Raw genomic sequence first — 61,910 nt, 5'->3', positions numbered from 1 at the left:
AACGCACACCCCAAAAAAACGCAGCGCATGAAAATCGCATACGTGCGCATGCCAGCGCGCAGGTATGCGCACCCATGTTAAATATAGGGGAAAAACGCATGCGCACGTATGCATTTTTTTCCAGAGCAAAAAAACGCAAATGTGAAACCAGCCTTAGTCATATGCTAACTAGCTTGGATGTGCACCCTTCACATGTGAATTGGCTCGTCTAATTTGGATTCATCTCGTGGCAGCTCCAAGACCTCCCTCCATGCACCTCGCTAATTATGTAATATGTCTGCAGAGATTTATATTTTTTTATATTGGCATCCATACTGTTTATATGAAGATTGTTATGTTTTTATTATCGATTGGTATGCCTATGTATTATGTACTATGTATATGCAGGTTTACATGTTTTTTGTATGATCTTTTGACATGCTTATGTTGTATGTACTATGCATGTAGATGTGTTGATAGAATGCACAGGTAACTTATCTTTACGACTCATAAAACCTGTTTTCCGGTGTACATCCCATACACCACACCTGTTAGTGGGACAGTGGGGACACAGTGTCATTCATAAGACCATTCAATACAGACTACATAATGGTTAGTGACTAAAATTTTAACAAAGAAAGCATTTGGAGTGGAGACAACAAGAAACAGAGGAGAAAAGAAAGAAAGAAACATAAGACACTTGTGAGTAGACATAATCACATGAATTGATATGTAATTGTTGTACACATTGATATTTTCTGGCTTGGATATTTATGTTCAGTTTATTATACGTATGTAATGTCTTGAAAGCATGCCAAGAATCTGATAATAAGTCAAAATTGTTCACTGGGTCATATAAGATTTTTCAATTAAATGACAAAAAAAGTTGTTGATGGGGCTGATACCAATCATGGTATGATACAGTGGGGAAAATAAGAATCTGATACACTGCTGATTTTGCAAGTTTTTCCACCTGCAAAGAATGGAGAGGTCTGTCATTTTTATCATAGGTATATTTCAACTGTGAGAGAAAGAACCTAAAAAAAAATCCAGCAAATCACATTGTATGATATATACATAATTAATTAGGATCTTATTGCTTGAAATAAATATGCGATTTTTACAGAATTATTTTGCATTTTATAAATAAATATGTGATACAATAGAAAAACAGAACTTAATATTTGGTGCAGAAACCTTTGTTTGCAATTGCAGAGGTGAGATGTTTGAAGCCACTCCTTATGTGCCTTGGCTGTGTGTTATGGGTCATTGTCATGGTGAAAGACCCATTTACGATCCAGCTTCAATGCTCTTACTGAGGGAAGACGTTGTTGGCCAAAATCTTAAGATACATGACCCCATCCGTCCTCCCTTCAATATGGTGCAATCGACCTGTTCCCTTTGCAGAAAAGCACCTTGTTGCCTTTGCAGGAAAGCAGTATGATGTTCTCCCTACCTCGTTCTTGGGATTGTACTCAACCTTCTTGATCCAAACAAGGCGAATGGAGTTGATACCTTCTACTGGATGGCAAGTTATCTTTTTATGAGAGGATTGCTAATCAAAACCATCAAAGCAAATGCTCCAGTAATTCACAGGCCAAATATACTACAGAATTAGGTGCTTTACATTTGGATGGTTCTATAATTGATTCCATATTTTACCCCATGATTCATTTTCATCTGCAATTTTATGACCATATTGAGGATCCTTATGTCCTTACACCATATGTAAACTGCTGAATATCACATAGATTGTTTTCCATAAACTGTAATGTATATGAAGACAGGGTGCATAAATTTATGTGGCTATTTATCTGAGAGTAAAATATGTTCTACCTATTTTAATGATATGTTGAGACCTGAGCAGTTGCCATATTTGTTAGTATTGCCATTTTAGAGTAACTCTTATAACGCTTATTCTATTTTTATTATTATTTTTTTTTACTGGGGAATTAATAATTCCATCTCCACTTGCAGTGCAGTTTTTTTTTTCTTGCCAATTATAGTTCTACATAAATATTGTGAAATTCTCATAATTATATGGTCACTAGATTTTTTTTTCCTAAAATTTATCAAACTTAAGTTAGATTAAATGTTCAGTTATTTTAATATTAATTGTAAAAAGCATTAATATGCATTCTGTTACATTACATAATGATGGTAGGATCAGGGCCGGCTCCAGGTTTTTGAGGGCCCCGGGCAAAAGAATCTCAGTGGGCCCCCCTTAACACATACCATGCCGTGTGGCATCCGTGGTGCCAGACAAAAACGGACTTGTCTCCGTGTGGATCACACAGACACGCATGTGATCCACACGGACACACGCTCTGTGGCAAAACATGTTCATGTGAAGGAGGCTATTGAATAGTAGTGTAAGTATGAAAGAAAGATGAGAAAGAAAGAAATAGGGGAAAGAAAGAAAGAACAGAGCGGGGGAAAGAAAGAAAGAACAGAGAGAGAAAGAAAGAAATCAATTCTTATTACTTAAGCTTGTCAACCTTAATTTACTTTATAATAATAGTTATGCATTGAAATCTGTGGGTAATTTGGCTAAAGTTGTGGGGGGGGGGTAGGGCTGGCTCCAGGTTTTCGTGAGCCCCGGGCCAAAGAGTGTCAGTGCGCCCCTTTAACACATACCACAATTCATGATGCTCAGATACAGCACAGAAACATAGGTATAGTACAATGGAAAATACTTCACTTCTTACAAGACATGACTGATATCTATTTTAAATTCTAAAATAGCTCCAAATACGGACAGTGTATTACTCCATACAGTATTATGGCCACCACATGGTGCGCCATACAGAATAATGAGCCTCATATATTTCTCCATACAGAATAATTGGTCCCATACAATGTTCCATATAGTATATGATGAGCTACACATAATGCTACAGTATATGACGGTCTCCATGGATGAAGCTCCACTGTCTTATGGGCCCAAATAATGCTCCATATTAAATGGGCCACATTTCTAATGCTTCATTGTATAATGGGCCCCATGGATGCTGCTCCAGTGTCTGATCTGCCCTTTTTAGAATGCTCCAGTATGTGATGGGCCCCATGGATGATGCTCCAGTGTCTTATGGGCCCAAATAATGCGCTATATATAATGAGCCCCATTTCTAATGCTCCAGTGTATAATGGGCCCTGTAAATGCTGCTCCAGTGTCTGATGTCCCCCATTTGGAATGCTCCAGTATATGAGGGGCCTCATGGATGATGCTCCAGTGCCTTATGTGCCCAAATAATGCTCCATATATAATCTGCCCCATTTAGAATGCTCCAGTATATGATGGGCCCCATGGATGATGCTTCAGTGTCTTATGGGCCCAAATAATGCTCCATATATAATCTGCCCCATTTAGAATGCTCCAGTATATGATGGGCCTCATGGATGATGCTCCAGTGTCTTATGGGCCCAAATAATGCTCCATATATAATCTGCCCCATTTAGAATGAACGCAGGCATGGTATGTGAAAAGAGCTCCATGGAGTAATCTGAAGTGTGAGCTGCCGCATCCTTCACTTTTGGTGGGGGTGAAGGACACAAGGAAAGGTGTTTTTCCTGACCTGAACACTGCACTGATGACTCAGTGCTTGCAGGTTTTGAAAGTTCAGAAAACAAGGCAATAGAGCTGGTGGCTGTTTCGGCAATGTAAGCCAAAACCTGTTCCTGTTGCTCCGGCTTTAAAAGCGGTTTTCCTACTTCCAGAAAAGGGAACCTTACAGGCCTTCTTGTGCCAGACAATGACGCACTGTGACATCGGCGGTTGTGCCCGTCAATGTCCCATCAGCGGCGGGAGCCGCCGCAGCCCCTCCTCACCTGCGCGCCACCATCCGTGCATGGGCCTGTCCTGCCTTCCCTCCTGCTGCACGCACCGGCCTTAGGTTGCAGGCGCGCCCGTCCGTGGGCGGCACTGAGGGGCTGGGCTTGAGGAGCTCTTCCGGGCGCTAAGGTACTTCAGGCATCCTCCCTAGGAGAAGGGCGCCTGGTGATTGTGTGGATCTCCCGCCCTGTTCTGGCCGCACTCCTACTTTCTTGTCCTACTTCTTGGTGCTCGTCGCTGCATCTATTTCTGTGTTGTGTCCGTCCCTCCTCCTTGCCTCGGTTCCCCTGGTCCGTTCTGTCCTCCCTGTCTGTCCCTGTCTGCTGGTATTCTTTCCCCGGTCTGTTCCCTGCCCTCCTGCTCTCCCTGTCTACTCCAGTCCAGATTCTCTTGCTTAATTCCCCCTTAGGTTTCCTCGTCTGTCTGTCTCCCCGCTGTGCCTCACCCCATCGCCCCACGGGCTTTTCTGCTGGGTTCCTCCTTCCTCTGATTCTCCCACCTAGATACCCTTGTCTTTGTCCGTAGTTCCTTGTCCTGCCTCGAGCCTGGCTTCTCCCTGAGCCGTCCCTCTTGGTACCGGCTGTCGCGGTTCTGACCCCTGTGGTCTTGCCCCTAACGATCCCTGTATAGGGGTTGGTCATCACCTGGCACGCTCGGCCCAGGGGCTCCAGATCCACGACCCAGAGGGTCCACTCTCGGACGTAGTTTGCTCCTGAGCGTCACACGCAGGCTCAACACCTCCTGCCTTAGATACTATTGTGCTTTTGGCATAACCAACAGATGCACCACCACCACCATCAGTACCAGCTGCCCCCTCGCCCACGTTCGTGGCCTCTTGCACCATACTTCTTCATGTTTGTGAAAATGTAACAAAAATACCAGCAGATATATGGTACTGTATGAGGAGCGTACATCTGTATAAGGTGTAGGTAAAAATTTAAATCTTCATATATATTTCCTTAGTCACAGATGTTCTCCCAGTATGGATTTGACCGTAATCCAACCAGCAGATATACGGTACTGTATCAGAAGCGGACAGCTCTATACGGTGTATGTATGGAAAAATTAAAATCTCCGTCTATTTTGTTACTGAGTCACACCCAGATAGCATGTATTTGTCCGTGATACCAGCCGGTACACAGTAGTGTGTGAGGAGCATACAGCTCTATACAGTGTATGTATGGAAAAATGAAAATCTACGTCTATTTTTTTCCACAGTCACACACAGACGCTGACTCAGTATGGATTTTACTGTAATCTAAACAGCAGATATACGGTACTGTATCAGAAGCGGACAGCTCTATATGGTGTATGTATGGAAAAATGAAAATCTATGTCTATTTTTTTCCGTAGTCACACACAGACGCTGTCTCAGTATGGATTTTACAGTAATCTAAACAGCAGATATACGGTACTGTATCAGAAGCGGACAGCTCTATGCGGTGTATGTATGGAAAAATGAAAATCTCCATCTATCTTTTTATGGAGTCACACACAGAAAGCTTGTATTTGTCCGTGATACCAGCTGGTACACGGTAGTGTGTGAGGAGCGTACAGCTCTATGTGGTATATGTATGGAAAATTTTAAATCTCTGTCTATTTTTAACGGAGTCACACACACACGCTGTCTCTGTATAGATTTGACCATAATCAAACAGCAGGTATACGATACTGTTTGACAAGCGGACAGCTCTATACGGTGTATGCATGGAAAATTTTAAATCTCCATCTATTTTTTTACGGAGTCACACACACATGCTGTCTCTTTATAGATTTGACCGTTATCAAACAGCAGATATACGACACTGTTTGACAAGCGGACAGCTTTATACGGTGTATGGAAAAATTGAAATGTCCGTATACGTATTTATGGAGTCTCACACACACATGCTGTCTCTGTATAGATTTGACCACAATACAAACAGCAGATATACGATACTGTTTGAGAAGTGGACAGCTCTATGCGGTGTATGTATGGAAAATTTAAAATCTCCGTCTATTTTTTTGCGGAGTCACACACAGATAGCATGTATATGTCCGTGATACCAGCCGGTACACAGTAGTGTGTGAGGAGTGTACACCTCTATATGGTGTGTGAAAAAATGAACGCTCTGCAACTGTGCAGAAAATCTGAATAAAAGTTTTTTGCTTTCAAAAAAGCAGCCTGCACAGCAGTGTGCACACAGCAATGCAGCTATCAGGTAGCCTTATAAGGCAGCCTAATAACCACCAGCACTGCTGCACACGCAAAAATCCTCCCCTGTCACTGCACACTAACTGTACAGTTAAAATCGATATCAGAAGAAGCACAGATTTTTTTTTTCTTTGTTGCCTAACACTCTCCCTATTGAGAATCAGCGGCAGCAACCTCTCCCTATGCTAAGGCTACTTTCTCAATTGCGTTTTTTGCACTGTGCACCGTGCGCAGTGCAAACGCACATAAAAAACGCATCATGCGCTTTTGTGCATTTTTTGCGGTTTTGCGCGCATTTTTTTAAAAAAGCATGCTTTTTTGCGCTGACGTGCTCATTACCATGCGCACATCAGCGCACTCATAGACTATAATGGGTGGTTGGGTGAAAAAAAACCGCATTGCGTGCGCATGCGTTTTTTTGGGACAAGTTGGACTCACAAAAAATGCAACATGATACATTTTGTGCGCCTGAGCGCACACTACAAAAAGACGCATGCGCATACAAACGCATGTGTATGCGCACCCATGTAAAGTATAGGAAAAAAAAACGCATTTTTTTTTGCTAAAAAAAAACAGCGCAAAAAAAGCAAGTGTGAAACCAGCCTAAGATCGGCAGAAGTAAAATGGTGATCAGCGGTCAGGGCTTTTATAGCCACTGTGATGCCACACAAAGCAAACCATTCACACGAATGCCCATCTCTAAGATGGTGGTGACCGCTGCCCATGTCATCACGTTGCCCACAGTGTGCGTCCTTGATGATTGGCTGAGAAAAGGCGCTGGAAGCATTATGGGAAATGCGACTTTGACGCTCGGGACGGCGACCTCATGGCCAACCTCACATTATGGTCGGATTTCGACCCGCGAAACCCGACTTTAACGAAAGTCTGCGACTTATAAATTTGACCAACCCATTTCGCTCAACTCTACTAGGCATCAATATTACTCCTGATCTCCAAACAATTATCCCAACCAATATTGACGTTCTTGTTAAAGCTATCTCTAAAGACTTTAACCACTACGGTCTTTTAGAACTTGCATTGTTTGGAAGGGTACTGGCAGTTAAATCCTTTATCTTATCTAAGATCTTATATATTTTTAGGACAATTCCCTTAAAAGTTCACATGAAATTGATTATCAAGCTACAAAACTTGAAAAACTGATCTATTTGGCAAAATAAAAAAACAAGAATTGCAAAAAACATTATATGTAGCTGCAAAAACAATGGCGTAGTGGCTTTGCCAAACATATGGGCTTATTACCCAGCGACCTTAATCAAGCATAGTCACCAATGGTTTAAGGAGGGGGATTATCCTTCATGTATGGATTTGGAATTGGCCCATAATAATTACAGCCCTCTACAGAACTTATTTTTCAAGTTTATGCTGGAATGGACGTCCAAAACTTATAGTTATCCAATTTTTGATGCAGTTTTTGATGCTTGGAGGAAATTTGTTAAATTAAAAAAACTTGATGATAATTTGTCTCGCACATATATAACTTTCCACTATCCAGTATATGGTATGATTCCCATGTTACAAAGGTTGGGGATATATGGGATGGGTGTCATTTTCTCTCTTTCTCTGAGCTCAAGTACAAATACCATCTTCCTTCGGCAGAGTTTATGCCCTATTTGATGTTAAAAGATCATATCCAAAAACTACTTCGCATCAGAGTTTCCAATTTAAAAATCGTCTTTGCACTAGTGGGTAGCCCTAATCTCAAAAACAAATGGTCTCTTAAATGCAATTACCTCTATTTTAACGAGGATACTGAGTTTTTAAAGAACAATTACATGGCCAGATGGGAGGTAGAGTTGAAGTTGTTCATACGGTTGGACCAATGGAAATACGCGATCAAACTCTTATATAAATCCACTGTATCGATGAGTTTACATGAGACTTTTTTGTAGGTTATGCTTAGTTGTATTACACACCTATGCATCTGTCTCATATTAGTACAGATATTTTGCCTTTATGCTGGAGAGGCTGTCTTCAACCCGGAAGCTTATATCATATTTTCTGGTGCTGCCCGAAGCTGCGAAGTATATGGTCACAAGTCAACCTTCATGTAAACTCTTTATCCCAGACTCCTATTGAGGTTACCCCACGAATGGCGCTTTGGTCCTTGGACTTTGAGAATGTCAGCCCATCGATAAAATTTGTGATCTTACATATCCTCTTGACAGTTAAAAATTGCATCGCTGCTTGGTGGAAAAAACCTGACTTGCCTAAATTTACTGATATCATAGACCTCTTGCGTACACCCAGTTGGTTAGAAGAGAAAATTGCTCTCAACTCAGGTACCTTAAATAAGTATTACTTGAAGTCGGAAGTGTGGAATGTAAAGTTCTGATAATTCTGCCTTTATTCATATTCTTTAATTAATTTGTCTGTAGTTTGAATTATAAGAGTATCTGTAAGTGTATTTCAATGACCAGTGTCTGGAAGTAGAGCAGAGCTCTCTAGCTTTTTATTTTCCCTTGTCCCTTCTGCTCCCCCTTCTCTTGCCCTTTTAAAGATAAAATTTCAATAAAAATCATTTGAAAGGAAAAATAGCTCTTGGGACACTTGGGAGAAATGGCTGTTCTACTGGTCCCACGACCAAATTGCCACCTTGCTCTGCACAATGATTGCCTTTGATAGCAGTGACATGAGGTAAAAAAAAAATGTCCTTCACGAGAAAAAGTCACACCACTGTTGTCCTTGGGATTATTTCGGGAATAGAGAATCATACAAAGAGGACTTTATGAAACAAATGAGCGAAGATAACTGAATTTGTTCGAGTTTTACTAAATTCTCGAATTTTACAGGCAATTATATTTTCCAGTTTGAGAAAAACGCAGCTGGTTCCATTTTGCTGAACCATCGAGGGCCAGGCAAACAGTAAAAAATGTATTATTTATCTCTTGTCAAGCCATCGGTGGATCCCCACCTTTTCTTTTTCCCGTTCCCCATCATGTACATTCTCTTCAGCAGTTTAACTCGAGGCCATGGATTAGACGGTGAGTGCTGCCCAAGGGATATTAAAGGCCTAGTTGAGCCAGAAAGTCTGGTCCTGTTGTGAAATTGCTGAAGAGAATGTGTACAATAATGGAAGGGAGGAAGAAGAGACCCTGAGGAGCAGAAACATGTTTAAATGAGAAACACTATGTTTTGGAGAAAAAAAAAAACAGTGCAAGCTGGTATCTAGGGTAAACATCGGGTTTCTAAGGGCCCCGTGGCCCTTAGAAACCCGATGTCTACATTGGTAACCAGCGTGCTGGCTGGTCCTGATCGCTGGAGGGGCTGTCTATGTGACAACTCCCAGTGATCCCATCCATGTCGGATCGTTGGTGGGATCGCTGGGACATCGTTATGTGTAACGGTACCCTTACTAGCCTGCACATGAGACCTAGTCAAACAGTGATAATCTCCTAATGATAAAGTACTGATTGTAATGAAACTACAGAAAGCTGTTTAGTAGGTGACACATCCCTGAAATCAAACTTTTTTCCTATATTATTCTGCTCTCAGATTAAATAGCAAAAATCAGCTTACAATTTTACTTTAAAGAACAAGAAAATTAAAGTTTTTGGAATGGCCGAGTCAAAAGTACTGAACTTAATCCTGTAGAAATGTTGTGGAAGAACCTGTAGTGAGAAGTTCATGGCAGAAAACACAACTAGAGAGCAGAGTTCAGGCTCTTTTGTAAAGAGGAATTGGCTAAAATTCTTCCAAGCCGATGTACAGAACTAATCAACATTTACCAGAAATGTTTAGATGCCGTTATTGCTGCAAAAAATGATCGAACCAGTTACTGAAATCAAAGTTTCACATACTTTTGCCACCCACAATGAGATATCAAATCATTTTGGATATAATCTAATATTTTTGACTGAAAATCTGAAGTAGTTATAGGTCAAATTTTTGCAGAAATATAGAAAATTGTGAGGGGTTCACAAACTTACATTTATTACAATTTTTAGTGGTATGTATTCACATACTTTGTTTTTACAATTTCTCAGTGATGACTGACACCAAAGTGCTATTATTAATGTTTTGTCTCATTTACAGTGCCTTGCGAAAGTATTCAGCCCCCTGGAACTTTTCAACCTTTTCCCACATGTCATGCTTCAAACATAAAGATTCCAAATGTAATTTTTTGGTAAAGAATCAACAACAAGTGGGACACATTTGTGAAGTTGAATGAAATTTATTGGTTATTTTAAATTTTTGTTGAAATTCAAAAACTGAAAAGTAGGGCGTGCAATATTATTCGGCCCGTTTAACTTATCAATATGTTGCTCCAACTTTTGCTGTGATTACAGCTGCAAGTCACTTGGGGTATGTCTCTATCAGTTGTGTACATCGAGAGACCATTCTTCCTTGGCAAACAGCTCGAGCTCAGTGAGGTATGATGGAGATCTTTTGTGAACAGCAGTTTTCAACTCTTTCCACAGATTCTCGATTGTATTCAGGTCTGGACTTTGACTTGGCCATTCTAACACCTGGATACATTTATTTGTGAACCATTCCATTGTAGATTTTGCTTTATGTTTGGGATCATTGTCTTGCTGGAAGACAAATCTCTGTCCCAGTTCAGGTCTTTTGCAGACTCCAACAGGTTTTCTTCAAGAATGGTCCTGTATTTGGCTCCATCCATCTTCCCATCAATTTTAACCATCTTCCCTGTCCCTGCTGAAGAAAAGCAGGCCCAAACCATGATGCTGCCACCATGTTTGACAGTGGAGATGGTGTGTTCAGGGTGATGAACGTTTGGCATTGTAGTCAAAAAAGTTCGATTTTGGTTTCATCTTACCAGATCACCTTCTTCCACATGTTTGGTGTGTCTCCCAGGTGGCTTGATGCAAACTTTAAATGACACTTTTTATGGATATCTTTGAGAAATGGCTTTCTTCTTGCCACTCTTCCATAAAAGCCAGATTTGTTCAGTGTACGAATGCTTGTTGTCCTAAGGACAGACTGTCCCACCTCAGCTGTAGATCTCTGCAGTTCATCCAGAGTGATCATGGGTCTTTTGGATGCATCTCTTATCAGTCTACTCCTTGATAGAGATGAAAGTTTAGAGGGATGGCTGGGTCTTGGTAGATTTGCAGTGGTATGATACTCCTTCCATTTCAATATGATCGCTTGCACAGTGCTCCTTGGGATGTTTAAAGTTTTGTATATCATTTTGTATCCAAATCCAAATTTAAACTTCTCCACAACAGTATCATGGACCTGCCTGTTGTGCTCCTTGGTCTTCATGATGCTCTCTGTGCTTCCAACAGAACCCTGAGACTATCACAGAGCAGGTGCATTTATACGGAGACTTGATTACACCCAGGTGGATGATATTTATCATCATTAGTCATTTAGGACAACACTGGATAATTCAGAGATCCACAATGAACTTCTGGAGTGAGTTTGCTGCACTGAAAGTAAAGGGGCCGAATAATATTTCATGCCCCACTTTTCAGTTTTTGAATTTCCACAAAAAATTAAAATAACCAATAAATTTCACAATTGTGTCCCACTTTTTGTTGATTGTTCACCAAAAATTTACATTTGGTATCTTTATGTTTGAATCATGATATGTGGGAAAAGGTTGAAAAGTTCCAAGGGGCCAAATGCTTTCGCAAGGCACTGTATGTGATGCTCTCCGAACTTGTCTGTGTGTCTGAACCTTGCCATACCTGTCTGTGTGCATTTCATTGTTTCTATTATCCAACATTTACAGGACCATAATTAAGATCTGCTGGACTAAACTAGAAACTGAGTGTCAGGTTTTTCCTGCACATTCCACATAAGGAAGAAATACTCCAACAAGATGTAGAGTAAATGGTGCAGTGTGCAATGAAAAATGATTCCTTCTCTACTCAATCAATACAATAGACACATTATCAGGACCAAACACCATACACACAGTATGCACAATATCTGATAAAGCTCAGGAGAGGGTTTCATGAAAAGTTAAGAAAACCCTGCATTATAAGTTTTTATTATGTGAATATTCGATATCAGTGCCACACACTGTCCTTGCTAAAATTAATAGTGCCAGATATGGTCACTAGAGTTGAGCGAAACAGGTAGGTCAGATTCAAAAGTCGCCGACTTTCGCCAAAGTGTTCACAGTGTGAACTTGGCCATGCGGTCGGCGACCCAAGCGTCAAAGTCGGGTTTCGCAGAATGCTTGCACGTGACTTTTTTCAGCCAATGAGAGAAGCGGAGTGTAGCATAGCGGGAGCGTAGCTGTTGCAGGAGTGGGAGTGAGAGAGAGAGAGAGGGCGAGGGAGAGAGAGAAGAGAGAGAGAGAGAAGAGAGAGAGATTTTGCCACTTCTGGGGTTAAAATTCATGCCAAGTGTGATTACAGTCCTCCACTCACTGCCGACTTTTCTCCCCATTGACTTGCATTGGGTTTCGTGTTTCACGACTTTTCCCTATAGTCGGCCGATTTCGTTCGACTCGACTTTTGAGAAAGTCGGGTTTCATGAAACCCAACTCGACCCTAAAAAAGGCAAAGTCGCTCATCTCTAATGGTGACCCAAAAATAAAAACCACATTTACAGTTCACATGAAATGAAACAGTGCCACATATAGAATAGACTTCATAGCATAGCTATCTCACAATACCCTATGCAACAGTACCACATATTATTTCCTCTAAAATCAGTATGCCAGCATATGACTACATTCTCTAGTTCAGGGGTCACCAACCTGTAGCTCGAGCACTACATGTTGCTCGTGGGCCCATGATGTGTGGCTCACGGCTGGCTGCCAGCTTGGTGCCATAGCACCAGATGTAGCAAACAGCTGTTTAGAGCAGATCTCTAGATGGTGACATTAATGTGTAGCCATGCACAGAAAAGCAGATCTGAATGGGGGTTAGATTGGAAACCCAGGAGCTTTGCATACTGCCTGAGTGTGATTTCAGTGGAAAAGCTTTGTCTGTCATTATACCAGTAATAGGGGATCTGGGTGTCAATACTGTGATTGGGAAGGAGGTGGATGTGGCTCGCGATCCTCTTCCGGAGCTTAATGTGGATCTCAAGGTCAGAAAGGTTGGGGACTAGAGTTGAGCGAAACGCGTCGGTCAAATTTAGAATCCGCCGACTTTTGCTAAAGTCGGGTTTCGCCGATCAAAACCCGACCATAGCTTAAGGTCGGCCATGAGGTCGCCGACTTGAGCGCCAAAGTCGCATTTCAAATAATGCATCCAGCGCCTTTTCTCTGCCAATTATCAAGGACGCTTAGTGTGGGCAACGCAATTACGTCAGCAGCGGCCACCACCATGTTAGAGAAGGGAATGCAAGAGATTGGCTGGCTTTGTGTGGCGTCCCAGTGCCTATAAAAGGCCGTGACCGCCGACTGCCATCTTACTTCTGCCGATCTTAGAATAGGGAGAGGTGCTGCTGCTGATTCTGAATAGGGAGAGCGTTAGGCAGGGAAGAAGAAAAACAATAGCTTCTGCTGCTAGCGCTTTTCACTGTACAGTTAGTGTGCAGTGAAAGGTGAGGATTTTTGTATTGTGCAGCAGTGCTGGTGGTGATTAGGCTTCCTTTTAAGGCTACCTGATAGCTGCATTGGTGTGTGCACACTGCTGTTCAAACTGCTTTTTTCAAAGCACTCCAACTTTTATTATTTTGCTCTGCTCAGTTACCAAGCGTTCATTTTTTCACACACTGTATAGCGGTGTACAGTTCTCACACACTACCGTGTACCAGCTGGTATCACCGATAAATACAAGCTATCTGTGTGTGACTCTGGAAAAACAAACCGAGGAGATTTTCCATTTTTCCAGACCTACACCGTACAGAGCTGTCTGCTTTTCAAACAGTATCGTATATCTGCTGTTTGATTACGGTCAAATCTATACAGAGACAGCGTGTGTCACTCCGTATAAAAATAGAAGGAGATTTACAATTTTCCATACAGACACCGTATAGAGTTGTCTTATTCTCAAACAGTATTGTATATCTGCCTTTTGCATTACAGTCACATCTATACAGAGTCAGCGTGCGTGTGTGACACTCCGTAAATACATATACGGACATTTCCATTTCTCCATACACCGTATTGAGCTGTCCAATTCACAAACAGTATTGTATATCTGCTGATCGCATTACAGCCACATCTATACAGAGTCAGCGTGTGTGTGTGACACTCCGTAAATACATATACGGAGATTGTTAGTTTCACTAAAAATGTATACAGCTGTACACTTCTGATACAATACCGTATATCTGCTTGTTGGATTACGGTCCAATACATACTGTTGGAGGGTCTGTGACTAACAAAATATATATGGAGATTTAATTTTTTTAATACACCTTACACAGCTGTACGCTGCTCATACAGTACCATCTCTCTTCTTGTATTTTTGGTACATTTTCCCATACATGAGGAAGTATGGTGGAAGAGGACGTGGACGTGGGCAGGGGGCGCAGCTGGTACTGATTGTGGTGGTGCATCGGCTGGTTCTGGCAAAAGCACAATAGCAGCTAAGGCAGGAGGTGTTGAGACTGCATCATCGTCTGGCACAAGAAGGCCTTTAAGGTTCCCTTTTCTGGGAGTAGGTAAACAGCTTTTAAAGCCGGAGCATCAGGAACAGGTTTTGGCTTACATTGCCGAAACAGCCTCCAGCTCTATTGCCTCCTCTTTTGAAGTTACAAAAACTGCAAGCACAGAGTCGTCAGTGCAGGCCTCTGGTCAGGAACAACACCTTTTGTTGTGTCCTTCACCTACAACAAAAGTGAAGGATGCTGCAGCACACACTTCAGATTACTCCATGGAGCACTTTTCACATACCATTCCTGGGTTATCAAGTCAAATCCTGAATTCCCCAGTCCAAGATGAATCTGACATGGAGTGCACTGATGCACAGCCACTGCTAGATGAATCTTCTGGTACATTCACCCACAGCACTACATTGCCCTCGCAGTCTACTGAGCCCGAAGCAGACCCTGATGAAACTCAGGTGCCCCTTCCCGCATACAATACCACTTTACACGGTGACACATAGGAAGGTACAGAGGAAGGTGCAGATGACATTGAAGACGAGGTCATGGATGACCCAGTTGTTGACCCGGATTGGCATCCATTTGGGGGAAGAGGGTGCTCGTGACAATAGGTCACAACAGGAGAAGGATCCGGAGCAGGCATCGTCATCGCAGCAGCGGTTATCTGGCAGGCCCGTTGCTGTCAAAAAACTTGGCAAGAAAACTAAAAGAGTTGCAGGACAGCTTGGCCAGATGGTCAAATTAGCACAGTGTGCAAGCCCTGAAAATTTGCACCACAGTAGGAAGAGTGCAGTGTGGCATTTTTTTGAACAAAATCCTACTGATGATGCAAAGGTTATCTGTAAGAAGTGCCAAAGGACCTTTATCAGAGGGAAAAATCTAAGAAATTTGAATACCAGTTGCATGCTTAGACATTTAACCAATATGCACTTGCAAGCGTGGACGGACTACAAAAGCTCAGGTAGCACATGTGCACCTGCTCCGACTGAAGTTATCCGGCAACACTCCATCGCTTCCCCCACTGTAAGGCCACCGCTAAGCACACCACTATCAAGAAATGTTGAGGTGTTGTCGCTAGGCGAAACCAGTCAGGCAATCACAATATTTTTGCGAGGAAACACTGAATCGAGGCCATCAACACCCTCACCATCACCAACCCCTTCTCAGTCCGTCACGTCCAATGCTAGTTCCCCATGTGCAGCTCTCAAGTCCAGCTCACCCTACCAGGCACTCTGAGTAGGACAAGAAAGTACTCATCCTATCATCCGCGTATACTGGCTTTGAATGCCTACATTGCCAAACTGATCTCATTAGAGATGATGCCAGTCCGTTTGGTAGAAAGCAAAGCTTTCCGAGAGCTCATGACCTATGCTGTCCCACGCTATGACCTACCCAGTCATCACATCTTATCTCAAAAAGCCATCCCTGCCCTCCACCGGCATGTGAAAGACCGCATTGTCCATGCACTAAAACAATCAGTGAGTGGAAAGGTGCACCTCACGATAGATGCATGGACCAGTAGGCATGGCCATGGCCATTACGTGTCCATCTTTGCACACTGGGTTAATGTGGTGGATGCAGGCTCCACAGGGGAGAGAGGTGGTGGAACAGTGCTGCCTAGTCCACGGTATAGGAAACAGTTGGCTGTAGGAGTTCGACCCTCCTCCTCCAGAAGCAAAAGCTCGTCGACAGAGCGCAGTCGCGCGAGCACTCCATTCACATCTGTCAGTGTTGCACAGGAGGTGTCCCACTATTGAACAGCTAGTGGTAAGTGGCAGCAGGCTGTTTAAAAAATGATGTCTTTGGGCGACAGTAGACACACAGCGGAGGTACTGGCTGGCTACTTTCATTGACAAACTGAGTCATGGCTGGGCAGTCTACATCTTGAGCCAGGCAAGGTAGTCAGTGATAATGGGCGGAATTTTGTGGCAGCCATAGCCCTTTCAAAAATCACACACATACCTTGCCTGGCTCACACCTTGAACATGGTGATGCAGTGCTTCCTAAATAATTATCCAGAGTTAACAGCCCTGCTCCATAAGGTGTGAAGACTGTGCTTGCACATCCGTCACTCAAACGTCCACTCCAGTCGTATGCAGAAGCTGCAGCGATCACTCAGTCTCCCAAAGCACCGCCTAATCATAGACGTTGTGACAAGATGGAACTCCACCATGCACATGGTTGAGAGGCTGTGTGAACAAAGGCAGGCTGTAATGCATTTGTGGGAGGATACACAGGCAGGCAGTTTGAGGTCAGACATGGAATTGTCAGGTGCTCAGTGGTCAAAGCTGAAAGACCTCAGTAAAGTCCTTCAGTGTTTTGAGGAATGCACACGGCTGGTAAGCGCAGATGACGCCATCATAAGCATGAGCATACCACTTATGCGTCTGCTCATGCAAACTTTGATGCACATCAAGGATCAGGCATCTGCAGCTGAGGAGCAACAGGTGGAGGAGGTGGAGGAGGGAAGCCTTGATGACAGTCAGCCATTGTCTGGTCAGGGAACTGGCGTGGACGAGGTGGAGGAAGAAGAGGAAGATGAGGAGGAGGATGAGGGGGATGATTATTTTGGGGAGGAGGATGCTTCTCAGGGGGAAAGAGAACATGTGGGCGTGCCAAGGTTAGGTACAGGGTTTGAGCGTGACTGAAGGGATGTGGATTTGCCAGAAAGTTCTCCTCCACCCACCACTGGCAGTGCAGCATTGACATCTGGATCATAGGCCCACATGTGTGACTATGCCTTACGGATCCTAAAAAGGGACCCCCGCATTGCCAAAATAATGAGGGATGACAACTACTGGTTGGCCAGCATCCTCGATCCACGCTATAAAGGCAAATTACACAACATCATGCAACAGGAGAACCTAGAGATAATATTGGATAACAAAGAAGCAACTCTGGTAAACAGGTTGTTTGAGGCATTCCCAGCACACAGCAGCGGAGCTGGTTCTCCCACGAGCCGTAGTGGGCAAAATGAAAGAGGTGTTTGTGGTGCACACAGCCGAACTGGCATTGGAGACAGGGGTTTCCTGACCATGTTGTGGTCTGATTTCTCAAGTCCCGTGCACACGACAGCTAATACAGAATCGATTGCAAGTGACAGGAGAAAGCAGTTGTCAACTATGGTTACAAACTACTTTGCCTCCCATATCGAGGTTCTCCCTCACAGGTCATTCCCCTTTGATTATTGGGCCTCCAAACTGGACACATGGCGTGAATTGGCACAATATTCCTTACAGGAGCTCTCTTGCCCTTCTGGTAGTGTGTTATCTGAAAGAGTCTTCAGTGCTCCTGGATCATTCCTGACAGAAAAAAGGACCCATCTGTCGACCCAAAATGTTGATGATCTAACCTTCATTAAAATGAACCATGCATGGGTTTCAAAAGATTTTGCCCCACCTTCCCCTGATAGCACATAGGTTGGCAGAAAAAAGGCTCGCTTTTGTCCTCCTCTCCGTCTGAGTTCTCCAATTGCTCCATTTGCAGCAGCTGAAAGTCCAGCCTACACATCAACATATGCCATTTTTAAACCACCCAAAATGGGCTGCCCCCCCACTCCAGGCCCAGTGTCAACACCTGCCGCACCCATGCAAGTGCTGTTGCCCTGAACAGGTGTGTGGCCCCACCCTTGGGTGATGGGACTGGCACAGGGCCTCTCATAGTACAATAAAGTGTCTCTGATGGTGAGGGGGCCTACTCGCCGTCAGACACACTGGCGTACTATGAGGGGCCCTGTGCCAGTACCGGCACCCACGAGTGGGTCCCCTCTGCTTGCTCAGGGACACAGCACTTGCAATAATTACCTTTCCATGCTCCACCGCTGTGTTGTCTGGCCAGTTAAATCCGTCACAGGGACGGCCACTACAAATTTGGTGTACTGATCGATGATGGTTAAGATTTAGCTATGTCCTGTGCTGCTGATCTCTACCTTCAGATTACCAATGGCTACCATTTGTAATGGACGTCAATTCCTAATCGGATGCAGTGGTGCTTTATGATCACCTTTCATAATTTTCATAGTCTCAGACGTGTGACATTCCTGCCACCATTTTTCAATGTCTCCTCTCATGGCAATCCCATAGAATCCCCTACGGCCTGTGGCTTGTGTGTTTTGCACTCCAAAGTGACCAGACAGATCATGATAGGCAATGAGGAGCATGTCTACAGCTCTCCCTGTGATCACAATTTGATGGAGACGAGTTACTGTGATGGGATCGATGCTACTGCATTACAACAGAACTCTTTGTTCACTAATTTGTGTTTTAGCTGTATCCACAGTTAAAGTTATTGAGGGTCAGCATCGCCTATACGAATTCTCCCGGGAGGTTTTCCCGTGATTAATAATTCAAAAACATCTAAAATCACTCGACTTTACGTCTGTACTTTTATCCATCTACCTTCCTCTAGTGGAGAGTCTGGACTGGCAAACTGACACTGAAATATAAACGAAGATTTTAAAGTACTCCAACACTGTCTACTGGTGTACATGTACAATACTTTCTCTCATTTTTATATTCTGGTGTAATCCATACTGAGCCTGTGAGAGTTTGTGTCTTACTCTGGTAAAATATAAGGAGATTTAAAATAACACCAACACTGTATTCAGCTGAACTATTGTAAAACATTACCCTTTTTCAAGTTTTTATATTCTTGTGTAATCCATACTGAGCCTGTGAGACGCTGTGTGTTACTCTTGAAATATATATGTAGATCGCCAAATGACTCCAACACTGTGTACAGCAGTACGCTTGGGATCCATTCCCCTTTTACTGCTTTTTATATTGTTGTGTAATCCATACTGGGCCTCACAGCGTCTGTGTCTGCCTCCTGAAATAAATACGGAGATTTTGAATGTTGAAACTATACTATATGTACCTTGGATCTGGTGATACTGTACCCTTTTTTTACTTTTTAGATTGTTGTTGATTCCATACTGGCCATGACAGTGTCTGTGTCTGCCTCCTCAAATATATACGTAGATTTATAATGTTGAAACTATACAATATATCCCTATTATCTGGTGTTAAAATGAAACGCCACGCAGGGCCAGGGATTACTCAGTACCGGGCCTTTCAAGCTCTTTTAAGGGGGAAGTAAGTCACAGTAGTGATTTGGACCCGGTGTCCAATAAAGAAGATGACAGTTCAGATGAGGTGGAAGATGGTATGATAACTAATTTGGAAAAGGGGGATCGTGACGCCACCCATGGTAATCGGCTAGGGTAGCCGACGCTGCAATGCAGATCCTCTGGGCCGGTGTTAAAGCAGGCAAGATGATGAAGCTCTCCACAGGCAGAGCTGTATCGCAGGGCAGTTTAGATGGTGTTTGTGAGCCATTGACGGTAATGGTGAGTCTAGCGTGTGAAGCAGGCGAGTTGTAAAAGCCACCAAGGACACAATTGGGTGCAGTTTCTGAGTTTTTCCTCTAAAGTTGTGTGCACAAGATGACCCGATTGGTACTGTGTCAACCGAGGGAGGGGTCCAGCAAACTCCAAGCTAGGTCAGGAACACCTGTTCAATTCTCCTCCTTGTGTATCCTTTCTAGGCCATGTCTCTGCACTGGTATCTCCCTTCCTTCCTGCTGTGCGCCTTCACAAACAGTGGCCCAAGCTGGCAGCCACGGATTACACCGGGTGACGTGGGTCAGGCTCCGGGCTCCTTTATTCCAACAGCTGCCTTTTTGAGTATTGAATGCGGCTGCGACTGAGGCACTTAAAGTTACCTCAGCCTCCGTCTTTCTAGCTGAGCCCTGTATTTCTCCACTACCTTCAGGAGCCACTTTCCCCAACGAGGCCTGGTCCTTCCTTCTCCAGAAATGGGCTTCACAGGTGGCTTTTTGCACTTCCCATGCTCCAAGGACCCTTTCCTTCCAGTCTATGAGCTTGGACAAGATTTTTCTCTCTTCTCTGACCCTCAGCCCTCTCACAGCAAACCTGCTCTTACTCTGTCCTGTCACCGACTGACAACTCTCTGGAAAGATCCATTTACCTCAGACTAGCTACACCCATCAACTATCAGCTTGCGTTCTGTGATTGGATGCCCACAATCACTCCACTACCTAAGCTCCTCCCACTGTACCTACCTTCCACACTAACCCCCAGCACCCTTTCCTAGTCAGTCTGGGATGAGGCCATCCTCCCGCCAGGTACACCCAGAAAGCACTGACTAGTGTGTGTGTTGAGTGCAGGGTTAGGAGTCCTGAGTGGTGATCCCTCCTTACCTGAGGGTGGGATACCACACCTTTGGATGAGGTGCAGTACCTCTGTGTCTACCGTACCCTCAGGGGCGCCATAGTACCCTTTCTCAACTTTCAATATTGTTGTCGGATCCATACTGGGTCTTTGATTGCCTCCTGAAATGTATACGGAGATTCAGTATGTTTAAACTATACTATATATACCTTGTATCTAGTGATACTGTACCCTTTTGCAAATTTTTAGATGATTGTCTAACTCATACTGAGCCTGTGACCATCTGTCTGACTCGTGAAATATATACGGAGATTTGCAATTATCCCTAGACTGTATAGAGCTGTCCACTTCTGAAACAGTACATATATCTGCTTGTATTTTTAGTCCATTTTCACAAAAATTTTTACGCATGGTGGAAGAGGCCACGGACGTGGGTGTGGGGGGCCAGCTGGTACTGATGGTGGTGGTGGTGCATCTGCTGGTATTGACAAAAGCACAATAGCTAAGGCAGGAGGTGTTGAGCCTGCGTCATCATCTGGCACAAGAAGGCCTTTAAGGCTTCCTTTTCTGGGATTAGGTAAACTGCTTTTAAAGCTGGAGCATCAGAAACAGGTTTTGGCTTACATTGCCGAAAAAGCCTCCAGCTCTATTGCCTCCTCTTCTGAAGTTACAAAACTGCAAGCACAGAGTCGTCAGTGCAGGCTTCTGGTCAGGAACCTGTCTCCTTCACCCCCACTAAAATGAAGGATGCGGCAGCCCACACTTCAGATTACTCCATGGAGCTCTTTTCACAGGCCATGCCTGTGTTATCAAGTGAAATTCTGAATTCTCCAGTCAAACATAAATTGGAGATGGAGTGCACTGATGCACAGCCACTGCTAGATGATTCCGCTGATACATTCACCCACAGCACTACATTCCTCTCGCACTCTATAGAGCCAGAATGTGACACTGATGAAACTCAGGTGCACCTTCCCGCATACCATACCACCTTACACGGTGATACAGAGGAAGGTGCAGATGAAAGTGCAGGTTCCCTGAGCAGGTGGGGGTCCTACTCATGGGCAACGGCAGTGGCACAGGGCCCCTCATAGTACGCAAAAGTGTCTCTGCTGGTGGTAGGGCCCACTCGCAGTCAGACATACTGTCATACTATGAGGGGCCTTTGTGCCAGTGCCGTCGCCCACGAGTGGGCCCCCCATGCTTGCTCAGGGCCACAGCACTTGCAATACTTACCTCTCCCTGCTCCACCGCCGTGACGTCTTCCGCCTTTCCTGACAGTGACATTCAGGTTACAGAGTGTGATGACATCACGTCTGTATGCCCTCTACCGAAACAGTACAAGTGCAGAGAGCTTTACAATGGCAATGCTGAGGAGTCCATAGTAGAGTAGTGCCCAGCGAGGAGAGATATTTAACTTTTTAAAAATGTTGGGAGCATTTTTTGCGGAGCAATATACACTGCAGAATGATATATGGGGCCCATCATACACTAGAGCATCATCCATTTGGCCCATCATATACTGGAGCATTCCAAATGGGGGACATCAGACACTGGAGCAGCATTTACGGGGCCCATTATACACTGGAGCATTAGAAATGGGGCCCATTATATATGGAGCATAATTTGGGCCCATAACACACTGGAGCATCGTCCATGGGGACCAACATACACTGGAGCATTCCAAATGGGGGACATCAGACACTGGAGCAGCATTTACGGGGCACATTATACACTGGAGCATTAGAAATGGGGCCCATTATATATGGACTCTATCCCATAAGACAGTGGAGCATCATCCATGGGGACCAACATATACTGTAGCATTATGTGGAGCTCATCATATACTGTATGGAACATTATATGGGACCAATTATTCTGTATGGAGAAATATATGGGGCTCATTTTTCTGTATGGTGCACTAGGTGGTGGCCATTATACTGTATGGAGTAATATACTGTCCGTTTTTTGAGCTATTGTAGAATTTAAAATAGATAATATCAGTTATGTCATGTAAGTAGTGAAGTATTTTTCCTTGTACTATACCTATATTTCTGTGCCGCATCGGAGGATTATGAATTGTGGTATGTGTTAAAAGGGTGCACTGACACTCTTTGGCCCAGGGCACCCGAAAACCTGGCGCCAGCCCTACCCCCCACAACTTTAGCCAAATAACCCCCAGTTTTCAATGCGTAAACTATTATTATAAAGTAAATTAAGGTTGACAAGCTTCAATTATAAGAATTGATGTTTTTGGCATTGAAATGGGCACTGTAGGTGTGTTTACTGTCCTCCACTCCCTGCCGACTTTGCTTCCCCATTGACTTGCATTGGTTTTCGTGTTTCAGTCGTACCCCGACTTTTCCCTATAGTCGGACGATTTCGTTCGACCCGACTTTTTAGAAAGTCGGGTTTCATGAAACCCGACTCGACCCGAAAAAAGGCAAAGTTGCTCATCTCTATTGGGAACCTCTGCTGTAGTTGATGTATGATTGGAAAACATATCTGGAAAGGTCTGCAAAGTTCAACTTCTTATCATACCGTATAAAGTTCAACTTCTTATCCGACCGTATAATCCAAAGAAAAGTTGGAAAAAACATATTTAGAGACAATTTCCTTTACTATTGAAAATTGAGGAATCAAAATAAAGCTCTGGATCAAGATCAAATCTCCAAAAATATAGTATCCATAAATTATAACGTATTCCATCATCCAGCCTTTTCCAGCTCCTACTGAATATTGCAGGTGGGTAGATGATGTCATTGTACAGTCTTTATCGTGGAGCAGGTAATAAGGACCGCTTGCACCACACCACCACTTGATACAGTGCATTTTCTTTGAATTTGCTTAAATACCACTCACCATAAACAATATGCCCAAGCAATGTGAAAGAACTATGTGGGATTACAGTACATTCCTTGACATTCCTTCAGAACAGACAGATCTATATGTCATAAAGCTCTGTTGTTCTCTGTGTATCAGGTGCAGAGATCATGGAGTGTGTGGGAATTATTGTCTCACACAGGGTTCTAAGGGGTGGAGAGTGACATGTCAAGCATGGCAGGAAACTTAAAAACCATGCATGTTCCTATTTGCCTCTGAGGTGAGAGCTTCTGGACTGGGGTCTAAGGAGTAAAATTTCTTTTTGTGGAGAGTGGCATACCATGCCTTGTATGTCAGAGTGAGGAGACTTTATAGGCAGCACTAGAGTTCATGTCCTCATCCTCTCGTAAGAGAAAATTTGCATATTTAATTTTCCAAAGCAGCATGCATGGCTTTTAAGTCTCCTCACTCTAATATACCAGGATTGAGTTGTCACTTTTCACAAGGTAAAACACGACTATTTACACCCAGTCCAGAGCATCTTGCCTACCCAAATCAGATCTCATACTTTACACTGACAAGAGGTAATACTCAAAAATACTGTGTCTTCAAATTGAGATCATTGCTTGGGTTTTACCCTGAGTCATACTGCAAGGCTCGCTGAAAGGTTGTTATTGACTTTTAAGATGGCAGCTTCCAATTGGTGAATAGCTGATGCTAGACATCAAGTCCTCTTCCTCTCTGAAGAGACAATTTGCATATGTCTCACACAGAAAAGGCCTGTTCTAAGCTTACCTGGGGGCATATACCATTTTTAACCCTGATGAAGACTAATGCTTAAGATTGATCAATGTCATTTAGGAGAAAAAGTACACGCCCCAGAAACATATCGGAGCTATTATCCCATCCCCTTGTATTCAAAATAAATTGGAATCTAAACTTTACACACTAATATCTCCACAATGGTGATTAAAAATTAATAAATAAAAACAAAGATTGACTCAGCTCTTCAACTATTATTCCAGGATGTGGACTGTTTAACATGCTCAAACTGGTGGAAAGCCCTCTTTAAATGATGCCTAGATTCTACAAGACTAGCAGAAATCATGGCTAGGAAACAGGGTTGGGGTTAATGAAATTGAACTCAATGGTTAACTGGTTTATTTTTTACATGTAGGATCATGTAAAGATGAACACATTATGCCTTTCAACAAATAAAACTGTAATTTAAAAATAATATTTTGTGATTACTTGGATTGTGTTTATCCAATTATTTAAAGTTATTTTATAATCTGAAAAATTCTAGAGTAAAAATGTGCAAATGCATACTCTGATTAGATAAAGCTTTTATTTTGCTTACTTTGCCTTTATACCATTTCTTATGTTATACAATTTTTCCATTTGAACCTTTCATTGTTAATTATCTTTTATTTTGCAGCCTGACAACATCTACTGCAGCAATGTTAAAAATATTGAGGATAGCAGTCTTCCTTCTTCTGGTGACCACCCTCGGGGTTTTTTTTGGAATCACCCACAAAGAGAGTGCATTTCTTTATTTGTCTTCCTTATCAAGAACAAAAATATTAAATGAATCAATTATGTTAATGAATAACATTTTCAGTCCCATTCATGGATGGTCAAATACCACAAATGTATTGAGTACGAAAGCATCAAAAGTTCAGGAAAAAATGTTACTGGAAACTCTCAATACATCTTTAAGCTCAAGGTTAAATATTGCTTTTGTTTCTCCATCTGAAGTATTAAAAGAAGGTGATGGCATCATATTTTTGGAAACAACAGATCGAATGCAGCCTCCTTCATTAGTTTTATGTGCTATAGAGTCTGCAGCTCGTGTGTACAAGAACCGACCAGTGGCCTTCTTCATGAAAGGATTAATCAGTAGCAACATAGAAACGGTGAAGAGACATTTCCAAGTGTTCTCATCCCTGAGGAACGTTTACTTCTTCCCCCTGAGGTTCGAGGAAGTGTTTGCTGACACCCCACTTCACGCATGGTATCAGAAGGTACCGTGCAGCAATATCTGACTTTTAATAGTAATTATTGTGACCAAATATAAAACAGAGATCATTTGTCTAGGATTGGCCGGGGGATGTGCAAGCTGTCCAGGCACACAGATGTCTCTTCTGAAGGTGTCATTTAACATGGTATAACCACTCGATCTTATGGCTAAAATAAATCTTAAAGGGGTTGTCCTCTACCTTGGTAACCCCTTCTCAATGCCTACCAAATTTTACGGACTATAAGACACACGGGACCATAAGACGCTCCCCAAATTTTGGGGAGGAAAATAGGCAAAACTTTTTTTGAAATGAAATGGTGGTACATCTTGTAGTCTCATTTTGCGGTAGCTTACCAGGGGGGTCGGTAGTGGGTCACAGGAGGAAGCGTTGCTTCTTTATGAGACTTGTGGCAGGAGTGGGGTGATGCTGGGGCTGGGGAGAAGGGGCATCTTGGCGCTGCGAGGCTGCGGGCCCTGGGTTACCTTCAGATCATAAGAGACACGCCTATTTTACCTCAATAATTTTGGGGAAAAAAGTGTATCTTATAATCCAATTAAAATGGTATGTTTGACCGCTGGCTATGGTATGTTTAACTGATAGTTCACAGTATGTTTGACTGACAGTTTATAAAGCATTGCAATGCCTTATAACAGTGATAAGATGGAAAAAAGTGAAAGTCCAATAGTAACGTAAGTTAAGTAAAAAAGTTAACAATTTTAAAAATATTTTTCTAAAAAGCAAAAAATAATTAAAAAAACAATCCAACATTTAAAACTGTCACATTAGTTATCACTTCATTGACTACCATAAAAAAATAAGAAAAAACAATGCTTTTTCATCATTCTGCCAAACCAAATGTGGAATAAAACACAAACAAAATGGCAAATGTATGCAAAAATGGGATAGCTGAAAACGTAATCTTGTCCCGCCAAAAAAGGCTACCATAATGCTCCATCAGCATAAAAATAAAAAAGTTATTGCTCTATAAATACAGCGATGCAAAAATAATTATTTTTTCTACAAATTAGTTTTTATTGTGTTAAAGCACCAAACATAGAAAATTGATATTAACCCCTTCATGACCTATGACGCCACACAGGCATCATGAAAACCTGTGCCATTATGACCAGTGATGCCTATGTGGCGTCATGAATTAATTGCCCTCCTGTGGGTCGGGTGACCGGGGTCACCGAAAGGCCACCCAATCCGCACACACAGGGGGCTTTGTACTTCACCACAGGGGGCGTGGCTTCGCCCCCACGTGTCTACGATCACTCTGATTGGCTGTTAAAAGTGAAATATTACAGTCCAGCCATGGCCGATGCTGCAGTAGCATCGGACATGGCTGGTGACACCGATCCGACCCCCCCACCGGTTAACAGGGCGATCTGCCCCCCGCCACTGAATGACAGCAGCGATGTGCCGACGCTGTCATCATCTGCTCCCCCTGCCTTCCCTCCACTCCCCCCACCTTCTGATTACCTCCCCTCCCACCCCCCGGTTCCTACCGAGTGCCGGTGTCACTCCCGGTGTCCCGCGGTCCCGTACTATGGGCGTCGTCATCTTGGAAAATGGCGGGCGCATGCGCAGTGTGCCCACTGGCAACAGATTCCATTCATTCATTTTTATCACTGTGATAAACTCTCACAGTGAACAAAATAAAATAAAAAGTAAATACCCCCCCCTTTATCACCCCCATAGGCAGGAAGTAATAATAAAGTAAAGAAATTATTTTTAATTTTATTTTTCCATTAGGGTTAGGGTTGGAATTAGAGTTAGAGTGGAATTAGGGTTAGGGTTGGAATTAGTTTTAGGGTTGGAATTAGGGTTAGGGTTGGAATTAGGGTTAGAGTTGTAATTAGGGTTAAGATTAGGGTTAGAGATGTGTTGGTGTTAGGGTTGGGATTAGGGTTAGGCTTGTGGTTAGGGTTATGGTTGGGATTAGGGTGAGGGGTGTGTTGGTGTTAGTTTTATGGTAAGGGTTGGGATTAGGGTTAGGGATGTGTTGGGGTTAGGGCTGTGGTTAGGGGTGTGTTGCGATAAGGGTTGGAGTTAGAATTGAGGGGTTTCTACTGTTTAGGCACATCAGGGAGTCTCCAAATGCGACATGGTGCAACCATTAATTCCAGCCAATTTTGCGTTCAAAAAGTCAAACGTTGCTCCCTCCCTTCCAAGCCCCGACATGTGCCCAAACAGTGGTTTACCTCAACATATGTGGTATCAGCATACTCAGGAAAAATTGCACAACAACTTTGGGGGTCTAATTTCTCCTGTTACCCTTGGGAAAATAAAAAATTGGGGGCTAAAATATTATTTTTCTGGAAAGAAAATTATTTTTTTATTTTCACGTCTCTGCGTTATAAGCTTCTGTCAAGAACTTGGGGGTTCAAAGTGCTCTCCAGACATCTAGATAAGTTCCTTGGAAGATCTAGTTTCCAAAATGGGGTAACGTGTGGGGGGTTTCTACTGTTTAGGCACATCAGGGGCTCTGCAAACATAACGACGACCGCAGACCATTCCATCAAAGCCTGCATTTCAAAACGTCACTACTTCCATTACGAGCCCTTATGTGTGTCCAAACAATGGTTCCCCCCATATATGTGGTACCATCTTACTCAGGACAAACTGGACAACAACTTTTGGGGTCCAATTTCTCCTGTTACCCTTGTGAAAATAAAAATTTGTGAGCTAAAAAAATCATTTTTTGAGGAAAAAAAATATTTTCTATTTACACAGCTTTGCGTTATAAACTTCTGTGATGCACTTAGGGGTTCAAAGTGCTCAACACACATCTAGATAAGTTCCTTGGGGGGGTCTAGTTTCCAAAATGGGGTCACTTGTGGGGGGCTGCACTGTTTAGGTACATCAGGGGCTCTGTAAATGTAATATGACGCCCGCAGACCATTCCATCAAAGTCAGCATTTCATAATATCACTACTGCCCTTCCGAGCCCCGACGTGTGCCCAAACAGTGGTCCCCCCACATATGGGGTACCAGCATACTCAGGACCAACTTATCCTGCTACCCTTGTGAAAAAAAAGTTGTGGGCTAAAAATCATTTTATTTTTGAGGAAAAAAAAAATTATTTTTTATTTTCACGGCTCTGCGTTATAAACTTTTGTGAAGCACTTGGGGGTTCAAAGTGCTCACTATGCATCTAGATAAGTTCCTTAGAGGGTCTAGTATCCAAAATGGGGTCATTTGAGGGGGAGCTCCAATGTTTAGGCACACAGGGGCTCTCCAAATACGACATGGTGTCCGCTAATGATAAGAGGTAATTTTCATTTCAGAAAGTCAAATGGCGCACCTTCCCTTCTGAGCCCTGCCGTGCGCCCAAACAGTGGTTCCCCCCCACATTTGGGGTACCAGCATACTCAGGATAAACTGGACAACAACTCTTGTGGTCCAATTTCTCCTGTTAGCCATGTGAAAATAAAAAATAGTGTGCTAAAAAATCATTTTTGAGGAAAAAAAATGTTTTTTTTTTAATTTCACTGCTCTGCATTATAAACTTTTGTGAAGCACTTAGGGGTTAAAAGTGCTCACTACACATCTAGATAAGTTCCATATGGGGTCTAGTTTCCAAAATGGTGTCACTTGTAAGGGGTTTTCACTGTTTAGGCACACAGGGGCTCTCCAAACGCGACATGGTGTCCGATAACGATTGGAGCTAATTTTCCATTCAAAAAGTCAAATAGCACTCCTTCCCTTCTGAGCCCTGCCGTGGTTTATGACCACATATGAAGTATCGGTGTACTTAGGAGAAATTGCCCAACAAATTTTAGGATCCATTTTATCCTGTTGCCCATGTGAAAATGAAAAATCTGAGGCTAAAAGAAAATTTTTGTGAAAAAAAGGACTTTTTTTATGGATCAATTTGTGAAGCACCTGGGGGTTCAAAGTGATCACTATGCATCTAGATAAGATCCTTGGGGGGGTCTAGTTTCCAAAATGGAGTCACTTGTGGAGGAGCTCCAATGTTTAGGCACACATCGGCTCTCCAAACGCAACATGGCAACCGCTACATATTCCAGCATATTTTCCATTCAAAAAGTCAAATGGCGCTCCTTCCCTTCTGAGCCCTGCTGTGCACCCAAACAGTGGTTTATGACCACAAATGAGGTATCGGTGTACTCAGGAGAAATTGCCCAACTAATTTTACGATCCATTTTATCCTGTTGCCCATGTGAAAATGAAAAAATTGATGCTAAAAGAAAATTTTTGTTGGAAAAATTAAAATGTCCATTTTTTCTTTCCACGTTGCTTTAGTTGCTGTGAAACACCTGAAGGGTTAATAATCTTCTTGAATGTAGTTTTGTGTAGCTTGAGTGGTGCAGTTTTTAAAATGGTGTCACTTTTGGGTATTGTGAGGTGGTCCCTTAAAAAAAATGGTTTTGTAAATTTTGTAAAACTGAGAAATCGCTGGTCAACTTTTAACCCTCATAACTTCCTAACAAAAAAAATTTTGCTTCCAAAATTGTGCTGATGTAAAGTAGAAATTTGGGAAATGTTATTTAGTAACTATTTTGTGTCACATAACTCTCTGGTTTAACAGAATAAAAAATCAAAATTTGAAAATTGTGAAATTTTCTAAATTTTCACCAAATTTCTGATTTTTTCACAAATAAACGCAAAAATTATCGACCTAAATTTACCACTAACATGAAGCCCAATATGTCATGAAAAAACATTCTCAGAATCGCTAGGATCCGTGGAAGCGTTCTTGAGTTATTATCTCATAAAGGGACACTGGTCAGAATTGCAAAAAATGGCCTGGTCATTAAGGTCAAAATAGGCTTGGTCATTAATGGGTTAATGTGGTATCGCTGTAATCGTACTGACCAAAAGAATAAAGCTGCATTATCAATTTTACCACACGTGGAAGGTATTAAAAAAATTCCTGAATTGCTTTTTTTTATTATTCTGCCTCCCAAAAAATCAGAATAGAAAGTGATAAAAAAAGTCATGTTCCTGAATATGGTACCAATAAAAATGTCACCCATCCCGCAAAAAGTAAAAAGCCCTCAAATGACTCTATTGGTAGAAATATTGAAAAATTATTTCTCTCAAAATATGGCTATCCAAAAACTAGTTTTAGCAAAAAGAAAGCATCTTTAAAGTGTCAAACATAAAAAAACTATATAAATCTGGTATCACTGTAATTGCACCAACCCGAAGAATAAGGTTACCTCATTACTTATACCAAACGAGAAATGGCATAAAAAAATAAATAAAGCCAATTCTTCACCTGCTGTTGATTTGTTCATTCTGACTCCCAAAGATTGCAGTAAGGCTTGGTGCACATTTATCCTCCGCTCTACGTTGAGCTCTTACACTGGAGTTTCTGTGTAAATCTCTGAAATACATGATTCAGACAGAACGTCCAGCAGGAGATTCCCTATACTGAGGCAAATGAAGTGACTTTGGATATTGTATGACCAATGATCTGGTGCTGTCTGTCTATTTAGGTGTATATAAAAGTGTGGTCAGCTAGAGTTTTCTGCACTTATGAAAAGTCGAACACCTATGAACAGTGGCCAGACGAAGTCCAGAGTAACTCTGCTGACTCATTATGGTAAATGCATTCATATGGGGTTTCATCTTATGCTCATCATTTGGAGATTTAGATGGAAACCTCAATATAAGTGCTCTGCGTAGAGCGCCAATAAAAGCTTCAACTAAATCCACAAGAAAAGCAAGTCCCCACACAAGTCTGTCATCTGTTAATGGAAATATAGGGCGCTTCCAAGTTTCTGGTAGTAAAATGGCTCTGGAAAACCACTTTGGCTCTTCATCCCCCAAAAGAAATCCAATTAATTCTGCACTCCCAAATCCAAATGCCTCCATCTCTTCAGGGAACCACCATGTGCCTAAACAACATTTAGCATCTACATGTTTGGCATTTCTATAGAAATGAGAGCCCACCTAATTTACAGGTGCATGTCTCCAGAAGCACGATCTGGGCATAATGCATTGGACACTACAATGTGCTGGGCAGTGGGCACTACAATACAAGTGCACTACAATAGTAGATTTCCAATTTTGACTCTAAAACATCCACTGCTGCTTGTTTCTGGAAATATCCTTAACGTCAAATCATCACTACATCTGTAGATAAATTCTCTAAGGGGTATAATTCCAAAATGGGGTCACTTGAGGGGGTATTCTGCTCTTCTCGCACCTAGGGGCTCTGTATATGGATTCTGCAAGCTAGTCAAGGAAAATCTATGCTCCAGGAAGCAGGTAGTGCTCCAGGAGGCAAGTGTCATGATCCATGCTGGATCAGGACATATAAAAAGCACAGGTAACCATTTTTTTTCCTAAGCTGTGCTTAAGGTTGGTTTTTGCCCCCGGTGGCCATTAAGATTATTGCACTGTGGTGTCGTTTGTTCTAAGTTTACCTCATGGTGGTGGTGAGAGTCATTGCACTCTAGTTTCTTTAGTTAAGTGCACATGATTATTATGCAGGTGTGATTGCTGGCTGTGCTATAAAAGAGTCACAGGTGTTGCAATCAGTGTTGGTGATAGTGTTCATTTCAACCATCCTTGGTGGAGGAAGGAGCAGGAGAGCGTTCCTTGCAGAACTGTCTTAGCCTGGTGTGAAAGGAGTCATATGGGATTTCCTTGTAGCTCTGACAGAGCTTGGTGGCAGCGATTCAGGAGGAGAGCTGCATGCTGGTGGTGGACTCTGTTGCCAGGGGCAAGTGCAACAGAGTAAAGCTAAGTGGTATCTCCCTGTTTGTGTTTTTCCTTAGTGTGTATTAGTACAGCGGTGGGGCCAGTTCCTGCGCCACCCAGCTCCCTTGCAAGGGATAGGTGTAGGGTGGGCTAGGGCGACATGTTCCTGATCGGCGCCCAGTGCGGAACCGACATAGGGAACGTTAGGAGCATTAGGGACACTGATTCAGGGGAGTGCAGGAGGTCTCCACGTCCCCTTTCCCTATCGCAGGGTCCACCATTGTAACTGTTTCCCTTCCCTTTGTCTTGTTGTTTTAGTTACCGGCCTGCGAGCCGTGTCACACAGGACAGTATCACGTGCCGCGTCCTGTTGTTCTAGATACAGGCCTGCTGGTCGTGTCACACAGGACGGGTCCACAAGACAGCAAGTAACACTTGGACCCTCCTGAGTCTCACCATGTGGCTAAGCAGTACTCTACAGCTACATATGGGGTATTTCCATTTTCAGAATAAATGGTGTGACAAAATTGATGTCATTTTTACCCATTTCCCCTTGATAATTTTTTTGTGGTAAAAATGTAGTTATTTTTTGTTCACAACCCAATGGATAAACTTCTGTGACACACCTATGGTGTCAATTAGATCACTGCCCCTTAGATGAATTGATTGAGAGGTATATTTTGTAAAATGGCATCACTTATGGGAGGTTCTGCTGTTAAAGCACTTCAGGGGCACTTTCAGTGGGTCATGGCAGCTGCAAACATTAACAGTAAAATCTGTAAACAATTATGGCGCTCCTCACCTGTTGAATTTTGAACTGTGCCTCAAAAGTAGTTCTGGATTACAAGTAGTGTATTGGTGTTCTCAGGAGAAATTGCACAATAAACCGAGAGGTCTATTTCTTCCTATTAATTCTCATAAAAATTTAAAATTTGGGTCTAAAGCATAATTTTAGCAGTAAACATTTAATTATTCTTTCTTTACAGCACAATGGTATACATTTCTGTGAGGCACATGTAGTGTCAACTTGCTCACTGCACCCCTAGGTGAATTCCTTGAGGGGTGAAGTCTGTAAAATGAGTTCACTTACAGAGGGTTCTGCTGTTCTGGCAAGTCAGAGTCTTTTCCAATGTGACATTGAACCCTCAAACCATTCCAGCAAAATCTGAACTCCAATATGGGGCTTCTTCACGTCTGAGCTTTGCACTATGCTTCAAAAGAAGTTTTCAGCCACATATAGGGTATCGGTGTACTCAAGAGAAATTACACAACAAACTGAAGGGTCCATTTTGCTCCTGTTACCCTTGGGGTAAAATCAACATTTTTATGGGAAACATTTATATTTTCATTTTCACAGTTCAACGTTATAACTAGAGTTGAGCGAAAGGGGTCGAAAAATTTCAAAAGTCGCCGACTTTTAGCAAAGTCGGGTTCCATGAAACGAAACCCGACCCTAGGATGAGGTCGGCCACGAGGTCGGCGACTTACGCGCCAAAGTCGCGTTTCAAAAGTTTGTTTTGCGCTCTTTTTCAGCCAATCAGGATCCACGGACACTGTGGGCAACGTGATGACATAGGCACGGGTCACCACCATCTTTCAGAAGGGCATGCAAGTGATTGGATTGCTTTGGTGGGTGTCACAGGGGGTATAAAAGGGCGTGCACGCCGACCGCCATCTTACTTCTGCCGATCTTAGCATAGGGAGAGGTTGCTGCTGATTCTGTAGGGAGAGTGTTAGGCAGGGAAGAAGAAAAAAAAACTGCTTCTGCTGCTAGCGATTGTGCCTGTACAACACACCAGTCACTGTGTGTGCAGTGCAAGGGGAGGCTATATTGTGGTGTATCAGTGGTGTTGGTTGTTGGGCTGCCTTCTAAGGCTTCCTGACAGCTGCATTGCTGTTTACCCACTGCTCTGCAAACTGCTTTTTTAAAAGCAATCCCAATTTTTTTTTTTGTCCTGCTGAGGTACTGAGCTGCAAACTGCTTTTTTAAAAGCAATCCCAATTTTTTTTTTTGTCCTGCTGAGGTACTGAGCGTGCATGTTTTCACACCATACAGCGGTGTACGCTCCTCACACAGTACCGTGTAACGGCTGTTATCACAGCCACAGTGAAGCTATGTGTGTCACTCTGTGAGAATAAGTCGAGGACATGTTCCGTTCTTACAGACCTGCACTCTAGGGAGATTCCTACTCTGCCCAATTCTACATACACCTTGTAGTTTGTGATACACTAGCCAATTTCTGCCTGTGACATAGCGCTGTGATATTCAGTGGGCCTCACACAATCCAAAAGTGTCCAGTGTCCACAAGTGTCTGCAGAAATTCAAAATCTCCCTTATCCTCTAGTCACTTTGGTCACAGCTGTGCCATCGAGCCTGTGACATAGCGCTCAGATATTCAGTGGGCCTCACACAATCCAAAAGTGTCCAGTGTCTGCAGAAATTCAAAATCTCACTTATCCTCTAGTCACTTAGGTCACAGCTGTGCCATCGAGCCTGTGACATAGCGCTCAGATATTCAGTGGGCCTCACACAATCCAAAAGTGTCCAGTGTCCACAAGTGTCTGCAGAAATTCAAAATCTCCCTTATCCTCTAGTCACTTTGGTCACAGCTGTGCCATCGAGCCTGTGACATAGCGCTCAGATATTCAGTGGGCCTCACACAATCCAAAAGTGTCCAGTGTCTGCAGAAATTCAAAATCTCACTTATCCTCTAGTCACTTAGGTCACAGCTGTGCCATCGAGCCTGTGACATAGCGCTCAGATATTCAGTGGGCCTCACACAATCCAAAAGTGTCCAGTGTCCACAAGTGTCTGCAGAAATTCAAAATCTCCCTTATCCTCTAGTCACTTTGGTCACAGCTGTGCCATCGAGCCTGTGACATAGCGCTCAGATATTCAGTGGGACTCACACAATCCAAAAGTGTCCAGTGTCTGCAGAAATTCAAAATCTCACTTATCCTCTAGTCACTTTGGTCACAGCTGTGCCATCGAGCCTGTGACATAGCGCTCAGATATTCAGTGGGCCTCACACAATCCAAAAGTGTCCAGTGTCCACAAGTGTCTGCAGAAATTCAAAATCTCCCTTATCCTCTAGTCACTTTGGTCACAGCTGTGCCATCGAGCCAGTGATATAGCGCTCAGATATTCAGTGGGCCTCACACAATCCAAAAGTGTCCAGTGTCCACTAGTGTGAGCAGAAATTCAAAATCTCACTTATCCTCTAGTCACTTTGGTCATAGCTGTGCCATCGAGCCTGTGACATAGCGCTCAGATATTCAGTGGGCCTCACACAATCCAAAAGTGTCCAGTGTCCACAAGTGTCTGCAGAAATTCAAAATCTCACTTATCCTCTAGTCACTTTGGTCACAGCTGTGCCATCGAGCCTGTGACATAGCGCTCAGATATTCAGTGGGCCTCACACAATCCAAAAGTGTCCAGTGTCCACAAGTGTCTGCAGAAATTCACAATCTCACTTATCCTCTAGTCACTTTGGTCACAGCTGTGCCATCGAGCCTGTGACATAGCGCTCAGATATTCAGTGGGCCTCACACAATCCAAAAGTGTCCAGTGTCCACTAGTGTGAGCAGAAATTCAAAATCTCACTTATCCTCTAGTCACTTTGGTCACAGCTGTGCCATCGAGCCTGTGACATAGCGCTCAGATATTCAGTGGGCCTCACACAATCCAAAAGTGTCCAGTGTCCACAAGTGTCTGCAGAAATTCAAAATCTCACTTATCCTCTAGTCACTTTGGTCACAGCTGTGCCATCGAGCCTGTGACATAGCGCTCAGATATTCAGTGGGCCTCACACAATCTAAAAGTGTCCAGTGTCCACTAGTGTAAGCAGAAATTCAAAATCTCACTTATCCTCTAGTCACTTTGGTCACAGCTGTGCCATCGAGCCTGTGACATAGCGCTCAGATATTCAGTGGGCCTCACACAATCCAAAAGTGTCCAGTGTCCACAAGTGTCTGCAGAAATTCAAAATCTCACTTATCCTCAAGTCACTTTGTTCACAGCTGTGCCATCGAGCCTGTGACATAGCGCTCAGATATTCAGTGGGCCTCACACAATCCAAAAGTGTCCAGTGTCCACAAGTGTGTGCAGAAATTCAAAATCTCACTTATCCTCTAGTCACTTTGGTCACAGCTGTGCCATCGAGCCTGTGACATAGCGCTCAGATATTCAGTGGGCCTCACACAATCCAAAAGTGTCCAGTGTCCACAAGTGTCTGCAGAAATTCAAAATCTCACTTATCCTCTAGTCACTTTGGTCACAGCTGTGCCATCGAGCCTGTGACAAAGCGCTCAGATATTCAGTGGGCCTCACACAATCCAAAAGTGTCCAGTGTCCACAAGTGTGAGCAGAAATTCAAAATCTCACTTATCCTCTAGTCACTTTGGTCACAGCTGTGCCATCGAGCCTGTGACATAGCGCTCAGATATTCAGTGGGCCTCACACAATCCAAAAGTGTCCAGTGTCCACTAGTGTGAGCAGAAATTCAAAATCTCCCCTTTCCTATAGACACCTTGTACCTTGTTTTACATTACTATATAGTTTGTTGGATTTTGTCTACATTTCTACCAAAAATGAGGAAGGCTGGTGGAAGAGGCTGTGGAATTGGGCGGGGGTTGGCAGCTGGTAATGATGGTGTTGGTGGTGGATCTGATGGTAGTGGCAAGAGCAAAATAAGACCGAATGCAGGAGGTGTTGAGCCTGCGTCATCGTCTGGCTCCATAAGGCTTCGAAGGCTTAGTTTTCTAGGAGTTGGCAAACCGCTTTTAAAGCCAGTGCATCAGGAAAAAGTTTTGTCTTACATTGCTGACTCAGCCTCCAGCTCTATCGCCTCCTCTTCTTCAGTTGTAAAAAGTAAAAGCACTGAGTCGTCATTGGAGGCTCATGTTCATGAACCACACCTTTCCTTGTGTCCTTCATCCCAACCAAGATTGAAGGATGACGCAGGCCATACTACTGATTACTCCATGGAGCTGTTTTCACATACCATGCCTGGATTATCAAGTGAAATGGTGAATTACCCAGGCCAAGATGAATCTGACATGGAGTGCACTGATGCACAGCCTCTGATGGATGATTCTGCTGGTACATTCACTCAGAGCACTACATTGTCCTCGCAGTATACAGAGCCAGATTCTGACCCTGATGAGACTCAGGTGCCCCTTCCCGCACACTATACCACCATACACGGTGACACAGAGGAAGGTGCACATGACATTGAAGAGGAGGTGATGGATGACCCAGTTGTTGACCCAGATTGGCATCCATTGGGGGAAGAGGGTGCTGCTTCCAATAGCTCAGATGAGGAGCATCCACAGCAGACATCGACATCGCAACAGCTGTTATCTGGCAGGCCCGGAGCACTCCAAAGACAGGTTCCAAACATCAAAAGAGTTGCTGGACAGCTTGTCCAGAGGGTCAAAAGATCACAGCGTGCTAGGCCGCAAAATGTCTGCCAAAGTAGGAAGAGTGCAGTGTGGCACTTTTTTGAACAAAATCCTCATGATCAGGCCAAGGTTATCTGTAAGAAGTGCGCAAAGACCTTTAGCCGAGGGAAAAATCTGAAAAATTTGAATACCAGTTGCATGCTTAGACATTTAAACACCATGCACTTGCAAGCGTGGACACAACACCAAACCTCAAGTGCCACATGTGCAACTGATCACAACGAAGGTAGTCAGCAATGCTACATTGTTTCCCCCACTGTAAGCCCACCGGTTAGCACAGCAGCAAATGTTGAGGTGTCGTTGCAAGGCCACAGCAGTCAGGGAATCCCACTGTTATATCAACGAAAGACTGATTCTAGGCCATCAGAAAGAACACCAACTTCATCACCATCATCAACCCTCTCTCAGTCCTCCCTGTCCACCGCTACTTCCACCATATGCAGCTCTCAAGTCCAGCTCACCCTCCCAGACACTATGAGTAGGTCAAGAAAGTACTCAGTCTCTCATCCGCGTACACTGGGTTTGAACGCCCACATTGCCAAACTAATCTCGTTTGAGATGATGCCCTTTCGGTTGGTGGAAAGTGCAGCTTTCCGCGAACTCATGGCCTATGCAGTACCACGCTATGACCTACAAAGTCGCCACTTCTTCTCTCGCAAAGCCATCCCAGCCCTCCACCATCATGTGAAAGACCGCATTGTCCATGCACTCAAGCAGTCAGTGAGCGGAAAGGTGCACCTCACAACTGATGCATGGTCCAGTCGGCATGGCCAGGGCCGTTACGTGTCCATCACTGCGCACTGGGTTAATGTGGTGGATGCAGGGTCCACAGGGGACAGCGGTGGTGGGACAGTGCTGCCTAGCCCACGGTGTAGGAAACAGTTGGCTGTAGGCGTTCGACCCTCCTCCTCCTCCTCCTCCAGAAGCGAAAGCTCGTCCACAGAGCGCAGTTGTACGAGCACTCCATCTGCAGCTGCCACTGTTGCACACGAGGTGTCCCCCTATCGAGCAGCTAGTGGAAAGCGTCAGCAGGCTGTGTTGCAGATGATGTGTTTGGGTGACAGACACACCGTCGAGGTGCTGGCCGAGTACTTGAAGTGACAAACTGAGTCATGGCTGGGCAGTGTACTGTACATCTTGAGGCAGGCAAGGTAGTTAGTGATAACGGCCGTAATTTTGTGGCAGCCATAGCCCTTTCAAAACTCAGCCACATACCTTGCTTGGCTCACACCTTGAACCTGGTGGTGCAGTGCTTCCTCAAAAATTATCCGGAGTTAACAGCCCTGCTCCAGAAGGTGCGAAGACTGTGCGCGCATATCCGCCGGTCGCCTGTACACTCCGTTCGTATGCAGAAGCTGCAGCGATTGCTCCACCTTCCCAACCACCGCCTCATTATCGACATTGCAACAAGGTGGAACTCCACCCTGCACATGGTGGAGCGGCTGTGCGAGCAGAGGCAGGCCATAATGCATTTGTGGGAGGATACATGGCCAGGCACTTTGAGAGCAGACATGGAGTTGACAGGTGTGCAGTGGTCGAAGCTGAAAGACCTCTGTAAAGTCCTTCAGTGTTTTGAGGAATGCACACGGCTGGTAAGCGCAGACGACGCCATCCTAAGCATGAGCATCCCACTTATGCGTCTGCTCATGCAAACTTTGACGCACCTTAAGGAGCAGGCTTCTGCAGCCAATGTTGATGAGGAGGAAGAGGAGGAGGGAATCCTTGATGACATTCAGCCATTGTCTGCTCAGGGACCTCTCCTGGACGAGGTGGAGGAAGAAGAGGAGGAGGAGGAGGATGATGGGGATGATTACTTAGGGGAGGAGGATGCATCTCGTGGGGCAAGTGAAAATGTTGGCGTGGCAAGGTCTGGTACAGGGTTTGTGCGTGACTGGAGGGATGTGGATTTGCCAGAAAGTGCTCCTCCAACCAGCACTCGCAGTGCATCATTGACACCGGGAACATTGGCCCACATGTCAGATTATGCCTTGCAGATCCTAAAAAGGGACCCCCGCATTGTCAAAATGATGAACGATGACGACTACTGGTTAGCCAGCATCCTGGATCCACGCTATAAAGGCAAATTACAAAACATCATGCCACAGGAGAACCTTGACCTAATATTGGCTAATAAACAAGCAACTCTGGTAAATCGGTTGCTTGAAGCATTCCCAGCACACAGCAGCGGTGATGGTTCTCACACGAGCCGTACGGGCCGGGGTCAGCTTGGCAGAGGTGTTCGTGGTGCACACAGCAGAAGTGGCGTTGGAGACAGGGGTTTCATGACAATGTTGTGAACTGATTTTTCAAGTACCGCTCACACAACTGGTAATATTGCATCGATGGAAAGTGACAGGAGACAGCAGTTGTCAACTATGGTTACAAACTACTTTTCCTCCCATATCGATGTTCTCCCACACAGGTCATTCCCCTTTGACTATTGGGCCGCTAAACTGGACACCTGGCCTGAATTGGCCCAATATGCCTTACAGGAGCTCGCTTGCCCAGCTGCAAGTGTGCTATCGGAAAGAGTCTTCAGTGCAGCTGGATCAATCCTGACAGAAAAAAGGACCCGTCTGTCAACCCAAAATGTGGATGATCTAACCTTCATTAAAATGAACCACGCATGGGTTTCCAAGGATTTTGTCCCACCTTCCCCTGATGACACATAGGGTGACAGAAAAATGGCTTGCTTTGGTCCACCTCTTCCTGGGACTTGATCTATTTCACCTTTTGCATCAGCTGAATGTCCAACATCAACATATGCCACTTTCTAAAACTCCCTAACTGTGCTGCCTCCCCCTCCCATGGCTGGGGTCACCACCTAGCGCACGACACCGTGCGAGTGCCGTTGCCCTGGACAGGTGGGTAGGCCGACTCTTGGGCGCGGGCACTGGCACAGGGTCCCTCATAGTGCAATCAAGTGTCTCTGACGGTGGTGGTGCACACCCGCCGTCAGACACACCGCCGTACTATGAGTGGCCCAGTGCCAGTACCGACGCCCACGAGTGGGCCCCCCTTGCTTGGGCAGGGCCCCAGCATTTGCAATCTTTACCTCTCCCTGCTCCTCCGCTGTGTAGTCTGGGCCGTCAAATCCATACTGTGCCTGACACCGTTTGAGCCTGCCTCCTGATGTATAGACATATATTTTGAATGTGTACGCTATCCATACATGTTATCTGGGGATACGGTACCCTTTCTCACCTTTGTGCAATCACGTGCAATCCATACTGGGCCTAACACCGTCTGAGCCTGCCTCCTGATGTATAGACATATATTTTGAATGTGTACGCTATCCATACATGTTATCTGGGGATACGGTACCCTTTCTAACCTCTGTGCAATCACGTGCAATCCATACTGGGCCTAACACCGTCTGAGCCTGCCTCCTGATGTATAGACATATATTTTGAATGTGTACGCTATCCATACATGTTATCTTGGGATACGGTACCCTTTCTAACCTTTGTGCAATCACGTGCAATCCATACTGGGCCTAACACCGTCTGAGCCTGCCTCCTGATGTATAGACATATATTTTGAATGTGTACGCTATCCATACATGTTATCTGGGGATACGGTACCCTTTCTAACCTTTGTGCAATCACGTGCAATCCATACTGGGCCTAACACCATCTGAGCCTGCCTCCTGATGTATAGACATATATTTTGAATGTGTACGCTATCCATACATGTTATCTGGGGATACGGTACCCTTTCTAACCTTTGTGCTATCACGTGCAATCCATACTGGGCCTAACACCGTCTGAGCCTGCCTCCTGATGTATAGACATATATTTTGAATGTGTACGCTATCCATACATGTTATCTGGGGATACGGTACCCTTTCTAACCTTTGTGCAATCACGTGCAATCCATACTGGGCCTAACACCGTCTGAGCCTGCCTCCTGATGAATAGACATATATTTTGAATGTGTACGCTATCCATACATGTTATCTGGGGATACGGTACCCTTTCTAACCTTTGTGCAATCACGTGCAATCCATACTGGGCCTAACACCGTCTGAGCCTGCCTCCTGATGTATAGACATATATTTTGAATGTGTACGCTATCCATACATGTTATCTGGGGATACGGTACCCTTTCTCACCTTTGTGCAATCACGTGTAATCCATACTGGGCGTGAGAACGGCTGGAGAGCTGTTAAGCAAGCTACAGCACCTGTGGTTTGCATACGTAAGTTTTTCATTTTTTCAGGAATGACGGTTAGGCCTAATTCCAGAACTGTGGTTGACCTGCACTTACTGGGAAATCATTGTTCGCGGGTAATAATTGTAATCAGTGATCCCCATCACTAACGTTGTTCAGCGGGTTATCTGCACCTGTAAGCGACAAACGCTGGCCTTTTCAGTGTAGCGCACATGCAGCCACGGACATGTAAGGGCATGACACACCAGTTATTGGCCAATCTCATGTGCCAGAGCCTCACGTGTCCCTCTAGTAAGCCGGACTCGGACCGCGGGGCATGACGGAGTCTCGTTCGTTAACGGAATTAAGCTTGCAATGTGTGCATCTGTTCTGTAGCTGGCATGGTTGAGGTTTCCCAGGTGGAGTCGAATTTAACCGTAGGCTCCACTCCTGGTGGTGCCCTTCTGGACATTCCTTTAAGGTCCAGCTTTGCAACCATACTGCCCACGTAAAACAAACACTTTGCCTTCATGAACACTGTTTGGAGGGTCATGACTCGTGGGAATAACGCCGCCCAATCAGTTAACCTGCTAGAGAGATCGTTCGTTGCTCCCAAGCATGACATTACACTCCCTAGGAAGAAGGTAATGCCACTGTGGCGACCGTACTCCTGGGGGCGACACAAGTGCACTGATGCCCAGCCACTGCTCGATGAATCTGCTGGTACATTGACCCAGACCACTACATTCCCCTCGCACGCTACACGGCCTGAATCTGACCCTGATGAAACTCAGGTTACCCTTCCCATATACTGTTCCATCTTACACGGTGACAAAGAGGAAGCTGCAGATGAAAGTGCAGGTTCGGCCCACTCGCCATCAGAAACACCACCGTACTATCAGGGGCCCTGTGCCAGTGCCGTCGCCAATGAGTGGGCCCCCCCTGCTTGCTCAGGATCACAGCACTTGCAAAGTTGAAATACTGTGCAGTGATATGGAAGATGGGGACGACGAGGAGTCCAGACAAGTACAGGGATTCCCTAGCGAGGAGACTTATTTGATTATTTTCAATGTTGGGACAGCAATTTTTGGGGAGCACTATACTCTGGAGAATGATAGATGGGGCCCACCATACACTGGAACATTCCAAAGGTGGACATCAGACACTGGAGCAGCATTTACAGGGCCCATTATACACTAGAGCATTAGAAATGGGGCCCATTATGTTTGTAGCATTATTTGGGCCCATAAGACATTGGAGCTTCATCCATGGGGACCAACATATACTGTAGCATTATGTGGAGCTCATCATATACTGTTTCAAACATTATATGGGACCAATGATTCTGTATGGAGAAATAGATGGGCCTCGTCATGAGATGTAAAAAGTGAAGTATTTTTCATTGTACTATACCGCTATTTCTCTGCCGTATCGGAGCATGATGAGTTGTGGTATGTGTTAAAGGGGCGCTCTTTCGCCCAGGGCACATGAAAACCTGGAGCCAGCCCTCCCCCCCACAACTGTAGCCAAATAACCCCCATTTTTCAGTGCGTAACTTGTATTATGAAGTTAATTAAGGTTGACAAGCTTAAGTAAGAAGAATTGATGCTTTTGGCATTCAAATGGGCACTGTTGGTGTGTTTCCTGTCCTCCTCTCACTGCCAACTTTTATTCCCCATTGACTTACATTGGGTTTCGTGTTTCGGTACGACCCCGACTTTTCCCTATAATCGGACGATCTTGCTCGACCCGACTTTTGGAAAAGTCGGGTTTCACGAAACGAAACGCGACCCTAAAAAACCAAAAGTCGCTCAACTCTAGTTATAACCTTCTGTAAAGCACCTAGGAGGATTAAGTGCTCACAATACGTCAATATTCCTTGAGGGGTTTAGTTTTCAAAATGGGGTCACTTGTGGAAGGTTTTCACTGTTAAGTATATTGGTGGCTCTCCAAACTCGACATGGCATCCACTAACAATTTCGGCCAATTTTGCATTCAAACAGTAGTTTACACCCACATATGGGTATGAGTGCAGTGATGATAAATTACACAACAAATTGTATTGTGAAATTTCTCCTGTTACTCTCGTTAAACAAAATCATTTGGGGACAAAGCAACATTTTTGTGGGAAAAAAATATTTTCACAAATTAATGTTAGAAATTTCTGTCAAGCCTCTGTGGATTCCAGGTACTCACCACACATCTAGATACATTTCTTGATGTGTCCAGCTTCCAAAATGGGGTCACATGTGGGAATTTCCACTGTTTCAGCACATCAGGGGTAGTCCAAAAGCTACGTGGTTTCCGCTAATGATACCAGCAAATTTTGCATTTAGAAACTCAAAAGGTTTGTGTTTAAAAAGGGAAATGGTGCCCCTTCCCTTATGAGCTTGAGATACATTCTTTGAGGGGGTCTAGTTTCCAAAATGGGGTTTCCACTGATTAGACACATCAGAGACTCTCCAAACGCTACACAGTGTCTGCTAATGATTCCAGAAAAATTTGCATTCAAAACATCAAATGGTGCTAGTGCTGAGCTCAGCCATGCGCCCATACAGTAGTTTTCCTCCACATATAGGGTATCAGCACACTCAGCAGAAGTTACACAACAAATTTATACAGCGCCTTGCAAAAGTATTCGGCTCCCTGAAACTATTCAACCTTTTCCCACATATCATGTTTCAAACATAAAGATACCAAATGTAAACTTTTGGTGAAGAATCAACAAGTGGAACACAATTGTGAAGTTGAATGAAATTTATTGGTTATTTCAAATTTTTGTGGAAAGTCAAAAACTGAAAAGTGGGGCGTGCAATATTATTCGACCCCTTTAGATTAAAGGTACTGTCACACTTAGCGATGTACCAGCGATCCCGACCAGCGATATGACGCGGTCAGGATCGCTGGTACATCGCTAAGTGGTCGCTAGTGAGCTGCCACATAGGCAGATCTCACTAGCGACATCGCTGGGGACGGATCGCTACTTACCTGTCACACCAGGCGATCCTGCGTCCTCCCGCCCGCGTCCACGCGTCGCTCGTCCTCACAGCCGAAAGCGCCGCAGGAAGCTGACGACGAGAAACAGTCCTGAAGGTTCTCGCGCGATCAGCGATAACCAGCGGGGGAGCCGGTCGCTGGTAAGTATCAGACACAGAGATATCGCTAGCAATATCGCTATAACGTCACTAGTTATAGCGATATTGCTAGCGATATCTCTTAGTGTGACATGCCCTTAATACTTTGTTGCGCCACCTTTTGCTGCGATTACAGCTGCAAGTCGCTTGGGGTATGTCTCTATCAGTTTTGTACATCGAGAGACTGAAATTCTTGTCCATTCTTCCTTGGCAAATGGCTCGAGCTCAGTGAGGTTTTCAGCTCTTTCCACAGATTCTCGATTGGATTCAGGTCTGCACTTTGACTTGGCCATTCCAACACCAGGATACATTTATTTGTGAATTATTCCATTGTATATTTTGCTTTATGTTTGGGATCATTGTCTTGTTGGAAGACAAATCTCAGTCCCTGTCTCAGGATTTTGCAGACTCCAACAGGTTTTCTTCAAGAATGGTTCCTATGGATCCTATGTTTAAGTGTTCCCTTTATTTTTTTGAGCAGCACACATACTGTATATGTATATATCTTACATTGTTTCCTTTATTATGTATATTGCCATCTCTTATTACACAGTGCCCTCTCTTGTTATGTACACCTCCGTCCCTTACATATTGGATTATGTAGAGCCCTGTGTTTATTACATACCATCTTTTCTTGTTAGATATATAATGCATTGACGGCTGATGGAGCGTGGGAAAAGCTTCTTTTCTAATGGAGGATCTGAATGACTGGTCGTCTGGTCACCAGCTGCTCCATCAGAAGTCATTTCTAAGATAGTGGACTATGTAATAAAAGGGGGCGCTGTGCACCACTCACCTCTACACACACACACACAACACTCACACAAAGCACCACTCACCTCTCCGCATGATCCCCGCAGCACTTTCCTGAAGCATCTTTATTGCCGGTAGCTTCCTCTCTCTGACACAGAAGCGCTCAGAATACTGATGTCATCCAGCCATGCTGCTCTGTCAGATAGCAAGCGTGAGCAGGAAGCAGAGGACCAATCTGTACAGCTCCGCTCGGCTGCCACTTTCTGCTATAGGCAGCAGAGCTGCAGGGATTGCTCCCTTCATGCCGCACATGAGGGCAATCTGTCCAGGGGCCCCATGGAGCCTTGAGGCTGGATAAACAGGTCAGATTGCCTTCAGTGTTAGCCACCCTGCAAGGGCCCCCCTCCGCCTCTGGGCCCTGGTGCAAGTGCACCAGCTGGACATATGGTATGTCTGCCCCTGGTCTGCAGTTACAGGAAGAAGGACTGGACCATGGGTCCAGAACACCTGTTCTGTGTTCAGGTCCGGAACTGTCTGGGCTGTCACCTCTGTTTTCGGGGTAAAGTCTAAGAGACCGGACCATTCTGGGTATCCGGGAGCAGGGGGTGTGGCTAAAATTTGGCAGCCTGACAGTGCGTGAAGTGGTCAGATTTGGTGGAAAGAGACAGCGCGCTGTGAGCAGGAGTGTGCACTCTGTCCCTGGAACATTTTTGCAGTGCAGGCCCATGCCCAAGCTCCTCTGCCGCTGACAGACGAGGATGTGAGGAGATACATACTGCGTGTCCGTCGTCGACTGCGAACCAAGATGCCCAGCGCTCCAGGTTTGTGAATAACACTCACATGTGTAAGGGGGTGAGTTAGAATTACCTTCATGCTTCCCTCCTTTTAATTGTCTTTCATTTGCTGCAAATGTCTATGGTAAATGCCTGCGGTACTGCTACATAGAAATATACAGTATATTATCGCTCATCTTTTATGGTATTGCCACATGTATATATGTGTTACTATTCTGCAGAGAACTGTATTATATTGTTTTGTGTTCCTTTAGTATAATATAATGTGACTGATGTTTACGTACAATTTAGGGTAAGGAAAGTGTATTCTTTTGGAGACATTAGAGGAAGGCACTTTATTATATAGTTACTATAGATAACGGTAGGTGTAGTTTCTTTGTGGGCCATTAGATGTGGGCATACTAGTGTGCACTGTAGGTATAGATTATAGCATGATTACAGAGGGTTAAAGTAGGAGGCGCTGCCGGGTAGTAAGACAGGAGTTGTAGGAAGTTAGCTCAGACAGGGCCAGGGTGCCCAAATATCCACATGGGCTATAAGCCTGGAGAGCTTGGCAGCCATGTAACGTTAAAGCACTGCAGCCCACGTTATTCACGGCCACTGTGCATCTTAGCAGTGGGCCAGAACAGGAAAGGAAAGATGTGGCAACTCATCGCCTGGGCAGATGCTTTTAGGGCAGGAGTCGGTTGGACTGAAGAGATTAAGATTAAGGTAGTAGGAGCTTCAACGAGATCAGTACAGATGCTTTACCAGAGACAACCAAACTTGGTGAAGATGATTTCAAGTCTGGGGTGAAACAGGCAGAAGGTATTGTCATCATGGCAAGGTCAGGCCAAGAAGGAACTGGGGAGCAGTCTAGGATGGTCTGGTCTGGGTGTGTACTGCACAGAAGCAACTGCCAGAAAGGGAAAGATGAGAAAACCAGTAAATGACATGATTTCCCAGATGTGCTCGATTGGATTCTGGTCTGAGGAATGGGCAGGCCAGTCCATAACATCAATGCAGGAACTGCTGACACATGTCATTCACATGAGGCCTAGCATTGTCGTGCATCAGAAGGAACCCAGGGCCCATTGCACGTGCATATGTTCTCACAATGGGTCTGAGAATCTCATCCCAGTACCTAATGACAGTTAGGGTACCTCTGGCTGCCACATGGAGGGCTTTGTGGCCCTCTAAAGAAATGCCTCCCTAGACCATTAGTGGCCCACTGCCAAATCTGTCATGCTGGAGGATGCTGCAGGCAGCAGAACGAACATTCTCCAGACTCTGTCACATCTGTCACATGTGCTCAGTGTGCACCTGCTCTCATCTGTGAAGAGTAGAGGGTGCCAATGTCGAAGCTGCCAATCTTGGTCTTCTCTGCCAAATGCTAATCACCCTGCATGGTGTTGGGCTGTAAGCACAATGTCCACTTGTGTACGTCGGGCCCTCATACCACCCTTATGGAGTATGTTTCTGACAGTTTGAGCAGACACATGGATGATAGTAGACTGCTCAAGTTCACTTTGCAGGGCTCTGGCACTTGCACAAAGGAGGAAGTTGCGGTCCAGCTGCTGGGTTTTCTCCCTCCAATGGCCAATGCCACGACTCCTGGTTTACTAGCCTGTCTCCTGGTATCTGCATCATGATTTGAACACTGTGCTGCAAGACACAGCTACCCTTCCTGCCACAGCTCACATTGATGTGCCATCCTGGATGAGCTGCACATCCTAATCAACTTCTGTGAGTTGTAGACACTGCTTCATGCTACTGTAAAGCATGTCTAGGTGTGAGAGCAATGACAAAATGCAAAAGTGACCAAACAACAACCAAAAAGTTGAAAACAGGGAAATCGTCTGTGGTCACTCCCTGCAGAACCACATTTCTGTCTGTTGTGTGTTCAATTTGCACAATAGCAGGAGCTATTGATTTACAGCCAGTGTTGCTTCATAACTGGTCAGGTTCAGTGTGGGTTTTGTGCCAAACATACCCTTTGGAATCATGGCCAAAATGTTCAACCTTAGTCTCATCAGGCCTTAATGGTTTCCCACTTACTGTACTTTTGGCAGATATGATGTTTTTTTAGAAAACACAGCCAGGATTCCTTGTTTTTCGTTATAAAAAAACCTTTTGTCTTGACACCCTATTCCACAGTCCTGACATGAAGAATATGAGAGATTGTTGTCGCTTGCAATACACATCCAGTACTTGTCAGAAATTCCTGAAGCTCCTTTTGTGTTGCTGTACGCCTATTAACAGATTCCAAAAACAAATTTTCTTCTTGTCTTTTCATCAAATCGTAAGGGCCAAACTGCTCCTGGTAATGTAAATTTTGTACCAAATTTAAGCCATTTCTTGATGACCACATTCCCAGTGTTCCGTGGTATATGTAATGCTTTGAAAAAAAAAAAATTTGTACCCTTTTCCTGACTGGTACTTCTCAACAGTGAGATCCCTTCGCTATGTTATAAACTGTTTACAGATCATGGCTTTTGCTCTTAAATGCAACTAAGAAAATGTCAGGAAAACCCTTCTTGAACAGCTGAGCTTTATATGGGGTTAATTAGAATCATTGTAAATTATTACCACTGTGAACAGACAACAATTTAACATGAGATGAAATGTGATTGGCTAATTCTAAACACAGCCACATCATTATAGGAGGGTTTTCACACTAGTGCAGTCACATTATTTTAGGTTGTTTATTTTTACTTCCTTTTGATTTCAAGTTGTTTCTAAATTGATTTTTACAGATTATGGGTGACATTAAAGATGGAAAAAATTCTGAAAGTTTTCCTCTTGTTATGCCATTGTTACATGACAAAATCTAGGCATTTTAACAGGTGTGTGTAGACTGTTTTATTCACTGTACATATCTGCTTTCCCAACCCACCTTAAAATTTAGGACAGTCTGTAGATATAGGATATTTTTTCCAGTATCTGTGAAAACAATATCTTTGAATCTGGTGGAGTGTGTAACGATTATTCCCATTTTAATTTTTGTTTATTTTAAAGCACCACTCCAATTGTTTTTTTATTGCAAGCGCTGGAGTGTTTCTTTTAATATAAGGCTTTATACCAACATACCACCGTCTTCACCTTCTATCGCCGCCGTTCCCTTCAGTCTCCAGCAGTTTCTGATGTCTCCAGTGTCTGATGGAGCGAACTGGAGGTCACTTAACAATGCACATCTCTGAGATCCTCTGTTTGGCTCTCATATTTTTGATCATTGTGATCATTACTTCTGGCCAGTCTTAAATTGTGATCACAAGATTGACAGGAGTAGCTTCAATAGAAGGTGAAGACGGTGGCAGATCTTAAATTAGAAGCACCACTCCAGCGCTGAAAAAAACAAAAATGCTGGAATGGCTCACTGTTGAATACGACTTACCATTTAGTAAACACACAGTATATCACTAATGCCACATCAAAAATTAAAATTTGCATAATAGTAATCTTATGTTGGCACAAACTTTCATGTATCCATTTTACTTTCAGATTAATTCACAACAGCAGTCATTCTGGACCCATGTCAGCTCTGATGCCTGCAGACTAGCATTGATCGGGAAGTATGGTGGCATGTATATGGATACGGATTTCATCTCAATACAAACCATTCCTGTCAAGGACTTCTTGGCTGCAGAATCTTCTCAATACTCTAGCAATGGTATTTTTGGGTTTTCACCTCATCATGATTTTACTCAGAAATGTTTGGAAGATTTTGTTAAAAATTATAACAGTAGAATATGGGGACAGCAAGGCCCACGCCTCTTTACCCGTATTTTAAAGAAGTTCTGTAACTTACCAAAATTTGTTGGTTCTGAAGATGCCATGTGCGGAAACTTTACATTGTTCAATCCCCAGCGTTTTTACCCTATAATTTGCCCAGAATGGAAAAAGTATTACAAGGTTTGGGACAAATTTCCATCTTTCAATGACTCCTACAGTTTGCATCTCTGGAACTTCATGAATAAGGAAAAATTAACTATGGTACCTGGTAGTAACACATTAGCGGAACACCTCTACAAACAGTACTGTCCTTTCACATATAATGCAACATTTAGCTGAACCTCTTTTTGTACATCAGCTCTGGTTATCCAGGTAATGGTTCTGAAATGACATAACAAATTTGTCAGATCTTATACAAAATCACCCTCATTAGACATTTTTAGATTTTATTGTATACCAATTAAAAAAAAAAAGCAAATACAACAATAAAAAAACACTCAACGCTCCTCAACCCGCGGTCATAAGTCAAATTGTCCAGCATTCAGGTGATATGAAGGTGGTATGAAGTCTTAAAAACAATATATCATGTATAAGGGGAACAACACCCCATATCAATTATGACAATGTATATGTAGAAATTAATAAATGCATGTATCATATGTTATAGAGGTCCCCCTGGGCAGAACTGAGGGTAAGTTTATCAATGACACAATTTATGATCCTAGATTTCCCAAAAAAGGAAACATATCAAGAATCACTTAACTCACATTGAAATCTACTGTATATGTATATAGGCATCTGTTATAATACAGGTCTAAATATCATAATTCTGTTTTAGACAACTTATATTAGGTTCATATATTCAATCTAGTTCCAAACCAATTTGTGCCTGTAGTGTGGTGCTATAAAGTCTTTATTTTGGCTTAATCCATTAGCAGGTTAGGGAACACATAATGATTTTTTTCAGTAGATCATTCAATTATGCTAGTGCAGGGAAATGTTTCCTTATATCTCAAGGAAGACAGCAAGACAGCAAAAGACTAAATAAAGAGAACTTTCATAGAACTTCAATAAAGACAGTGAACTTCAAGAAAGATGGTGAACTCTCATATAATTTCTAGGAAGATATCCTGTATGGAGAAGTAGCAAAGGACAGTTGTCCGGGAGTCCAAAATATTACAATTAATCAATCGTATGTAGAAATTAATGGAAGTAATTATATGAAACTGCAAAAAAAATTAGACCCCACCTCAAAAAAATACTATTGAGAGATGCGACAATGTGCCATGATATATATGAATTGATGTCTCTGTTGATTAAAAGTAAGTTCATGAAAAATGGAAACATATGGTGAAGTGTCATATAAATGTGAGAATACTTGCAAAACTGTACAGCAGTAAAACCATCATCAGTACATTCATACAGCGCTAGAACCATCATCACTACCTGAATACAGCACTAGAATCATCATAAATACAGCACAAGAATCATTATCAGAATCTGAACACAGCAGCAGAGCTATCATCAGTACATAATTATAATGAAAGAGAAAACATCACTACATGAATACAGCATCAGGACCATCATAGGTACATCAAAATAGTAACAAAAGCATTATCATTTCATGAACAGAGATGAGCAAATACTTCAATGTTTGGTTCCACTCACAATCGCCGAATTTGCAAAATTTGCTGCTTTAATTATCAACTATATTGTCGAATATAGCCAACATACACAGCACAAAAGCTGGTGCTTCTCACGCTGTGGCAGTGTGGGAAACACTGGCGTAGCGCTTCTGATCCTCGGTGAAATAATCCCCGTCTGTCAGAGAGCCACGATTCCCACGCTGTTAGAAGACAGAATGAGCTCTCAGCTGTGATTAGAGGTATAAAGTCTACCTCCTGTCACTGGTGTTAGCTGATTGGAATACAGCTCCAATCCCTGTTGCTGGTAATAACAGTGAGAGCAGGAGCGGCAGATGGGAGTATTCATCAGCCGCTCCCGCGCTGTAACTGCATAATTTAAAAAAAAAGGTTGAGTTACCCTGTATTTTTGATAACCAGCCAGGTAAAACTCAGAGCTCGGGGCTGCTGCCTTCAGCTGTCAGCTTCAACAAGGTTGGTTATCAATAAAAGAGGTGCCCCTATGCTGTATTTTTATTTATTTAAATAAATAATTTTAAAAAACAGTGTGGAGTCCCCCCCATTTATGACAACCAGCCTTGCTAAAGCAGACAGCAGAGGGCTGGTATCCTCAGGCTGCTAAGGGGCCATGGATATTGACCCCCAGTCTAAAAATAGCAGTCACAGTCCACCGCTGCCCAGAAAAGGTACATCTATAAGATGTTCAAATTCTGTCCCTTTGCCTAGCTTTTCCCACTTGCCCTGTAGCGGTGGCAAGTGGGGTTCATATTTGTGGGGCTGATGTCGCCTTTGTCAGGTGACATCAAGTCCACGGATTAGTAATGAATAGGTGTCTATTAGACACCTATCCATTGTTAATCTTATAGTTGTATTGTAAATAAAAACACAGCCAGAATAAAGTCCTTTATTAGAAATAAGACTAAACACAGTATTACATTTTATTTAAAAAAACAAACACAGCTTTACTCACTTAACGCCTATTCCACCGAAGCCCTTGTTCTCCTGTAATAAAACTAAAGTAAAAAACAACAATATACCATACCTTTCTGTTGTTCTGTCCCACGTCGTAATCCATGTCTGGGGATTAATAGTTTTCAACCTGGAGGGTGCCAAGATGTGACAGTCCAGGCTGAGAACCACTAATGAATAAGCTGCGGCAAGCGCAGCCTCAGTGACCGGTAGTGACGTCATTGAGGTTACTTCTGGTCACTGAGGCTGCGTTCCCAGCCGGGCTGAACTACTGTGATGTGCTGTGAAAATTTCCCATGGCGCTTGCGCTGATGTCACATAGGTGTAATGAGTTCATTGGTTGTGAACTTGCAGCACCTCTCTGACGGCACCACGAGCAGAAGAACTTTTTCATGCTCATGGTGCCCTCAGACAGGGAGTAGCAGTTCACAGGCAAACACTGAGGAGCACAGTACTGTATTGACCACTGGGGGTGGGGGAGGGCTAACCATGACTCGGGATTGTGAGAGGAGAGTGACAGATGGTAGCTCTCTAAAGAATCAGGTGACAATGAGGGATCAGGTTCCAGGAGCCAATGCTTATAGTACATGGAGAGGGTCCCCTCGATTGTTAGCTCTAGACTATAGGGGCGTCTTTTCTCGGGATCATGGACTGTGGTCATGTGTTCATCCTCACTGGTTTGAACAGAGGGGGAGGGTATATGATGTTCCAACTAGTGGTCTACTGAGAGACAGGTATGTATCACACAGACAGAGGTCTGCGGCGATCTGAATCCAGGACAGGTTGGTGGGTTTTGTTGTCCCACAAACCTGCATTTTAGTAAAGGACTGGATTTAAGGGTTAACCAAAAAGTGGTGGGTGGGGCTTTTTAACCACATACCTCCCAGGGGGTGTGCTCCTGTGATGTCAGGAAGGTCCTATATGTTTTCCTGGTTGAACCACATGGGGGATGGCCATGTGTGAGATTGGAGCTGGCTGCAGCTCCTGAGAGTCCATGGAGCACTGAGGGTCGGAACTACTGACAGGACCTATATAAATCCAGGCTGGGAACTCTGTTAAGCAGGTAACCCAGACCCTGGGGAATTGTGACCTGACGGTCATCAGGTATGGAGCTGTATGAACATATCCGCATCTTAAATGGACTGTATGTCAGTGCTGTGATTTTCAAATGTCCTACCTTGGTTTATGGAGGTGTAATAAACACAGGCACAGACTTATGTAAATGAAAAATGACTGCTGTTTGTATGAATGTCACCACCAAAGGAGTGTACCGCAACCCACTTAGTGATCGCTACTTCACACTATGTAATATATATACATATATATGTGTGTGTCACTGACATCTATATATCTATGTATTCTATGTGTATATAGCTATTCTATTTATTGTATTCTAACCTGTCATGCTGTGATTTTACTGAATGCGGCACATGAATTGTCGGCTTTTTTTCTATCTTTTACTGACTTTTTCCAATTATAAAAAAAATGCTTATGTTACCAATCACAAATCTGAATGTACCATATTCATGCCAAATTTATGTTTGGCGATCATTTTCCGAACATATTTGCTCATCTCTATTCTTAAATACTGCACCAAAAGCAATATCACTACCTGAACACAAATCTGAACCACAATCATTACGTGAATAGCTCCAGAACCAATGAATAGCTCCATGAAAGCAACAGCAGAACTATTGCTAGTATATTAATACATCACAAGAACCATCATCAGTGCACTAATATATCACCTAAGCAACAAAATAGATGAATTCAGCACCAGAACAAACATCAGTACTTGAACACAGCATCAGAGCCATTATTAGTGTATTAATACAGATCCAAAATCAACATAAGTATGTGAATTCAACACCAAAGATAACATTGGCACATGAATACAGAACCAGAACAAACATCAGTACATAAATCAACTATTATAGGCAACATTAGTATATGAATACAGCAATAGAGCCATCATGACCAGTGGCGTATCCAGGGGGGGGCAGTTGCCCTGGGCGCAGGCAGCAGGGGGGCGCAGTCGGGCCGCCCGGCCGCCTAATGCAGCGGTCCGCAGTATCTCCCCCCCCCGGCGGCTGCGTTCTGCCGCTACCAGTCCTGGGAGTCGGCGGTTCTCTGTGTCGGCTGTCAAGCTGACAGCAGACGCAGAGAAGGAGGCCACGGCGACTCCCAGGCAGCAATTGTACTTGGCGTCTATACAGACGCCAGTACAATTGAGCTCTGACCGCCAGGTCAGAGCGACGTCAGCAGCGTGATCAGGTCATGTGATCACGCTGCTGACGTCACTCCCGGCGCCCAGAGCGAACGCTGGTGGTAAGTGTGCTCCTCTGTGGAGCTGAAGAACCACCGAAGATGGGAGATGGGGGGGTGCTCATGAGTGGAGATGGGGGTTAATGAGCGGAGATGGGGCTTAATGTGGGAATGGGGGTTAATGAGTGGAGATGGGGGTTAATGTGGGGATGGGGGTTAATGTATGGGGATGGGGGTTAATGAGCGGAGATGGGGCTTAATGTGGGAATGGGGGTTAATGACTGGAGATGGGGGTTAATGTGGGGATGGGGGTTAATGAGTGGAGATGGGGGTTAATGAGTGGAGACGGGGGTTAATGTGGGGATGGGGGTTAATGTGTGGGGGTTAATGAGTGGAGATGGTGGTTAATGTGTGGGGGTTAATGTGCGGGGTTAATGAGTGGAGATGGGATTAATGTGGGGATGGGGGTTAATGAGTGGGGGGGTTAATGTGTGGGGGTTAATGAGTGGAGATGGGGGTTAATGAGTGGAGATGGGATTAATGTGGGTATGGGGGTTAATGAGTGGGGGGTTAATGTGTGGAGATGGGGGTTAATGAGTGGGGGGTTAATGTGTGGAGATGGGGGTTAATGTGTGGGGGTTAATGAGTGGAGATGGGATTAATGTGGGGGGTTAATGTGGGGATTGGGGTTAATGAGTGTGGGGATTAATGAGTGGAGATGGGGGATTAATGAGTGGAGATGGGGGTTAATGTGTGGAGGGGTTAATGAGTGGGGATGGGGGTTAATGTGTGGGGGGATTTGGAGTGGGGGTACATAATGTGTGGGGGGATTTGGGAGTAGGGACGAGGGGTTATTGAGTGGGGATGGGTGTACTTAATGTGTGTGGGGGATTGGGGATGGGGGAATTTGGAGTGGGGGGTACATAATGTGTGGGGGGATTTGGAGTGGGGGTACATAATGTGTGGGGGGATTTGGGAGTAGGGACGAGGGGTTATTGAGTGGGGATGGGTGTACTTAATGTGTGTGGGGGATTGGGGATGGGGGATTTGGAGTGGGGGGTACATAATGTGTGGGGGGATTTGGAGTGGGGGTACATAATGTGTGGGGGGATTTTGGAGTAGGGACAGGGGTTATTGAGTGGGGATGGGGGGTACTTAATGTGTGTGGGGGATTGTTGATGGGGGGATTTGGAGTGGGGATGGTATTTAATGTATGTGGGGAGATTTGAGGACACAAAATGAAGAGTATGTATGAGGAAACAGTATGGGGGATGGGTGCAGACAGTAAGGGGTGCGAACGGGTGAATGCATGTGGACACAGTATGGGGAGTCGGGGATATGTGTGAGCAGACAGTATAGAGAGTGAGGGGGTAAATATATGAGGAGACAGTATGGTGAACAGGAGGGATGTTAGAGGAGACAGTATGAGGAGGGAGGGGAATAGTGTGTGGTGACAGTATATTGCAGATATTTGTATTTAGGGGCATTATAATGACACTTCTATCTTTAAGGGCATCGTGTGGGGATTTGCTGCAGAAGACCGGAGAAGATGGAAGTCTGCAGAGACGGCTGTGGATGAGAAAACTCATCATGGGGTCTGGACAAGAAGAAGAAAAGGAGACCGACTGCAGAGACGACGTCATCTATAAGGTACCTGGATGTAAATATTTGTGATACTGACTAATTCTCATGTTTTTATTTGTTAGGAACATTAAAGAGTTTGTCCAGGTTTGTGCTGAGTCTGCAGACATTCTATGTGACTGCAGACTTCTGAATTCTCACAGTGCTCACTGAACGCTGTCAGGATTCTCTCGTGCCGGTAATTTACATATGTGGTCACATACTGACTAGACATGTGTGGCCTCACTCAATGAAAATGAACTGAGCGAGGTCGGGCACGTCTAGTCGGAATGTGGCCAGAAGTATATAAATCACCTGCTTGTGCTGACATGACTGTACATCAGCAAGGGAGAATCCTAAAAGTGTGCAGTGCATTCGTTGTGAGATTCAGAAGCTGCAATGTCAGGATTCAGCTCTGCAGGTTCCAGTACTCATCACATGGACACTTCACTCATATGCGATTTTCATAGTTATGGTCCTGTGACAACGAGCATCTCATCCTGCTTTCAGTTTTTTACTGAACATTGAGAGCATTAGGGAGGGCAGCTCGTGGGTACATGACTAACTGTGCAAGTCGCATATGTACTTGGGGGGGGCGCCGAACCAAATTCTTGCCCCGTGTGCCAGAAAGCCTAGATACGCCTCTGATCATGACTACAATAATACACCACCAAAACCAATATCTGAACATGGATGAAGCACTAGAACCATCACATCACCATGTACATGAATACAACACCAGAGCCAACATCAGTACATAAACACGTGAATACAGTACCAAATACAAAATCATTACAAAACTACAGCATCACAACCAATTGCAGATCTTAAACACTGGATATATGTGGACTGATCTGCTTTGGATCAACTTTGAGTCCTTTTTCCTCAAATTCACAGGTCCCTGCAAATTTAAACATTTTGTGATTTGGTTTGTCAGCATCACCAAAAGAAAAAAATGTTCAACACCATTTTAGACTGCTGAATATTGTGAAGACTGAAGCAGCCTAAAAACAATTAACAATGTCAGGTCGCTCGGGCATACACTTAATGCCTTGCACATGGTCTACTGCAGACAATCAGGGAAGACTATCACAGCCACTATATAAGAAAAGGAGTGCCATTTTAGGATTTTTACAGTCTAGGGATAGAGGTCAAATGGCACAGCTAATTTCACATTGGGAAATAAAAAGGTCTAAATTTTAAGCACATTTCAAATTTGAGTGGTAGTCTCATTCTGTGAATAATAATTGCGACAGACCTGTCAATCGCCAGAAGTGACACTGGAAGAACATGGACTACTCTGGTTGGCAGCTTTCACCCCTGAGTATATTTTCTCTGAAATGCTTTATCGGGCTGAAATCATGAAACACAGTGAGGCCTAATGCATTTTGCAGCCTCTACATAATAGGAATCGGCTGTTCTCTGAACTGAATGCCAAGCAGACAGTAGGCTCGGAGAAGGTGCATAGTGCCAGCCCCCCAGTGATCAATTGTACTCGTATCTTTCAGATGCAAGTATAATTGAAGCCCTGACCAATAGCACTTCTGCATCAGGTCGACATCAGCAACTTGATCAGATGAGCTGACCACGCTGTGGACATTACTCACCAGTGCCGCAATGGTGCATACAACATTAGTGGTAAGTGCACAAGTGGAGCTGAGGACACCAAAAATTTATTTTAATAGGGGGTGGAGGGATTTGATGACAAAGTATTGGGTATGAATAAAGGGATGGGTGCAGACACAGTATGGGCAGTATGGGGTGATGAGTGCAGATACAATATTGAGAGGAAGAAATAAGTGCAAATGTAGAATGGGGGAGTAAAGGGGGATGGGTTCAGACTCCCTATGGGGAGTGAAAGGGGATGGCTGTAGACACAGTACAGGAAGAGAGGAGGCTAGGGTGAAGACACAGAATGAGGAGCGGAGTGGGATGGGTGTGGACACATTATGGGGGGAGAGTGTTATGAGTTCATTTTCCCCTTCACCATTGAGGTCTGATGAACTCCCTCTTCTGGTGAAGGAAGGTAGTGAGGCTGATTACCAAGCACCTGAGCTGGGAGAGGATGACTGGGAGATGGGGATCTCTGACTGGATATAATGCAGCCGATGCCCTTCCTCCTCGCTGGTGATTTCTCTGTGGAATTCTAGGAGACAAGTCTGATTCCTGCTCCTCAAAAGCTAAGTTTTCTGCTTTGCCTTTTTGCATTTGTGTTTTGGTTTTAGTTTGCCTTGCTTTTCTGGATTCTGCCATTCCCTGCTGGGGTGAGCTGAATTCCTTTTTTGCCGGTTGCTCTGTCTTCAGAAAATACCTGAGTACTGACATAGTCTTTTTGAAGCCTAGCGTCTTCAGGGCCTTTTTCCCTGTCAGTCTGTTGGCTCTTATTTTCATAGGGTTTTTCGCGGATTGCAGACGGCAGCTTTTCTATCCTGTCCTGTCTGGTTGGCTTGGGCCCCATCGTTTGCTCAGTCTATCTTTCAATCTGTGTTATTGTTTTTTCTTCTTGATTCACCGTCATTATATGTTGGAGGCTGCCTATTGCTTTGGGGTCTGCTCTGGGGCAGTTTAGATTTCCCTTTCTGTCTTTAGGCTAGGCAGTTCTCCGGCTGTGATCGAGGGGTCTAGGGCATCGTGGGAACCCCCCACGGCTACTGCTAGTTGTTGTTGATAGGTTCAGGGGTCTGCAATCCAATAGTTGCCAACTTCTCTGGTTTTCTGGACTTAGCTAGCATTTCTGTTTTTGCCTCCTACGGTGACTCATTCATAACAGGTGAGGATGGGAATGGTGTGGACACTGCATGAGGAGTGAGTGGTGGACAAAAAATTTGACTATAGAGTACGAGGAGTAGATGGGGTACAGGGGATGGGTGTGAACACAGTATGTGGAGTGAGGGGGGTGTATGAGGAAACAGTATGAAGGATTAATGTGTGTAGACATATAATGGGGAACAAGGAGGGATATATGAGGAAACAGTATGAGAGGGGGATGGGTGAGTACACAGTATAGGAAGCAAGGGGCGAGGAATGGTGCAGACACAGTATGGGTAGCAAATGGGGATGGCATTGGTGCAGACACAGTATAAAGACCGGTGGGATGTGTGAAAAAACAGAATAAACATCGAGGGAGTAAATATGTGAGGAGACTACTGAGGGACATAGTGTGAGGAAACAGTAAGGGGAATAAAAGTGTGTGAGGGCACTGAAAAGATACTGAATAGTGTGGGGGCAGTATAGTGAGGGGGAAGCATAAAGGGACAATATGTCGAGGAAGGGGAATGTGATGAAGGGGCACAGTATAGAGACTGAGCACAATACAGGGGCCAAAGTGTGGGAGGACAGTGTGGAAGAGAGGCACAGTATGGAAAGGAGATGGCATTGCAGAGGGCATGTACCGTAAGAGGAACAGTGTGTGTAAGTCAAATTTTGGGCAGGGAACACAGTGAGAAGATATTATATATTCAGGGGTTCAACCTAGGGCAGATTTTTTTTTACTCAGGAGCATTATAGTATCATTGCTATTTTTAAGGGCATCAGGTTTGGATGTGCTGCAGAAGACCTGAGGAGATGGAAGTCCAAGCAAAGAAGATCTGCTCATCACTTGGTGCAAACTCGCTGTGATTTTCAGGTTTAGGAGCACGAGATCCCGTTTATGGCAGATGTCAGAACAGACTTGCAGCTTCAATCCAAGAAACTTTATTTGTCTTTTAAAAATGTATAAGGTAGTACTGTATGCATTTAGGCATAGGTGTGAGTAGGGGATAAGGAGTGTTAGAGGGCGGAAACTGGACTCTTTCCAAACACTAGCTGCACTCTTAGGGTATGTTTCCACGGTCAGGAAATGCTGTGAATTGGACGCTGTGTACAGCCACAGCTTCCAATTTGCAGCGGCCAGATGTTACAGCATAGTGGAGGGGATTTTATTAAATTCCATCTCCACTATGCATTCAAAGACACAGGTGGAAACCTGCGTATACGCACATGCGGCGCATCTTATTAGAACTCAGTATATCTGTTTATCTTGCAGAGACACTCAGTCTCCGCAAGATAAATTACACAGTCTATGTATGAACACATGCGGAATCACCGCGCACACAAAATCCGGCAGCGATTTGGGTGGAGCTGCGTCCAAAGATCTGCCAATACGCCACGTGGAAACATACTCTTAGACTCTGTTTGATAAAATGGACACTGGGAGGAAGGAGATTTAAAAGTACCACATGACAAAGGTAATTAATTAGTTAACTGGAAAACATCTGAGAACTGCTAACACTTGTTGGTTTGAAAAAACACAATTCAAAATCAATACACGGAATAAAGTGAAATATACGGTAACAAGAAATACTATGTGCATAAGGCTGGGATCACACTACCATGTGTGATGCGAGAAATGCGCACGATTCTCTCGCATCAACACCAGGCGCTACTGACCGGCACTCAGGACCGAAGCTGCGGCTGCATAGAAATACATGCAGCTGCAGCTCCGGTTCTGAGTGCTGGCGGTAGCGCCTGGTGTTGATGCGAGAGACTCGTGCGAGTTTCTCACATCACACTTTGTGGTGTGATCCCGGCCTAAAAAATACAAAAGAGAGAGGAAACCTGCTTTGTGAATAGTGCAGCATAATTTCTTGTTTTTGATTCAAACCTGACGTAACTGGTGCATTTAATAGGAAAATCCAAAATGCCTCTCTTTTATGTTGTTTTTTTTTTCTGTCTGGACTAGGGTTGTTTTTTGTGACTGTGTCATTGGTTTTAGTGGATTTAGACTTCATCAGATCTTGTCTAATTTTTGATTGTACTATATTTCTGGCCTGATCCAGAGACCATGAAGGATAATTCCTTTTTTTACACGTTGTAAATACATGATTCATTATAGCAAGACTTTTTGTTACTACAGTTTCTTTTCTCTCTAGTGAACTCTCCAACAGGAATAGCTTGTCTTATGTGTGGGGGATGAAAACTGTGGAATGCAAAATATTATTCCCTGCTGTTATCTTTCTATGGGTGCTGCTTGAAATTGGAAAGCTATGTTTACCAAATTATCATAAATCTAAAAACGTGATGGACTCACGGTGGAAAAAATTAGTAAAGCGAAGATTATATTCATTCTTATTAAGATAATAAAAAAGGTATATTAGCAGTGATGAGTTAGCACTAAAATGCTCGGGTGCGCGTTGCTCGGGTCAAGCAAAT

At 44.0% G+C, this 61,910-nt stretch overlaps 1 protein-coding gene across 1 annotated transcript; it reads left to right on the top strand.

Moving 5' to 3' along the window:
* Positions 1-24,977: 24,977 nt before the first annotated feature.
* On the top strand, positions 24,978-50,562 carry LOC141091220 (alpha-1,4-N-acetylglucosaminyltransferase-like). Its single transcript, XM_073576645.1, has 2 exons — positions 24,978-25,541; positions 49,993-50,562. Exons 1-2 carry the CDS (start codon positions 24,978-24,980, stop codon positions 50,560-50,562), a joined length of 1,134 nt encoding a protein of 377 aa, XP_073432746.1.
* The last annotated feature ends 11,348 nt before the right edge of the window (positions 50,563-61,910 follow it).

Source organism: Dendrobates tinctorius, unplaced genomic scaffold (genome assembly GCF_039654945.1).
Source record: "Dendrobates tinctorius isolate UK_male_01 unplaced genomic scaffold, ASM3965494v1 ptg000049l, whole genome shotgun sequence".
NCBI lineage: Eukaryota > Metazoa > Chordata > Amphibia > Anura > Dendrobatidae > Dendrobates > Dendrobates tinctorius.
Note: the sequence above shows the minus strand (reverse complement) of the source record. Positions and strands in the feature narration are given on the sequence as shown.

Excerpts from the sequence above, each read along its gene's own strand:
- LOC141091220 (XM_073576645.1), top strand. The coding sequence starts at position 24,978 with ATGTTAAAAATATTGAGGATAGCAGTCTTCCTTCTTCTGGTGACCACC. Across the intron at positions 25,542-49,992 it reads TTCACGCATGGTATCAGAAG|ATTAATTCACAACAGCAGTC; the intron begins GTACCGTGCAGC and ends TTTTACTTTCAG.